This window comes from Thalia democratica, unplaced genomic scaffold, assembly GCF_965202585.1.
Source record: "Thalia democratica unplaced genomic scaffold, ktThaDemo2.hap1.1 HAP1_SCAFFOLD_496, whole genome shotgun sequence".
NCBI lineage: Eukaryota > Metazoa > Chordata > Thaliacea > Salpida > Salpidae > Thalia > Thalia democratica.
The window spans coordinates 2213-64574 of NW_028139538.1; the positions used below are offsets into that span (position 1 = coordinate 2213).

Sequence of the window (62362 nt, forward strand, 5' to 3'; positions counted from 1 at the left end):
TCCATGTTTTTAACAAGTTGATTTTATTTTATAGAGTTTTTACTAAGCTTCTAGTTGTTTTTTACGATTTCAAAAAATTCAAATTGATTTTTGAGGTATGACAGGTCAAAGTCAAGCCGCATAATAGGTTCCTTATGGGGAGGGAAAACTAAAACAGCAAAAAAAAACTATTTTGTTTAAAATCTATCTCCTCCTACATTTTTCAAGCAATCTTCTTCAAACTTTTACAGTCTAATCTTTATACATTAACAAAAAAACGTAATATTATACTTTTCAAAATTTTGAGTAAAAAAACTTTTTTTATTTTATTTTTGTGATAAGATTTTTGTTTCTTTAATTTACTAAAATTCATAAGTAAAGTTCTTTCTTGTAATGTAAGGAATATTTCCTGAAAATTTAAAAAAACATTGCTTGAAAAATGAAGTAGATAGGTTTTTAGTGATTTTTTACATTTTTGAGAAAACTGACCCCAAAAAATTTGCGGTCCATACATTTGTATCAGAAACTTTTTACAAAAAATAAAATATGTCAAAATGTAAATGATATTTTTGAATTCTATAAAAACGGGCTTGTAATTTGTACTTGAAGGTTTCAAATAAAAGCCAAAGCTATTTTTTTGTAAAAAATGTGTTGGATATTTTAATTGACTAACTTTTATTTACCACATAAAGTACTCACTTGAATGCATATATATTAACTTAAATGTTAACTTCAACTCAAATTAAACAGTTTAATATTAACTCAAATCATGATAAACATTAACTTGAGATTTAAAACACAAACCACAATACAAGAACCTAAGAATAGTGAAGAACTAGCCTTAAAAATGAATTCATTTTAAACATACATTCCAAAATTAATAAAATCATGTTCTTGAACAAAATTGGTTCTATAAAATAACAAAATGTTGTAACTGGATTAACTAAATCTCATTCTAGATTTACAAAAAATCTGAACTGAGATTAAAAAAAAAATCAAAACTGTCCGGAGTCATCCCAATTAAAAAAAAATTAAAATATCCTGAGTTATCCTAAAACTTTCTAGAATTTCAAAATATCCTGAGTACCACGAGTGTGTGACAACCCTGTTATTATCATAAATCTAAAAGTAATCATTATTTTTTATATAATTTTGATTAAACTTACAACTTTAAAGTAAATTAATAAAACTAAATCTATAAATAAAAATTTTCTGGAGTAACTAAATAGTTTCAGGTATTTGGTTAAACTATGTATTAGAAAAATAGAAAACTATGCATTTTAATGATGTTTGAAAAATTGAAACAGTTGAATTTTTTAAATACAATATAATAACTTCTGATAGAGGAAAAGTTGATTACCATTGTTGTTTATTGAGATTTTATAAACATATAGAATTTATTGTTTAAAACAGTTATAAGATGGTTTTACTATTATTAGTCATAAATAGAGTCTGTTTTGCTCTTTGACACTAAAAAAACAGATGTTTTAAAAAACTAGTTTGCTGAAAAAGAAAGAAATATATTATTCTACAGTTTTTAATTTGCAAAAAAATTAAAATTAATTTATGTTTTGACTGTTGCTTGTTTGATCTGTATTCATAATAAATTTATTTTAAATATTGCCATGGATGGAAGTAAACCTTTTTTTTTTTCAAAAAAACAGTCTTATTTTTTACAACAATAACTAAGCTACCATTTGTTTAATACCAATATTCAAAACTAAAATTAACTTTAGAGATAAACTAGATCAAATTTGGAAAGTTTAATTGATTTTTAAGGGCATAGGGGAGAAATTTCCACTTTTTTCACAATTTGATCTCATTTTATAGTTTTAACTAAACTATGAGAAGCTTTTAACAGATTTAAAAATTCAAAATAATTTTTGAGATACAGAAGGTCAAAGTCGGAGGCAACATTAGGTTCCTTATGGGAAGCACAAACTAAGACCTCAAAAAAAGACTATTTTACTAAAAATCTATCTTCCCCTACGTTTTTTGAGATAAATACCTTAAACTTTCAGAAAATGTTCTTTGGAACATTTGAAAAAATTCTCTCGCAAGGAATTTTAAAAAAATTGAAAAACAAAAATTTGTATATAAAATAAATAAAAAAAAACACTTTTATTGATTTTTTGTCATATATATTTTTTTAACTTTGTTCAGACAGATTTTTTTAAATATTCTAATGAACATTTCCTGAAAGTTTGAGGTATTAATCTTTAAAAAAAAGGAGAGAGATTTGTAGTGATTTCTAGTTATTTGCCGTTTTAGTTTGCATCTCCCAAAAAGAACCTACTGTAATCTCAGACTTTGATCTGCTATATCTCAAAAAATATTTTAAGTTTTAAAATCTGTAAAAAGCAACTTGTAGCTTTGTTAAAACTCAATAAAATAAGACTAAATAGTGAAGGGTGATTTACTTCCCCTATGCATTTAATGGAAAATCAAACTAAAAAACCCAACTAGACTACTTCACTAAAAATCTTTTTCCTTCAGTTTTTGAGCAATCATTTAAAATTTGACAAGTCTAATCTTTAATAAATCATGAACTACTTGTAGGAAAAATATTTTTTAACTTCACCAAAACCATAGTTTTTATAAACTGGTCATAAATTTTTGAACAATTTATTTTATATTAGTTGTTTGTAATTTTTATAAAAATCACTTAAAATATTGAAACAAATTGCTTAAAAACTGTAGAAAAACTTAGATTTTTAAAATAGATGAAAGAAAACTGATAATGAAAAGTTTTTTTTTCCATATGTATCTATAGTAGAGATGAGCAAAATACAGCCACTACTGACAGGATCTAGCTTACCAATGTTTACAAGGTTTAAGTGGAATTCGAAACACATAAGATAAAACTAACTGAGGCTTAATTTTAAAACTACACTACTTATTATGGGAATTGAAATGGAAAATAAAAGTCTTAGGTACAATTTACAGAAGATTTGAAACAGTGTAAAAAAGAAGTCACATAGAACTAGTATTTTACTAAAATGAACAATAGATTGTAAGACAAATTTTTGTTTATTAAGTGAAACTGAGAAATTTTGTCCCTTAAAAGACTAAACCTTTACACATCTGGTCTGCTAACTTTAAAATATTGCCCACCTCTAAACTATAAGGATTTTTTTTAAATTTTTAGTTCTATAAAAAGTTAAGCTTTTAAGTATGAGCTAATGTTAGTTTTTGTAAAAAATAGATTTAGACCTCTCAAAAGTTTTAATGTTTACTTGCCTAATTATAAGGAAATACAGTAAATATTTATATAGTATATTTAAAATAACTTTGTGATTTTTAAGTTTCATTGTTATAGTGATAATAACATCTTTTTTCTTCTTGTTTATTATTAAGATTTTGCTGTATTTCAAAAGTTGCTAAAAAGCCAGCCTTGGTGACTAAAAACTAGCCTTAGTTTTAAAGTAAAATTTTTAAGCCATGTTTTGATAAACAAGCTAAATTTGAGGTTTCGTTTAAGGTGCCTAAAATCAAAGTTTTCTTGGAGTTGTGATGTCTAAATTGAGACACCTTTTGGGTTTAAGTACTCTAACAATGGTTTATTGTATAGTTTTTTTGTTAGGAGGTCAACACTTTCATTATGTATATCTGCTTGGGATGGTGCTGCTGACTGTTACTTGAAAGCAAATACCTGTATAAAAAATAAAATGTGAGACAAGTTTGCCATGTGTCAGCTCTAACCATTTGTTTATAAAGGTTTTTCCGCTAAAATTGAACAAGATGCTTGATTTACAAGTATCTAACTTGATACAGAGTACTTAAATTGGAGCTGGTATTGACCACAGTAAATAAACACTTGATTCTTCAACTCATTCTAAAAACAAAAGAAATTCAAATACCTAACAGTTGATATTAAAAAAACAAGAACTGATCAAAACTCATTTAAGTAGTTTGACCCTAAGTTTTGGTCTAACCTTAAGATTTTTTTTAGATTAAATAAGAAGCTTTAAAAATTTTATGTTAAATCTTTATAATGTAAATTCTAAAATTCTACTGATTTTATGTTATGATGTTTTGATTTTTCTACCTGTTGTACAAAGAAACAAAAACTTTTGAAATTTAGTTTTTTAAAAATCAAAATCATTTTGGATCTAACAAAGTTTCTGACTACTTACACAATGATCAGAATTATACTGTCCAAAATAATTTTATTTTCATTGAAGTTCAATTGGCAAAAAAACATGTTTGTAATAAAACCAAGTTTCTCTGTCTTCAAACTGAAGAGGGCTAGAAGAAACTTGATGTCTGACAAGTATGAAAAAAAATAATCACCTACTTAAATATTTCCCATTCACAAATAACTATCACTAATACTAACCTTCAAAAATTTTAACTAGCTTTAAATCACAAATGCTTTATAAAGAACAAACAACTGTGAATTTTACGCGCTTTAGATCAAGTAATAATGTTGCAGCATTTTGGTAAAATTCTAAAAGCAAACATCAGTGACTTATTGATAATGTATTAGAAACTTACAACAATGACACCATTTTTAACTTCATATTTTGAAAAGATTGATCATAGCATTTGGGCATGTCATGTAGTGATTGAGCTCCTTAAAACTAACCCTATCAGACTATTAGTAGAAAAATGGATGTCTCATACTTTGGTTTAACTGGAATTAAATGCCGTATAGCTAATAAACAGGGTTGCAACTGATCAGGCTGTAAAAATTTCCTGACTTTTCCTGACTCAAATTCTTGATAAAAACCAATTCAAAAATACTAACCCAAGATTTGAAAGATTTTAATTTAATCCAATAATTCAAGTAGACCCTTCAAAAATGATTAATTACAAAAGATTCAATCATATAACTTCCATTACATCACTTGAACTTTCTGTGTATGATTGATATATTTGCAATAAACAGCTCTATCAGCAAAATACTTTTATTTTGTAATTTGATACAGTTCTAGTTTGTATGCATAGATATAGTCTTTAACTCTTTTTCTTGATGTAATAGTTTCTTATTTCATACTGTATTTAAGCAGAGCTTTGTTAATACTTAATCTAGTTTGACCTCAGTCAGTTCATTGTGCAATACAAATAATGGCTGCAACAACTTTCCAAGAGAAGATTTGGCAGGAAATTTTAATATTTCAAAATACAACTGGTCCAAACAATCTACCATTTGCTTGAAACTCTTGAACTTTAATTTGCATTCATTGGACAACTTACCAAAGTTCTTAATTGTTCAATGCTAGTATCACCTTCAGAGTTGGAACACATACTTTACTATGTTAAGGAGTAAAATTAAAAACAATTGTGACTGCTAATTTTTCAAGGCTATGCAGATTTAGGCATGACATATTTTTTACAAATGTACTTCCAATGGCCACTTTCAACTGCTTTTATAACAAACAATCTACATTTTATGTTGAATTTTAAGACTCTTTGTTCCTCAACTAGGTCTTTTTTCCTCAAATTTGCAAGCAAGTTGGTTGCAGCACAACCAAGATCAAGGGCATGTTTTAGGGAAGCTTGATCAATTAATTCAACCTTGAATAACTGGTTAAGCTGAAGCTCGTAACTATCACGTCTTTCATAATGATGCACAGCAATTTAATTACCAAGCACGAAATGTCCTCATGCAAAAAGGCAACAACAGGCTGGGTACTCTGGTACAATGTTAAAAAAGACTGCATAAGAGATATCACATAACTTAAGAAATTTTTGTGTATATATCACAGTCTCATAATGGAAGTGTTCTTGCCACAGATCATCAATACTAAAGAGCATTAAAAAAAACTGCTTGTTCAAGTAGGGTAGTTGCTCAATATGTTGTTAGAAAATTTTGCAATGTTACAAAGGATATTTTTTTAATTTATAACAGAGAAAGGCATTGGATATTAAATAATTTTGTAAATTTCTAGGAAAATTTTTCAATTTTAGTCTGACTTTAAAGTACTTTTAACTAATTTGTTACTATTTGAAGGCTTAAGAAAACAAGGATTTTTGTAAATTAAACTGACAAAATCTGACCTATTTTTTTAAATTTTGTCAAATCTCCTGACAATTCCTGACTTTTTTTCAAAAAACTTCATTTTTTTCTGACCTTTTCTGACTTTTGTCATTTTTTTAGTTTTTCCTGACTTTTCCTGAGTTCCTGATCGTGTGGCAACCCTGTTTATTTAAAATTTTAATTAAATTTAAGTTTAAGATTAATATAAATATTTTTTTAATTAAATTAAATAAAGAAATTAATACTTTTAAAAAAATGGTATGCACTCTATTTTAAACCCACTACTGCCAATGTTTACTATAGAAACCATAGCCTACCATGGGCACCACACCATCTCTTCCTAAAGATTTAAATTTTTAAGATCATGTACGTTCACATTTTTCTTGTTGCCCTCTTTACATGAACAGCTATAATCATTAAAATGTAAGGTAATTTAAAGAGTAACCACAGGTTTTTGAAGGAACAAGTTTTTAGGATTATTTTAGTATAAATTTGGCTATAAATTTTATTCTATACCGAAATTGAGATAACTATATCTATACAAAATTGAAAAAATACTTAACAATGACTCAAGAATACTAATATAGGTCAAAGTTTTGAGCTAATTGCAACTAAGTTTGCTTGAGCTCTGCATTTAGCTTTTTCTGCTTATAGATAATTTATAGATTAGGGACTTTTTTTAATTAGCAGAGCTAAGAACTTACAAGAAACTTATGAAGTATGTTACAAACAACGAGCATAAAGTTAATTTTATGGACAAATTTATAATTTTTTCAAAAAACATAAAACTTTAATGTCTATTATTTTCCTTATCTTAAAAGCTATCTAAAAATTTTTTTTTATCTTAGAGAACGAACCTTTGTCTTTAATTTAAGAAAAAAAAAATTTGGTTTGGGGTTTGAATTATTTCATGGGGTCCCTCTAAAAATAAAGGTTTTTTTTCGTTTTTTCTATTAAAATTGCTTTATAACCAAAAATATTTTTTTTTTTAATTTTTTTTTTCATTTCCCTTAGTTTGCATGTTATTTAAACTCTTAAATAGTTATTTTATAAATAATGTTAATATATTTTACGATTTGGCCCCAAAACAAAATGATGTATATTACACTGTCATTTGCCTTGGCCATTTCCTAGATAAAAAATTGATAAAAGGAAAAAAACAATTAATAAGAATGTAAATTACAACAAATTTCATTAAACTATAATAATTTAATTACATTTGTTGTAATTCACATTCTTATTAATTGTTTTTTTCCTTTTATCAATTTTTTATCTAGGAAATGGCCAAGGCAAATGACAGTGTAATATACATCATTTTGTTTTGGGGCCAAATCGTAAAAGATGTTAACATTATTTATAAAATAACTATTTAAGAGTTTAAATAACATGCAAACTAAGGGAAATGAAAAAAAAAAAAAAATATTTTTGGTTATAAAGCAATTTTAATAGAAAAAACAAAAAAAAAACCTTTATTTTTGGAGGGACCCCATGAAATAATTCAAACCCCAAACCAATTTTTTTTTTCTTAAATTAAAGACAAAGGTGCGTTCTCTAAGATAAAAAAAAAAAATTTTAAATAGCTTTTAAGATAAGGAAAATAATTGACATTAAAGTTATATGTTTTTTGAAAAATTTATAAATTTGCCTATAAAATTAACTTTATGCTCGTTTACAAACATTATTCTCTAATATATATTATATCTAATAAATACGAGCGTCATTCCATTTACGGTACAACTTTTACGGTTTTTACTAAAGTTCTTTAGCTTCAACGCTCATCCCCATCCTTATCGTTACTTCTACAATAATGTTTTATACCTCATCTTTTAGCTTAGAGTATCTAGTTTGTGAACTATCATTTTATTTTTATATTGGGTTGGTATAAATAGTGCTGTAGCCCATAGAAAAAGTGGTACATTATGGCTTTTTTTCAGTTTTTTTTGGAAAATCTAACGATAAACAAATAGTTTTGACTTGATATTTTTTTTATACATATAGAATAATATTCTGCTCATTCGTTATGTACGATTTTTTTTAAAACAAATTATTTTTAAAGAAATTTGTGATTTATGGTTTTCAGTATATTATGGTTTATCTCAATAAATATTGAACTAAAAGAAAAATGAATAAAAGATTCACATAGTACTAATTATTCTGCATTGTTAGCATGCACAGTTTTTATTTTAACGAAGTACTTTTTGAAATATTAAGCATTGAAATTTTCCTTTAATTGTAAGCTACTTAGTCTTTGAAGTAGCCGCGAAGTTATTCGAGCAGAACGTTTTCTGAATTTTTTTAAATCTTAGCCAAAAAAAAGTTTAGCAAATTAAGATATTGATTTATAATTAATATAATTAAAAAATTGCAGTCCATATGTTTCTACAGAAAACTTTTTACTCAAAATACTATACCTTTAAAATTAGTACAACATTACAACAACCCAACAAAAATATATTAACTTATAAATATCAAAGTGGACCCACCCTGTGTCTCATCTTTTGTAAAAAAAGTAACCTTTACCCTTGTTAATCCATGAACTAGTGTTTTATTTTAAGTTGTCAACAGAGCTAACATAGTTGTTCTTGATGATTTTCCTAACTATTTCAGTTTCCATTGTACTGTGGTTGTAACTAATTGATTGATTGTAAAAAGTTATTTAGCTAATTCAAAAAAAATCTTTTCAACAGTCATACAGTTACAAACACACAATCAACTATATTTTATAACCAATAGTAGAAAAACATTGTTTTTTTTTATAAAAAGTATTTTTTTACACAAAAAAATATTTCCAATATTAAATAAAATCGAAAATGTTCCTATGAATTCTGTTGAGTAATATGAGCAGCCATTTGTGCATGTAACTGTATTTTTACAGGCTACAGGATCTTTCAATCAAACTTGAAATAAAAAATGAATAAATTATTTTTAACATAAATACATTAAACTAAAATATGCTGTACAAACTTATATGTTAAAAAAACTATGTTGTCAACTAATGATATTTAGGTCACATGTAAGCAGTTTGAAAAATAATATTCAAAACATAAAGTTTCTACATCTGCAAATCAAAAACAAAAAAATATTTTTATCTACAACAAATAAAAGTTGTGATATAATGAGAATCACGATAAATAAAAAGAGCACAAATAATTGTTTTATTGAATGGTAAAATGTTGGTACTTTGTATGAATAAAAAAAATGAACAATAATTTGTTTTTAATCAGACTTGCTTTTTTTACAATCATACTGACTTACTTTTAGTTATAAAATACTGTTGATTGTGTGTTTGTAAGTGTATGACTGTTGAAAAAAGTTATTTTGAATTAGCAAACAACTTTTTACAACAAATCAAATAGTTACAACCACAGCACAATGGAAACTAAAATGGAAACTAGCTTCATCATTTGTTCCTTCTTTACCGTCTTGAAATTTAACTAACCAACAAAAATTAATATAAAACCTTTTGGTGGACGCATATCAGACACTTACTTAATTAAAGTTGCCACAATAAAAACCACTAAGTGTGGGAAAATCATGTGGCTAAAACAAAGTGTCTACTAGCGCTGAACAAAAAAAAATCAACAGTGTGAACACACCCACCCATGTGAACCAACTATTGATTATTTACAGCAAAACAGAGAAAAAAAAAACAAAAAAATCAAATACTTTTAAAAAACAAGTTTTATTTTGTTAATGAAATATAAACAACTGCTAATAGTTTAGAAAAAAATATATGTTTAAAAAAATATGTATTTTTCAGTGTTTTATTGAAAAATTTATTAAAAATAAAGTCTATTGAAAACTAATATTATAAATATAACTCTAAATACAAAAATACAATACTGAAACAAACCATGCTAAAACAAAATACTTATTTTTGAAATAAAGAATTGTAACTTAAAAAAAAAGCTAAAAAATATACAGTTTGACTTTAATCAGGTTTTATATACAAAATGAAACTTACATTCATTGTCCATGGCACTAGCTAAAAGCATTTACAACATAAAAAATCATGAAGTGAATGGATTCACTTGTATAGGCCATGCTAAAACAAACTAGCTAAATATTAAAACAAAAATAACTTCAGTCTAGAACCATAAAAAAAAATATCTTTAATTTTTAATTAAGAATTGTAACTAAAAAAATAAATAACTAGCTTTGTCAAAAATAAATAATTGTATTAGATATAAAATACAATTTTACATTCACAGTATACATAGAACAAGCAAAAAATATTCATTCATTGTGTCATAGCATGGTAATCACTAGAGAAAATTTGGCTTTATTTAAAGTGTAAAAAAATGCTGTACCTGGTCTTATATTGGTAGTTCTGTAAACTAGTAATTTGACTACATCCTTATGGTCTTATAACTTGTTCTTATATGAAAGAAAGTAATTTAGTTTCGACACAATATTTTTTTTTTAATTTTTTTTCAATATTTAAATTCAAAAGGTTTATTTCTGAGCTACATAGTCTTTCTGATTCTTTTTTTTTAATTCACAGTCAGATTTGTCAAAAGCTTCTCAATTACAGTTTTTTAATTTATTATGTAGACGGATCAAATTAAGGTTTGTTTTTTTATACTTTGGTATTTAGAGAACTTCTTTATCCATAAATTATGAAAAGTTGGTAGTTTTATGTTATTATCAGTAGAACATATTTTGTTTTAATGAAAACATGAATACACCTACTTTATTCTATGCTTCTATTCTCTCATTACAGTAATTATTTTTTTACAGGACCCAGTTGAAGTGTGTTGATTCGTTGACACACAGAAACATATGTTGGTAGAATAAAGGAAGCTTACTGTATAATTTGTTTTTATTAATTTTATGTTAATAAATTTTAGACTGTACATCATAACGATGTTTAGCTTTGTATATCTAATAACCTTAAAAAGAAATGCAAAACATGAGTCCTAAAACTTTTAAAACAATCAAATAAAAGTTCTACTAGTATAGCTTTAAGTTATGCTGTTTCTTAAAAGTTTAAAAATATAAAAAACTAAATAGATAAAAATTTGTGAGATAAGTTTATTTACCTTTGCAGTAGTCTATATATAAAGTGTCACTTAGTAGTAATGTGTCTCTTCGTGCTAAAGTGTCACAGAAAATGTCACTCTGTGCTAGTGTGTCACTCCGTGCCTAAGTGTCACTCTATGCTAAAGTGTCACTTTGTTTAAAATGACACTCCGTGCTAAAATGCTACCTGTGCAAAAGTGACACTGTGCTTATGCGTCACTCCGTGCTAAACAGTCTCTTTTTGCTAAGGTTCCCTTTGTGTTAAAGTGTCACTTAGTAGTAATGTGTCTCTTCGTGCTAAAGTGTCACAGAAAGTGTCACTCCGTGCCTAAGTGTCACTCTATGCTAAAGTGTCACTTTGTGTTAAAATGACACTCCGTGCTAAAATGCTACCTGTGCAAAAGTGACACTGTGCTTATGCGTCACTCAGTGCTAAACAGTCTCTTTTTGCTAAGGTTCCCTTTGTGTTAAAGTGTCACTTAGTAGTAATGTGTCTCTTCGTGCTAAAGTGTCACAGAAAATGTCACTCTGTGCTAGTGTGTCACTCCGTGCCTAAGTGTCACTCTATGCTAAAGTGTCACTTTGTGCTAAAGTTTCACTTTGTGCTTCTAAGTCATTCCGTACTAAAGTTACGCCCGTGCTTTCTGACCCGTTCCCACATCACCATTCATACTGACATAATATAAAATAAAATATTAAAGAAACGATTTGCTGATATGTTGATAAAAAATTGCATCAAATTATACATTAAATCAGTTTAATAATCTGTAGCGCCACCTAAGAAAATTAGTTTCAAACAAATCATTTGCGTTTGTTTTGTACTTCAAAGACTAAATAGCTTACAGTTATTAAAAAAAGGAAAATTTCAATGCTTAATATTTCAAAAAGTACTTCGTTAAAATAAAAACTGTGCATGCTAACAATGCAGAATAATTAGTACTATGTGAATCTTTTATTCATTTTTCTTTTAGTTCAATATTTATTGAGATAAACCATAATATACTGAAAACCATAAATCACCAATTTCTTTAAAAATAATTTCTTTTATAAAAAATCGTACATAACGAATGAGCAGAATATTATTTTATATGTATAAAAAAAATATCAAGTCAAAACTGTTTGTTTATCGTTAGATTTTCCAAAAAAACTGAAAAAAAGCCATAATGTACCACTTTTTCTATGGGCTACAGCACCATTTATACCAACCCAATATAAAAATAAAATGATAGTTCACAAACTAGATACTCTAAGCTAAAAGATGAGGTATAAAACATTATTTTAGAAGTAACGATAAGGATGGGGATGAGCGTCAAAGCTAAAGAACTTTAGTAAAAACCGTAAAAGTTGTACCGTAAATGGAATGACGCTCGTCTAATAAATACTTAAATTCAAAACATAAAAATTTTGTGGCAAAACATTTCAATGACATCTAGTTTATAAAATCTTAAGAAGCTAATTAACTAATTTAGTTTCTACGGAACATACTTTTCATACCGGAAAATATATTTTTAATTAGTTCTGACACATTTTTATATCTCTTTTTTAAAGCAAATACGTTACAAATAATGTGAAAAATTGTTTAAAAATATAAAAAAACTACATTACATACAACCACTAGATTTAAAAACTAATTTAGAACTAATTACATTTAGATAGTGTCTTCTTTAAACTAAATTAAGAAACCTTATTAAAAAAGTGGAATGACATCGGTCATCAAGTTTCACTTATAAGTTATAAGTATTTCTTAAATTTATGCTCTTTAAGCGTGTTCTAAGACTTATCACAAAAGAAAAAAAAGTGAATATCCTAAAGTCTGTCTTTAGTATAAAGTTATAGTATGTAAAACTTTCAGTTGATCAAAGTTAGCGAAAAATATTACAAAAAACTACATATAACTATTATTTAAGACTTTGTCTTTAGTATTTCTCCTAGATAAAACTTAAATAAAATTAAAAAAACATAGTTTTATTCATTAGAAGTTTTTAAAAATACTTTCTAAACAGCTTTATCAAACTAGTGAAATTTAGCATTCATGTTTAAGCTTTCTGAATAATTAATAACTTTGATAAACAGACTAACTTTAATATAAAATCAAAGATCCTAAAATTGTTAAAATAAAAAACAGCTTTTATATATACAAAAAAAAATAGTGAAACTATCTCATATAATTAAACTAACTATATCATTTTATAGATAAGTGATACAGAAACACTTAAATATGCATACAAAAATCTTCACAATAAAAAAAATATTGGATATTTACAACGTTTGTTTTAAAAGTTATTGAAATCTGGTTTAAATATACAAGTTTCCCGTATTATTAAATAATTAAAGTTGTATGATACAGAAATACTTAAATATTTAAACAAAACATCATCATATGCTTATAATTTTAATACTTACAATTTGTTTCAAGTTAGTAAAATAATGTTTAAATATTTAAATTTTCTGTATCATTTTATAAATTTATGATACAGAAATACTTAAATATGTAAACAAAACATCATAACAGTCTAAAAACTCCAAACTTTTATATATCCATTTTTTTCATTGTAAGTAAAATAATGTTCACATTTTAAAGTTTTCTGTATCATTTTATAAATTTGTGTTACAGAAACTTTAAATATGCAAACAAAACATCATAATAATACAAAAACATCAAATTTAAAAATCTTTTTCCAGATGTAGTAAAATTTGGTTTACATATTTAAGTTTTCTGTACCATTTAACAAATATATGGCGCAGAAAAACCTAAATATGTAAGCAAAATGTCATGTTTTTTGCTCAATAAAGTAAACTTGCAATAGCCTATAACGAAACTTATTTAGTTCATTCAGTTTAGTAATCAGTATAGTATTCAGTTTAGTAACATCAAGTTTAGTAGTAGTAATTTTATTAATTTTTAATTAAGACTTCACAAAAAACACTATGCAGTTGACCTAAAATTTTTTTAATAGTCTAAAGATACTAAAATCACATTGTACCTGTAGTTCCTGTTTATAAACGATGAATGTGAGAGAACTGGTAGTAAAAAGTTTAACTTACAGAGCATGTGAAAATTTAATTGAACTAAATATGAACTTTCATTAATAGTCCAAATCTGAGAGAAAGAGAAAGTTTTTTTTTATATTAAAAATCTGCGAATTAATTGTGAAATACAAATTAAAAGCGTGAGGACAAAAAAAAGTATTTTTAATCGTCTTAATAAAAAAAAAACTTGTTTCTTTGAATAGGTAGTGCGTAGTACGCATGTTTATTCAATCACTTTGTCCCTACGAAAATTTGAAGGATTAAATAATGAAAATTAATATATCATCGTTCATTTTGTTATACTGATGCTAAATTAACTGAGCTTCAACACGGATACTTTTATAAAAGTATTGTACGTTTAATTAAAAGTTGTTACTTATTTAAGCCTCTGTAAAAGATTTTGTATCAAATATTACTTAACTGTGAAGATATACTAAATGTTTAAACTCTGTGTCTCTGTTTTATTGTTCTTGCTTTTTCAGCGTCCTTTACTGTGATGAACTTGTACTGTGATTATTTATTTACAATTTTTATTAATAAACACAATGTGCTTTTTTTATCTAGTTGTAGTTCCAACAAAAGCGTTAACAGTAGTTGTTATTTTCATTAAAGAAGTTTTTTTTTTAGTTTTCATTAAATTAAACTGCTTAAAACTTGTTTTTTCTATCAAACAATTACTTTAATACCCACTCTTGTTTAATTGAATAAATGTTAAGTTTTAATAACAAGTAAGTTAGGTTTTCCTATAGAACTTTATAGCAAAAATAGCTTCAAGTGTAAATATTTTTGAAGTAAAAACAAAAGCGCTACTGATAACTAAATACAACTATTGATTTAAATCACCTTTTTACGAATTTTTTTTTGGTTAAATTAAAAATTAGTATGTTCGAATATTGTCAGACAGCTAGTATTTTAAAACTTACTGATTCACTATTTGTTACCTAAAGCTACCTTTTTCAAAAGTCTTGTAAAAATATCAAGTTGGTACTTTTGAAAATCTGAAAAACTGAAAGTGATTTAATTAAAAAAAAGAATATTTTAATTATAAGTCTGTTTCTTGATTTTGAATACTAAATGCTGCCACAAGTGTATATTCGTTATTATCTTGCCAATATCCCATTGCCTAACATGTATATGTACTAAAGAAAAAATGAAGCTTGTTAAAATTACAGTTTCTTCAACTGTGTTAAATTATTGAGTTAAACCCAGGTAAAAAGTGCGAACATATAAGGTGCTGGTGTTAAAAACACTGGCAGGTGAACACTTTAAAACTAATGATCAAAATTTGTTGTACGCACAACTCTTTACATAAAGCTTACTTGTAACTGTACTTGAAATATTTTTTTTTTTTACAGTTGCCACTTTATTTTTTTAAAACCAGAATACTATCTATCTATTGAAATAAAGACTAAAAAGCTGATTTTACTTTGACACAGTTTGTATAAATAAACATTTTGAAACTACTACAATAGAAATAAAGCGTGTTAATAGCTTTTTTTTTCAATTTCACTTGTCTTGAAAATGTAATACAAGTATTCAAATTTGTTTACATTGAGATGTTTATAATTTTCAAACTTTAAACAATCTTGAGTAACTTCAAGAAAAGTTTAAGTACCTGAATACTTTAAACTTTTGCCACTGAAAATGCAACAGTTTTATAATTGTTTTATTGAGTTTAATTTTATTTAACATGTATAGGTAAATTACATAGGATTGTGTCATAACCCTTTCATATAAACATTTTCTTAAATTACAAAAAAAAATATATGATTATAGTTTAATTTTTATATCAAAATCCAACTTGTCAATTTATTTTTATGTTACCATATATTTATTTTAATAAACAAACTAAGCGAGCACGTATAAGGTTTACAACACACAAAAGTGTTTTATACTTGTGAAACGAAATGGTAGCTTTACAAAGGTAACAACATTCTAAATAAACAAACATTTTATTAGTTAATAATGAAAAATGCTTAAACGAATGGTTTATTCTGTTTAACTTAAAGCATAAGTTTTAATTACTTCTAATTTGTATTGAACAAAAAAAAATATTTTCTATTCTTAGCACAGAGTAAAACAAATACGATGTTTGTAAGCAGTTGCTTAGCTGACAAATACTAAATAAATTTACTTCGAGTCAAAAATCTTTAAATTATCTTAAAATTAATAGAATTAGAATGAAGAAAGAATAGATGTGGTTGTTAGTTTTAACAAGTTTCAGAAGTTTTGAATATTTGTTTCATGAACATTCCTTCATTGTCAACACACCAGCAAATTCTTTTTTTACACTGTAAATATATATTCTTATTTTATAGATTTTCATTTGCTATTGAAATACAAAAAAAAATCTTTAGAATAAATTACAACTATAACTTCACACTAATACAACATTTTAAACAAACTAATATACATATACTTTTTTCTTGCTTTATACCATTACTAACTTTATTATTGTATTATTAACAAACAATGAATTTCTTTGACTTTTTTTTTAAATAATATGTTTAAATAATTAAATTGTTTTATCCAACTAAAACATTATCAAAAAGTGCAAGTTACTAAAAGTACAGAATTCTTATAAAATAAATATGCGTGTAAAAATAAAGTTGCGTGTTTCTAAATTGTTTATATAAAGTAAGCAGTTTGTAGTAACTAGGTTAATAACATTTCTTACACAACTCACAATTTTTTCAGTAGTTTTATATGAATCATTCGGATTACAAAATGGCTTCCAATACTTGTAACTTTCTTTATTTACTTTCATTGCTCTTTTCAGGTGTGCATTACAAGGTAGCTGTACATAAATTAATTAAAAAACTTTAGTTTATAACAGGTTGGATTGACTTTACAATGAAATATTTTGTTTATTGTAATCACCAGGAAGCAAAGTTTAATACAGAATTTAAGTTTTTTTTTCTTGTTGTGTGTTCAAGCTTTTTAATAAAACTGTTTAGTCATATAAAAGGGAATTTCTAATGTCAATAAACACAACTTACTTTCTTATTAGAAAATTTATTCGGTAATATTTCAGTTCTTTCGATTTGTTTGTTGTTCATTTTGAGCTTTGTATTTTTGTCTCTACCAGTTTGGTGTGGTTTTGGACTTTCAGTAGAGTATTCTGCTTTTTAAGATATGAGCTGTTATAAACCTACTTTTTCGGTCAAATGAACAATTTTTTACAAAGTTTTACACAAAACATAAAAAAAATTAAATGATACTTTTCTGCTTTAACTTAAGGAAATTAAAATAATTTACTTGAAAGTACCTTAGAGTTTAGCATTATGCAATAAGTTACTATTTATAATGTTAGACGAGTTGTCTACATTAAGTTTAAAACAATTTAGAATCAATATAGAAAATTACCCGTCATTGAAACAGATTGTTCAATATCAGCATTTTTCTCAGTTGCTCTTTCCACAGCTGCTGTTTCTTCGTTTCCTTCAACTTGCTCCTTTTCAGCGTTTGAGTACAATTTTCTTTCTTTTAAACCTTCGATCAACTCTTTGATCATGTCTTTTGCATCAAATTGATCTCGCAGTTGGTTATAAAACAACCCGATGCCAAGAAAATCTCCGAGGTGCCTATCGAAAACCCATGCAAACGAAGCGTTCCCAAAACGCTTGTAAACCTCACGCTTTTCTCCGTCAGCTCCGAAATACAGTTCGTCTCCGCCGTGCTGAAACTCGTCAAACACGTACTTCCGGTCGGTGACCTTCTGGACCAGATCTGATCCGAGGTCGTGCTTGTCGTAAAAACTCCTTTTCAAAGTCCAACATGGCTCTTCCGCCTTCTTTCGTGACTCCTTCCAGCTGGTATTTAGTTTTGATCAACGCAAGCAACTTGCCTATTTTATATTGTTCCGCGTGAATATCAACCGATTTAAAGTTGCCAGGGTCCTCTCGGCCGTTTGAACGGAAGGCGTACAAAAACTCCACCATGTCCATAACGTTGTGTCCGTCAACCTCTTGGTAAATAATTTCATTATCTTCGACCTTTCTTATTTTCCATTTGTCATCGACTTTGATTAGAAAACCGTTGAAATATGACGTCAAATTACCTTCAGCAGACGAACCTTCTTCATTTAATTTACCTCTGCAGTAGCTTTCTGAAATATTACTGTGTTTGTTAGTTTTGGGGTAACCCGGAAGTACTTTTTTTAAAAAAAACCTCTTTGAACCTTTTCACATCGTAAAAATCAGCACTTGTGTGTTTTTCAATGAAAAATTTTTCGTTGAAATACAATTCAAGAATAGATAAATTTTCAAGTGAGTATTTTTCCAGAACTGTAGAAAGAATTTTGAATTCTTCCGAATCTTTTCTCTTAAAGGCAAATGAAAAGCTTAAAAGTTGGCAAAAAAGCACCAAAGTTATCAGTGAAAGTGTTTTCATTTTCTATTTGACTCAGTCTATGATCTACAAGCAATCTATATATTTAGTCTATATAAAATTATATAAATACGTATACATCTAGTGTTCTAAGAATATAAACGAATATTTTTTGCTTTCTTTTTTACTTAATCTATGACTTTTTAATAAAAACTACTTAATCTTTTTATAATGATACCAAATATTTAAATACAATGCATCAAAAATATCAATGAAAACGTTTTTGCTTTCATTTTGACTTAATCTTTAATTTATGTATAATCTATTTACTTAGTCAGTATACATAATCTAAATATAATGATACCAAATATATGCATATATAATGCATTAAAAGTATCAATGAAAAAGTATTTGTTTTATTTTTGACTTAACTTATGATCTATATATAATCTTTGTACTTAATCTTTATATAACTTGGTTTTAATAAGTTTAACAATCTATGTAATCGAACAATTAAGTATTAATATGTCGAACTAGTTTAATTTTTAAGCTAGTATTGTTTACTGTTTAAAAGTGAAAAAAAAATTAAGCTTTAATACAGTGTTTTTAAATAACAATGTCAGCATGACTAAACAAATTTAAAGCTTATAAAATTATAAACAGCTACTTACTTTAGATTTAAGTATTTAATTTTTAGGTTTGCAAAAGTTCTACGTACACTAGACCAGTGCTTCTGAACCTTTTTCTAGTGGCGGAACCCTTTTTCAAAGTTCAAGTTTTCCTCGGAACCCCTAACTTTAATTTTACATAAAATGTTTAATTAAATAAATGTTCTTTTTTAAAAGGCTTCGCGGAACCCCATTTCAGAAGCACTGCACTAGACTATATAAAATATTATTTGTCATAATAATACATAGTAAACGTGTTAAGAACTCTTTATGTACCTTACAAGAAGCTTATTATATTTTTAAACGACTAAAAAACGACATTTATAAGAATTTTTATGACCTCACTTTCAATGCACTTCAATGTACAGGTGCACACTGTGAAGAATGCTGTTTTAAATAAGAGTAGTTAATATGTATTTATTGACTTTACGCATTTGTTTTTGCATCTATGATTTTACTTTTGTCTTGCAACTTGCTTTAGATTCAAATTAGTTTTATGAACACTGGAAGCTAAAAACATGCATTTTAAAACAAATAAAATTGAAAGGCACATAGAGTAATTCACTTCGAACTTTGCTAAGATTGATCTGTATCAACTGTTTTTTGCTGAAGATGTTGATAGAAAAGTTTTTGATGTTAAATTTTATTGTAGAAACATGTCTGAACTAGCATATTACAAATAATATTAGTTATAGTTGTAATTTAAAGAAAAATTTAAATAAAAATCTAGATTGGATTATTAAATTGGATACATTAAACAAAGCATATAAGTAAACCAATAGAAGTCAAACTTCTCATAAGAGGCATGTTGAATTAAATTTAGTTGAATTGATTTTCAAATGTAAATAAACTTGAATACTTGTATTTCATTTTCAAGACAAGTGAAGTTGAAAAAAAACTATGAACACGCTTAATTTCTATTGTAGTAGTTTCAAAATGTTTGTTTATACAAACTGTGTCAAAGTTAAATCAGCTTTTTAGTCTTTATTTCAATAGGCAGATAGTATTCTGGTTTTATAAAAATAAGTAGCACCTGTGAAAATAATATTATAAGTACAGTTACAAGTAAGCTTTATGTAAAGAGTTGTTCATACAACAAAGATTAATCATTAGTTTTAAAGTGTTCACCTGCCAATGTTTTTAACACTAGCACCTTATATGTTCGCACTTTTTACCTTGGTTTAACTCAATAATTTAAGACAGTTGAAGAAACCGTAATTTTAACCAGCTTCATTTTCCTTTAGTACAGATACATGTTAGGCAATGCAATATTGGCAAGATAATAACGAATATACACTTGTGGCAGCATTTAATACTTAAAATCAAGAAACAGACTTATATTTAAAATATTTTTTTTGAAAGCAAATCACTTTCAGTTTTTCAGCACTTCAAAAGTACCAACTTGATATTTTTACAAGAATTTTCAAAAAGGTAGCTTGAGGTAACAAATAGTGAATCAGTAAGTTTTAAAATACAAGTTGTCTGACAATATTCGAACATACTAATTTGTAATTTAACCGAAAAAAAGTTCTTAAAAAGGCAGGGTTGCCACAGATTAAGATGAGAAAAGTTTCCTGAATTTTCCTGACTGAATTCTAAACGAACTCTTAATATTTTATGTTTTGATTTTAGAAAATAAATAAAGACATCTCAACTACTAGAGGAGATATAATGAATTTATTCTTTTAAGACTTTATTTACAAACAAGTTTCGGTCAAAGACCTTGTCAGTCCTTAAATAAATATACTTCAAATACAAATTCAAAGAGAATACAAACTCTTAATTTAAAGTTATTCTAAAATACATAATTAAACACTTGAAAACTATCTAAAGATTTTAATCTTATTTTTATACAGGTTAAAACAACAGTTTTTTGCTAAATTCAACCATCTAACTTCCATTACACCACTTGAACCATCTGTGTATGATTGATGTATTTTCACTAAACAGCTCTGTCAACAAAATATAGTCCGATTTAGCACAAAAAGTAGTAAAATAACCTAAAGCTAATTGTATCTAATAACAAAAAATATTTATCTAGAACATTTAATACTTATATAAGCTGTTTACTTAGTTTAATAAAATACGACCTAAACCATGTAATATAAAATGTTAAATTAAAATTCAATTAGAAAGAATAAAAAAAGAAGTAAAAATACATAAAAATGTAAACCATATATCTGTTATATAAAATATTTCCTTTATCATTTAGTATAAAATTTGAAACAAATAAATCTACTCCTATTCATTTTAAAAACTTAAAATATTCTACAAAAAAATACAATAGTATGTACCTCTCTTTTAACTTATAATTCAAGTTTAAAAAACTTTAAAAATTTATAAAGAGGTATAGTATACACACAAACTTGTTACATATAATACTAAACTTAGTGCTTAACTATATAGAAATTTATGATTTACATAAACAAAAACACTTAAATTCTTAAACTCTGCATTATAAACTTTTGTGTATATATCACAGATTCACTATGGAAGTTTCCTTCCCACAGACAGGGCTGCCAAATAGTTTTTTTAAATTTCCTCCAGGTTTTTAAAATTACACGTTTTAGGATCTATTTTTAGTTAAAAACTAAGTTTAAGCTAAAATCTGTGTTAAATAGTATATCAACATGCAAAATATATCTTAAAGATTCTTTAAATGTGTTTTTTAATTACTAAATTTTTGATGATGACAAAAAAAATTTATCTATATGACAGATTTTTCGAGTCAAATCAAAATTTTACTACTTATCACATGTTAAAAATTCCAGGTTTTTTGGCAACCCTGTACAGATAATTAATACCAAAAAGCATATAAAAACTGCAAGTAGGGTATTTGTTCAATACGTTAATTGAAAAATTTTAGTTTTATAAAGGGTATTTTATTAATGTATACTAGATGAAGACATTGGAAATTATGTAAACTTCTAGGAAAATTTTGCAATTTTAGTCTGACATAAGAACTTTTAATTGATTTTACCATTTGAAGGCTTTGAAAAATAAGGAATTATGTAAATTTGAACTACCAATATCTATCTTTTTCTTAAATTTCCCTAATATTTTTCAATAAACCCCACTTTTGTCATTTTTTAAAAAGCTTTTCCTGACCTTCTGGCATCCGTGTAAAAAGGTGAGTTAAATCAATAATTAAATTTAGTTAACAGTAGCGATTTTGTTTTAACTTCAAAAACTTTTAAACTTGAAGTTATTTTTGCTATATAACTGTATAGGAAAACCTAACTTATTTGTTATTAAAACTTAACATTTATTCAATTAAACAAGAGTGGGTATTAAAGTAATTGTTTGATAGAAAATACAAGTTTTAACTTTTAAATAGCTTAATTTGATGAAAACTATAAAAAAAATACTTCTTAAATGAAAATAACAACTACTGTTAACGCTTTTGTTGGAACTACAACTAGATAAAAAAAGCACATTGTGTTTATTAATAAAAACTGTAAATAAATAATCACAGTACAAATTCATCACAGTAAAGGACGTTAAAAAAGCAAGAACAGTAAAACAGAATCACAGAGTTTACACATTTAATTTATCTTCACAGTTAATTAATATTTGTTACAAAAGATTTTACAGAAGATTAAATAAATAACAACTTTTAATTAAACGTAGAATATTTTTATAAAAGTATCCGTGTTGAAGCTAAATCAATTTATCATCAGTGTAACAAAATGAACGATGATACATTAATTTTCATCATTTAATCCTTCAGTGATCATTATGACGTCATATAAACGACTTCATGATGGGCTTGCCCTTCACCGGCGAGCTGGCGGCGGTGGACAGCAGTTTGAGGTTGTTCTTCAAATGGTTGGTCTTGTTGCGGTGGTGGTGGGCCACGAAGGTCTTGGGCGGGCCGCAGTCCGTCTTTGTCCTCACCACGGGAGCCTTGTATTCGGGGAATTTCCCTAAAATTTCGTAGTTCCACTGCATTTCCACCGTCTGGAGCAAAAAGTTAGATTTTTTGTTCAAGTTTTAGTAAACAAATTAGATTATTTTTATTTGTGTATGTACACCAAACCTGTATACATTAAAAAAAAACCTAGTTAACTAAATGTCTTAGAACTTTGTAAAGTCACCTTCACAACCAGCATGCCCTTGTATTTTTTACCGATTTTGCAAGGAGTGAACGAAATGGTTATTTTGGTCCCTCCCTCCTCCTTTGTTGACAAATTTCCCACGCAAGGAGAAACTGCGAAACTGGAATCACTTTCTCCTGAGAAGTACGCTTCAAAGGGAACTGGGTGTCTGAAAATGCATTCGGTTCAGTTGACATATTTGATAAAAGTATTTAGAATTGTAAATCGTCCAAAGCAAGTTAATACTTTAAATAAAAATTAGATAGTAAAGGTTAGTGTCATTATTTGATCACACAAACTCAATAAAACAAACCAAAAGTCAGTTGAATACATAATTTTACAAATGAAACTTGTATAAAGTTCACACCAGATTGTCTATTAAACGTTAGCAATTTGAACAAAATGCAAATGAGATCACTTATGTAAAAAATATAATATCCTCAAAAAAAAACAACAACTGCTAACTGACTCTGTTTTGCTGTCCAGCAAAAAAGTGACCGCAGATGTTTGGCCCACCCCCTTCGATTCCACCACTATTTTGTCGTCAGGTTCCGGCTCCCCGGCCCTTATTCTCAGGGGGAACACCCAAGAGCCCCCCGTTACCGAGGTAACCAGCAGTTGGGTGATGTGACTGTTTGAATGAAATAATTGTTTGCACTTTGTTTGTTTATTTTATGAGTCAAATGAGTCTCAAGAAAATTAAAACTGAAGTTAATGAGATAGAATTAATTTAGAACAATAAACATTTTTTCAATTTTTCATCACTTTCTTAAGACACAAGTTTAAACAAGTTAAAGTGTTCGAAACTTAACCGGCTATAAAAATTCTTTTATTCAAGTTTAAAAAGTCAACTGTTAATATCAGATGATAGAATCTTAACCTATTTTTATGATTTTTTGTTTCATACTGTAAATTAAATAAAAACCTTATATAAACTAATGACATTGTCAAAAAAAAAGAGTGAACAAACTTCATAGGCAACATTGGAGAAAAATCAGCTATGAAAGTCAATATGACAATTCCGTTGCTTGGGTTGCGAGTTTTGCCCACTAATTCTATTTTGAGACAATTTTCTATTTCAATTCTGCTCTTGTCACTACCATAGAAAAATTCGTAGTGAAACTCTTCGTTTAATCTATGACCTATTTGAAAATTGAGCTTTATATTAATAATATAAAACAAGCTATTGTTTCAATTAATGAAAAAAATCTTTATATTATGGTAGTTGTTTTAGTGAAAATTACTTATAACTGTGAAAAAATATTATGACAAAAAATGAATAATTTCAGAAAATGTTTTTAGTTATTTTCATTTATAACTTCTCATGCCAGTCTAAACAAAATTAAAACAAAAATTTAGCACAACTAGTTGCTGACAAACCATCAAACACGTCAAAACTGAAGGGAGACTTGGACTTGTCGTCTTTACTGACCCGGATGAGTGACCTGCCATCGGCAACTGACGGTGTAGCGCCCACTAGTGACACCTCCAATCTGTCAGATATGTGCGACCTGGCCTGGCAAAACACCGTCGCCTCCTCTGTTGTGAAATTTTAAAAGTTGAAACTTCACCATGTCTTTAAATTGACTGTTTTAAACTTAAAAATTAACTATTTACAAACAAAAACATTTAGATAAATATAACAAGTGTTAGTTTTGACAATGCGTATAAATTGTGTACATAATGTGCGAATTTTAACAGTTGCTTTTCAATATAAATAATGAGTAAATTAAGAAACTCTTTACTTGTTTTAGCCACATTTAGCTGATTAACTAATGGTAAGAAGTTATATTTAAATGAAACTTTTACAAAACTTCGTACTTTCACAAACACAACAGAAACAAAAACACTTGGAAATTTACATCAAAAACACACCTCCGTTAGGTTTGTCCATTTTGATGTGAGGGATTCCGTGGACCGGGTACACGTATCTGATGGCCAGAATTTCGTTGTGGTGGTACGTGGGTTTTATGTGCTCGTGTTGCTCCCTCGACTGTATCGCTGTTGAGTGTGAAAAAAACAAAGTTCGTAACAAAAAGTATACCAAGAAGTAATCATCTGACGTTATGGTCGACAATATGAAGATTGTTTACGTCTTAAGACTTGTGCATCATTTTATGTCTAATTTAAAACGAGTATACGAATAGAAAACTTTATTAGTGAAAGAAAGCTATTCACAAACAAACTGAAAGTTCACTGTAATAATATAACCAAATATAAACAAACATATATATATAAAGATGTATAACAAACATACCAGATTGATGGCTGTTATCCTCGTATTCGTTTGGCCACATTCTGCCTTTCGTTCTTTTTATAGAGATGGCAATTGTTGCGAAGTATTTGAGCATCTAAATACAACATATCAAGTATATAACAGTAAGCACTTTAGTTAACTGTTGAAAAGAAGAGTATCTACAAACTAATTTAACAAAAGCTTTTACAAGTAAACTAGCTTTAAATCGTAGTAAATGAAAACAAAGGTAAAGTTTGGCCGAAATACTTAAGTTTTTATTATTTTTTCAACTAATATCGACGTAAAAATTACAAATTAAAATTAGTTGTGTTGGACAAGTAATATCCAATTAATCATTGCAACACTCACCCCGCTAGGATTGAAAGCAAAGGGGATGTCCACTGTTCCGTGGGGTTCCACCTCCAAATTGTGCTTTTGGTGGGTCAAAATGGAGAACGCGGGCTCTGTTGTCACGCTGCGTCTAAAAATTTTTTTAAGTTGTTATAAAAAATTTGTATTCCACTTATTTCCTTTATAATCAAAATATAGGTAAAGAGGCATAATAAACTTTTATATAACATAAACAATCAAAAAAAAAATCTTAATAATTTTGAACATAAAATACAGATCATAATAACAAATCATCACGTAATATAATTATAGACAAAAGTAAAAACAAACTGTATGATGGAAGATCTGACTTCTCTGAGCACCTGATCGTTCTCCGTCAACTTTATGTCGGCGACGACGGTGGAGTCGGTGGGGTTCATGAACTGGATGACGTTGGAGTTGCCGGACCCCACCGAGGCCGATATGCTGGTGGGGGGCATCAGCTTGGGGAGGAGGCCCCTTCCGCTCACGTAGTACACGCAGTCGCCCAGCTGCTTCGACTTGAACACCACTGAGTTGTGAACAAAAAAAAAAGCGGTGAAGTTTACTAGTGTTGAAATATTGTTAAAAAAAATCAACTACAGTTTATGTTCAATTTTAAACAACAAGATGCTCGAAATATTTCAACGCAATAGTTTTAATCTTTGTACAACACTTTGGTTAAATACCGAGCCGAAAAAACTGAAAGTTACCAGTAGACTTGTGGGAGTGAATCCCCAGCGAGGTCGGGGAGAACTGGATGAGGACGTCCACCGTGGTGTCCTTGGTAACCAGGATCTGCTCCCGCTTCTCCTCGCTCGTCACCGAGTCCTCCTGCACCAGGTAGTTGGACTGGACGTGGAAGTTGGTGCGGTTGCTGACCACAACGTCCACCACCATGTCCTCGGTCTTGCACATGTTGTGGATCGGTATCGACCTTCGGCAGAAGCTGCCTGTTGGGATAGATTTCAAAAAATTAAAAAAGGAATTGGATTTTTTTGTTGGCTAAACAATAACGCAACGCTCTGTGGTTAGATTGTGAGAGTTTTAAATCATATAAAGTACAACTTCGAAAAAAAGATTACGCGGGTATTTTAATGTTATTTAGATGTTTGCTGAGTTAATACCTATTACCTGTGCATTGGTTTATAACTAAAATGCGCAAATTTGTTTTTATTTTGTTGTATAACGAAATTTTTATCTACCATACCCGAAAATAAAGTACATTCTTACAATAAGTAAACTCGTTGATCTTAACAGACTTTTAAATGTGCAAATAAATTAAAACAGTTTACCAAGCTCGCACTCCATGGTGCGGAGGGACTTGGGCGGGGGAGTGGTGGAGCTGACGCTGATCTTGTACCAGAACTCTCCGCTCAGCTCGCTGTTGAGCACCAGTGACCCGTCCCACGCCCCCACCCTGATCGGGCTGAAGGTTATGGGGACGGTTCCGGGAATCCCGGGCATCAGAGTGAGCGTCTTCTGCGCCGACAGGTAATCGCCCAGAATTTCCACCTGAAGAAAGTCACGTGATTTTGGTAGTTTTAATAAGCATCATAAGGAAACAAGTATATTTGGAATTAATTTTAAAAAGCTCACTAGAGTTCGAAAGCTCATACTTGTTGTTTTGTTTGTTATCTACGAATATAAAGATACAAGGTAACAAGTTTGATTATCAGAATTATTATTTGATATCATGTTTCCGTGAACACGTTAGTTAATTTGATCTTCAAAAATTCTTACACTTATTTTAAGACTTCAAACAAACTATTGATTAAAAACTTCTTATTAGAAATTAAATTAAAATTCAATTAGTTAATATAAATCCTACTATTTTCAGTCATGGCTTTAAATTAAATGTTTTTTATAAATGAGGCTCACGCTGAGATCGAGTTTTTCGTTTGTGGGATTTTCAATTTTAACTTCAGTCGTCACAGACTTTTGCACCTCGCATTCTATTTGCACGTTTTTGATGAAGTCCGAAGGCACCACCTCGATCATCAAGGAGTACCAAATCCTATTGATTAAAAAAAATGTCATTTGTTAAATAACTTAAATTTAACACTACAATTTAGTAGCTTTTCAAAGTGTGTTGATACTTTAAATGACTTGACACGTTTTTAATGTCAAACATGAAGTAACTTTTATGTTTAGGAAGAAAAATAGCAATCATTACATACCTATTGAAAACAAACTAACAAATAAAAATGTAACACAAAAGTATGATATTATCTACAATAACGTTAGTTTGCTGAATGAGCATCTGAAATACCTTTTGCTTATAAAAAGTAAACAAACATTTTACATAGTGTAATTTATACTTACTTTAAATTTATAAATGTTTTCAATTATTTATCTACTGTGTAACATGTAAAAACAATTTGTTCAATATTAATCAAAGTTTTGTGAACTGTAAATATTGAAAAGAAGATATTTTTCTGTACACAAAAACATGCTGTAGTATGTAAAGTATTTAATAACAAGTTCAATTAATTTTTTTTTATTTGAAAAGACTTGTCAAAAGAGCTAAAAAAGCAAATATGTTTAGTTATATCATATATATATATATATATATATTATAAATTTGAAAAATTTGAAAAACTAAAAATACTTTACACCCCATTTAAAATATAATTTAGCATTATAACTAAATAAACGAGCACTGTACATTTGCATTAAGTGATTTCTCGTTAAAAGTTTTAATTCATATCAACTTAAGTACTGTACTTTTGAAATAAGATATTTTAACTTTTTCTATAGACGTTTGAACACTGAATTTTACAAATACTATGCATATTTTGAGTTATGTCAAACGGGAAGTTAAATTACATTAGTTTTCATCGAATATTCTAATTCGGTTAAAAGCTTCAAATGCGCTCGGATCTTGACGTTCTAGCTACAAATTTTCAAACAATTTATTTTTTAATTTTCAGTTCCGACCGAAGTTCAAGAACACAGACTCAAATGAACATTATGCAAATTAAAAACTGCGTCATACTTTTGCCCGTGCTTCCGGTCCGCGTCGGTTCCGTTCGGCACCTTGAAAACCGGATGCTCGTCGTGGTGGTCTTCGTGGTCGTCGGTCGCGTCGCCGTTTTCGGACTCGTCGTCGGAGGAGGTGGGGCCCGGGGGGTCGGGTCGGAGGGGGTCGTCGCACACGAACATGAGCACCCCCTTGCAGTTGCCCCGCTGCATCGGCGACAGCGTGAAAGTGAAGTCGCCCGTCTTGCGCGGCTGTTTGAAATGACGCGTGAAAAAATTTGGCAGTTCCTTTTATGTAAACAAAAATATTTAGTTTTGCAAGTTATTTTTGAACGAGTTAATAGCTGAACGCTTCTAACTCACTTCATTTTCAAACACAGAGTTCCAAATATAAACTTCAAACACAACTCGTTAATTTACTTATTTTCGTAAAAACTAAAGACTTTAAGGATATTAACCAACAAAAAACAAATTGAAAAAAGCAAGTTGCAACTAACGGGAACGACCAGGTTGGTGGGGCCGTCGAGGAAGTCGATGTTGGAGTAGACGTCGTAGTTCAGAGTCGCCTGCGAGTAGTTCGGCACCTTCAGCGTCTGCTGGAACGAGCCCCGGCACTTCACCTTGCACCTGATCGTTTCCACCGACAACGAAGTCTGGCCCACCCCCTTCAACTCGAAGTTGTGCTCCATACCGTCCACTCTGTATGAAAAAAAGTTGTACAAAAATTAAACAAACATTTAAAGAAAAATATTGTATTAAAAAGTCAATTAATTCACTATTGCATAGTGATCCAATTCACGAAAATAATTGATATTGTAGAAATAGTTTTAAAAAATTTTAGAAAATATTAAGTTTTAATGTTAAAGTCGATGAACTGTATTTATTCTTTCGAGTGCAAAACGTTCAAAGTAAAATTGTGATATTGCAAAGTGAAGTTGCTCACTCCTCGGTGGGTTTCCAACCTGTTTTTAATGACGAGGTGGCCGTTGGCGCAGCACTCGCTGGTCGGGTGGAACGTCAGCGGGTAGTAGCTGGTCTCGTGCGCCTTGACCACCAAATTTATCGGTCCGCTGAACAGGTCGCCAGTGGTCTTGCAAACTAAAAGCCAGTCGTGGTTCGTAGAGTTTTGCTGTTGAAAAAATAGCACGGTTTTTGTCAGGTTTTTTAAAAATATATAAAAAACATGAGTTTTATTTTGAGTTATAATTTTCCCATCAGTGAAATACATTTTTTATTCTCAAGAGTTATTTCAAAAAACTTAGTAGGTTCTTTTGAGCGTAAACAAAAACAAGCCAATAACTGTGCGGTGCCATATAAATAAATCTACATATAGAAAAAAAAAACAGCGCCAACTAACGATTGGAATGTTTTGTGTGAGGGGGGTGTTGGCGGGAGTGTGGAAGTTCATTGTGACGTTGGAGGGCTGCTGGTGGACCTCGCACTCGATACGGAACGTCCTGACGTCGGAGTGGGAGGTCAGGAGGAGGTCGCACGCGTACATCCCCGCCTGCTCGGCATAGAAGCTCAGCTCCAAGCCGAACGTGTCGTCTGGCTGAAACGTTGTTGAAACGCTCGTTTGAAGCAGCAATTGTTTTAGTTGTTAAGTTTTAGGAACTTTTTGTTAAGTAGATGCAAAAGTTATTTTGAAAAGTACGGGCTAAAATGAGAGTCAAACATGCTTGGTTTGAAACAAGGAAAGGCTGAAAAATTAGTATCAGCCTCGTTCATAGAGATATTTTAATGTTTCTACTAAGAGTAAAATAAAAATTAATTACGTCTACTTGGAAACGTTTTGTAAACGAAACCTTAAAAAAACACTGTCATGTATAAACTTTACTTAATACAATCCAACAAAACTTAATAGCGGCAATGTAATTGTTTCAACGCAACAAACCTGGCGGCTACTGTACCGCACGCAAGTGTTGGAAACGTCGCTACCCGGAACCTTCAGCACGGGCAACGGGGCCACGACGGTAGGGGGCGCCCTGAACTTGCCGTTGGTCACCCTGACCCGGTACTTGCAGCTGGTCGGCTGCGTGGGGAACAGGGTCTTGTACGGCTGCAGGGACTTTCTCGTCTGGCTGTTCCGGATGACCGCTTTTGCCGCCACTTTGCCGCTGTGCAGAGTTCCTGGATAATTTATTAGCGTTGAATTGTTTTGTTTATTATTTTAAAATAACCTATTTTTTAATCAGCAACATTTATTTATAATATAAAATATAATTGCCACAATTTTATCAATCCGATTGGATTACGATTATTCTAATTTAATTTACTGTTTCTCAGAGTTTGAAACATGCATACAAATTACTTTTACTTATAACATAAAAACTTAATTAAAATAAAGCTAGGTCAAGAATACGTATGTATTTTTGGTGTTATTTTATAATTAAGAAATTTTTCCACTTTAAATATTTGTTGATAAAGCTGCTTATGTTCATGGTCGTACAGTATAGTTTAGAGCTTATTGTAAAACGGCAAAAACAATTCAGCAATGGTGAAGATAACCGTAGTATTGTTTGTTACTATTATTTATTAGAAAATACATACTATAAAACTAATAATTCTTTAAAAGTATCTATTATTTATAATTCAATAAACAAAAAAAAAGGGCTAACGTTAACGTAAGTAAAAATTTTGGACCCCGCCTATGAAATCAACAAAATTAATTTGATTTGAGATAAAAACTATAAAACTTATACTACAGAAGATATTGGTTTTTAAATTACTACCATCTAAAATACAAAATACCGGTCAACGATCTCCTTCTCTGCTCGCACTTGCTCATGGACTGCTGAGCGGCAATCCTCAGCGCTTTCTCCTTGGCAGGGTTGATCACCGGGATGTTCAGAACCTCGCTTATCCGCTCGTTTACCTGGCATTGCCAGTACAACACGTTCGGCTTGCAACCTTGAGAAATAAACACTTTAATTGTATGTAAAACTTACACAAAAATACCATAAATAGATGCAAGTAATACAACAACCTGCATTTACAGCTAAAAAAACTTAGAAACTTCAAGAAAGTGTATAGTCTTTAATAAAGGACAACGTTTTCAAACTATTTTTTTTATTTTTAACACCCGACTAGTACCTCTGAGCTTCTTGGTGTTCTGGTCGAGTACGGTGGTGTGACTCGAGTTGCGGTTCAATTTGAGCTGGGTGGGGACCGGCAGGAGGGCCTCCCCCTCAACCGCGTACACCATTTCGCCCACTTGCTCGTTCACCAGCAGGATGGTGCAGAAGTCCTTGCCCATTGCAAACGGCAAATATTTTATCTGTACAATTTATTTTATTTATGTATATACTTTGTAAGTTTTAAGTTAAAGTTATCTATTCTCTATGGGTGGCAAAACGTTGTCAGAATAATATGGCAACTAGGTATGAAAACGGTTGTTTTGATTTCTAGTTAGTTTTACTCGTCTGGAAATCTAGGATTTAACGCCTTTTTGCGTAATATCTCATTTTAAAACTTGATAATGAACAAAAATTAATATCATAAACATTTTTTTCTATCAATATAATTAGACTAAGTTTTTTAAATCTAAACAAACACCAACCAAAATATTTTTCTTCTCCCCGGCCTCCATGTACACGCTTGTGACGTCACAGTAGAAGCAGGGCACGTCGCGGTGCCTCCTAGCGCGATCCTCCTCCGGCTCCGTGTTGGCCGTGGTTACCACCTCCGTCTCGTCCGTGTCGAACCTGCGCTTGGCCTGGTTGCCCCTCCGCTTCGCCCCATTGGCGCCCTGCGGCTTGACGGGCGGCGAGTTCTGCTGCTCCTTCTGGAGCGGGTTGATCTTCGGCTCGCTGACGATCACCTTGAACTCGCACGCCTTGTGGAAGATGTTGCACACCTGTTTGGAGTTGAGGGGTTTCTGGTGGGATTGTAAACTATTTTGTTTGGTGTTTTAAGCTAGTTACATTAATAAATAAAAGATTTCAGAAAAAAAAAGGCGAAATTACCTGTATAACCACAAACTAAGTTAGTTTTCAAAAAAGTAAAACAATAAAATAATTTCATTCCTATTTAAAAAAGGTTAAGTTGATTAGACTACAGTATTGAAAATGCCTAAAAATATGCTGTTTTAGAATCTATAAAATTTGATTTTTTTTGAGTACCTTAAAAACCTATGATTTAAAAAATGAATATCTTAAACAATTGTGTTTTTGAACTTAAACTTTTATTTTGATTTTAAACAGTTGCTTTAAAAATAAGCAAAATATACAAAGAATATTTTTACTAGAAAGATAAACTAATACATTTGACGAAATAACTGTAAAAACATTTTTAAGTAAAACGAAACACGAGTTGTGTATAATCAATAGCTAAGTTTCATTAAATTGTTTAGTTAGTTTTCTATGCCACATTAAGAAAGGGTAAATAGATAATTTAATTTGATTTGTTATTAATCAATTATTTAAATTAGACAAGATTTATACAAAATTCTTAAATCAGTCCAGAACATAGTCAATTTTTTATTTGTGACTTTTCATATGCATCAATAATTTAAAAAAAAAGATAGTTTAGAAAAATCTACAAATGTATTGCATATTAGTTAAGATTGTTGAACTTAACTAATATGCAATAAATTTGTAGATTTTTCTAAACTATCTTTTGTTTTTTTTTTTTAACATTTAAAATAGTAATTTGTAATATATAATATAGCAAAACAATTAGGTTTTGCATTTACAAATAGCAAATGAAAATAAAATTGTTTTAGCATACTTAAACAACGAAGAGTTAAAAAGCAATAACTTGAATTTCAATGTTGTACAGTTAAGTTAAGATTTTCATTATTACGTCATTATTTTTTTGCAGCATCAAATGTGCAATTGCAACCAGTTAGAATGAATTTATTTGATAACACAAATTACTCTGAATACTAACCACATTTAACTGGATTTTTTGAAATGAGTTCCCATGCGAGAAGTGAGTTCAAATCACTTTCAGAATTAGCACTAGAACTTCATAACGTTTCATTAGACAGTCACTTTACCGATGAAACTATAGAAGCGATACGAGAACAAGACGACAATGTGTTTACTGAATTAAAAAGGAAAAACGAAAAGGTTTTGCAATATAAACTTACCCAAGACAGTTACCACAAATCAGCTGAAGAAGATGCAAATGGTGGAAACAATGTTGCTTTAAATTCAATTGACAAACATGAGTCTTTAGAAGAAAAAGATACAAAAAAATTAGATGAACAAGCTAAAATCGGTGCACTTAATCAAGAATCTTTAGAAGAAAATGAGCTAAAAAATGGAGAAAGCCAACTAGAAAAAAGTAAAGTAAATCAAAGTTTGGACACTACTTCTCTTCAAGAAACAGAACAAACATCAGAAAGTCAGCTAAAAGCATTAAAGACGACAAAGTTCACATTGAATGTGCAAAGCTACGAGCAAGACGACATCATAACAGTTAATGACGATATTTTAGAAGTTCAACAGAAAGAAGACTTTGTAGGTTTAGACACTCAGCTTAAAGAAACTCAGGAACAAATGACAGCGGACTTGTTGGGGCTTGCCAATGAAACAATGGAAAAAGTCAAACGCGCAAACAGGTTTCAACTCACGGACGTTGACGAAGTTCCTGAGTGGATCAGCAACCCAGAAATTAACGTGGAAAACCTCGACGTGGATCCTCTAGTTCAGAGTAACTTGAGCAAGATTTCGCTGCACCTACAGTCGGTCAGGAGGGAGCAGTCTTCCAGTTCTTCGGGTTTGTCTTCTAAAAAAACGACATTGTCGAGCATTTCGGAGGAGAAAGAAGAAAAGAAGTTTACAAGAGAGGAGCTCGAGGAGATGTACTGGGAAGAAATAAGGAAGCAGAGCGAGTTGGTGAAGGAAAACACGCAGGTGCAGCACCACCTATGCAAAATACTTAGGTTACATATTCAATATTTGTTTATATACTTTGTTAAGGTTAATTATGATTTTGCAAGGTTAGTTTTTAAGTGCATTGCCAAACGTAACGTTATTATCAAAATTTTAGACTTGTAATGATGAGTAAGCACATCTATTCTAAAAACCAAATAAGGTATATATAACTATCTTCGAAAAAACTAATAGCTCAATTTGTATAACCCACGATCAAAAACAAACACTTATAGTCCTTTTATGTATATAAGAACAGTAATAAACTATGATGTGCTAGTTCCTCGAGTTGACCAATGTTTTAAGAGATTTGTTTGTGATTTTTTGTTTTGATCTTAACTTCGTAAATACATAAACACATATCAAAAAAAATTGCTTTGTTTTATATATTTTTTGAAATAACCTTGGTGCCTTTGTCCATAATTAAAAATAATAATTGACAAAAATTAAAAAAGGTATAAAAGTTTGAAAATGGTAGTTTTTAACCAATCTAAGCTAATCAAATTAGACATTTTTTGTTTACGCTTAGCAAGAGTCATTTCACGTGCACAGGAAAAGTAGACGGGAAGAGTTTACGATCGAGCACCGCGTGGACAAGGAGAAAGACGACGAGCAGGGGAAGCGGTTCATAGCCAAGCTGATCAACTACGACCTGCTGAAGAAGCGCAAGCTGGCGGACGAGAAGGAGCTGGTGGGGCTGCAGGCCAGCTTCGAGGAGCAGTCGACCGACAAGGTGCGGGACTGCTTCGAACTGTGGAAGAAGATGTGCAAGAAGCTGGTGAGGTACTGCCGCGAGGCCAAGTACGACAACTGCGCGCCGCTGCCGCAGCAGAGGCTGGAGCACCTGATGGTGAAGGAGAGCAACAAGTACGAGCAGGTGAGGAGGGTGAGGACGATCAGCATCAGGGTCGGCCACCAGATAGACCGGCTCAAGGCGAAGATCCGCGAGAAGAACGCCGACGCGGACGACGTGAGTCTGCTGGACCACGAGCAGATGAAGATGGAGATCCACCGAATGTTCGAGACCCTGCAGGAGCGCAACATCAGGATCGAGGGCATCAAGGAGGGCGTGCGGAGGAACGTGATCAGGGCGGCGCACATCAAGGAGAAGGTGCAGATGCAGCGGGAGGAGATCGAAAGTATGCGGAGGCGGCGGGGGAAATTAGAAGAGGACATACAGGAGCACAGGCGGAAAATAACCCTGCTGAAGCGCAAGAGGAACAAGGTGAGGAGCAGGAACTCAAAGCTGCAGAGCAAAGCCGGTTTGCTGCACCTCCCTCTCCTCATTTCCGACTACGAGATGACGTACGACGACATCAGCGACACGAAAAACAAAATATACGATCTGAAGGAGAGCTACCGGAGGACGGACGAGAGAAGGCGGAAAGTGAGGAAGAGAATTCGGAGCGTCGAGCCGAATCCGGTGCGCAGTTCAGTGAGGAAATCTTTTGATACCAAACTGCCGCTAATCATCACTTGATGTTTTTTTATTAATTTTTTATGACCATTTTTAATTTTTGAATTTAATAAACTTTTTTTTTACTTGAAAACATAGAATACTATCTCAAACCTTTACTATCTAATTCCAACCTATTTTTCTAGTTAAACTACTTAAAAAGTCATAATGAGATTATTATTATGAATTCAAAATAGGTTTAGTTACCAAAAATTTGTTTTTATTTTCTAGCACAATTCGAACTCAATTACGTTAGTAACCCGTTTCCCAAGTGTTTGAAAATTTTCAAAGTTTTAAACTTAAAGAAACGTTTATAAACACCTTTTAAAGCAATTTAAAAAAAATGATTTTTGCAATCCCTATCTCAATTAAACATATAAAACAAAACAAGTATAAGCAAAAGCTAGATAAAACTATTTGAACTTTAACATATTGTAAGTGCACTAAGTGATACTGTATTTATTAAACGCATAATAATAAAACTGGTTTAGGAAAATTGAATCTTACAGCGCAGAAAAAATGCTATAAGACAAATGCCGGTCAAGTTTTTTATTTTATTTTTTTCTTAATTAATTTACTCACAATAATTTTTATGAAAACTGAAAAGTAAGATAGAACTGAACTGTACGCAAACGTTAAATTTTATTTTCCACAATTTATTTTTAAACAAAGAATATATACTCCGAAAAAAAACTAAGACTAAAACATGAATTTGAACAGTTGTTGTTAATTAACAAACATGCTTATATATTTTAAGATCTAAGAAACTGTAGTTCACTTACTTTTTTAAACTAGGTTGATATAGGATGTTTTTTAATTATAATGACAGCTGAATAAAACAAAAAAAAAAGACTGAGCCTTAAACGTTTTTCAAAACGTTGGGATGTGGTATAATAAAAAAAAAAGAAAATACTTACTATAAAATATTGATAGTTGGGATAGAGAAACGCTATTATTTAAAAAAAGCTATTTCTATACCTTAAAAGTTGCTGTTACAAAAAACTCCTCGACAATTATAGAAATTTTTTCTATAAACATTTAGTAAACATTAGAATAATTTTAAGCAATAAACTAACTAAAAAAGAGTTTTTTTAATTTAAAATAAGTTAAATATAGTATTTAAATTAAATTTAAAATAAATTATTTTACACAACTTATTGTCAACATATAATTGAAAAATCTTTTTATTTTAATCTATGTGTATTTTTAAATTTTTTATCACCTATATCTTGATGCTTGCATTAAAAAGTTGTAACTATTATTTTCGCAGATATCTACGCAGGGTTCCTACTAAAATTATATAAAAAAATTATAGGGAAATTTATAAAGTATAGCAAATTTATAGGGAAATTATCAAAAAAATAACAATGAATTTTATACGTTACGAACATACTTTTAAAGTACATAAAGTAAAATATGTCATTAACCGTTTATAAGCACAGTCTTAATAAGAAATTTACGAAAGTTTGAGGGTTTTTGAGCTCTAATTTTAGTTAAGTTAGCAAACTTTAGATAAATTAGATTTAATATAAATAAAGATAATTTTATCCGCCAGGTGGTAGCATGGAGTTATAGCTTTTTACTGAGATTGCAAAGATTTAGATTTAAAAAATACTTAAAACATTTTTTATGTGCTTTTCACCACGCGGTGTCACTGTTTTGGCTTTCAAATTTCAATCATCAACAAAAAACAAACGTAATTCATAGGGATTTCTAGGGATTTTCACACAGTTTTCAATTTTTTCTAGGTATTAATAGGGATCTTTCAGAATATTGCGAATTGGTAGGAAATTAAAGTGATTCATAGGGAAGTGGGAACCCTGTCTACGTGTAAACAGTTAAAGATATTTAAATAAATAATACAACTATAAAACCAAATAGATCATATTTAGTATCTAAAATTATTTTCACAGCTTTATTTTTGATAACAAAAAACTTAGTAATATCTTGTTAAATAAACAAATAAAATTTAAGGATTTAAATAGCTTAAAAGTTCCACGGTGAATTTTGTTAATAAACTATCTATAATTACGTTTACAGTTGATTTTGTCAAAACTTCTTATAATCTTTTTTAATGAACAAAATTCTAAATAAAGTAACTTCTATATACAATTATAAAATCAATCTTCAGTCTTAGATTAAGCGAAGATGCAAGGATAATTTAGATTGGCAATTAAAAGCTTAAAATTTTAATCAAAATCTACTAAGTCACGAGTGTACCATAAAACACAATATATTAAAACTTAATTTTTTTAACGAAATTGAAATAAAAAGTTTAGACGTTGAAGTAATCTAATGTAAATTCCCATTGTACAGCCTTTAATTCAAATTATCATTGTTTAACATCACTACAAGTATTTATACACTCTAGTTTTTATTTTCATGACCATAAAAGTAGCTATTACATTATACTTCTTTAAAGTAGTTTTGTTATATACTAGAGTAGTAAATAAAATTTCAAGGGTATAACAATTTATCAAGTTCTGCATCATTAGAGTTTGTAAAAGTTTATTGGTATGTTTGAAACTTACTTATCAAAATACTTAAATTTCTCCTGTCTACCACAGATTTTAAAATCTAAAACTAAATCAATCTATTAATGTCGTTTATATTTTATGCTTCAACAATAACACATAAAATACTTGTATAAGTTAAATTTATAACCTTTCAAACTTAAGAAGCTATTTTATAGTGCAGTTTTTCATTATTATTCCTTTTTTTACTTAAGTTGCTAATTTATTTTAGAATAAAACAAAGTTTAAATCTAAAACTATTATTTTCAAACGACTTACGGGCACTTGCACGGGGGCGATCTCGTAGCAGGGCGACTGGCACGGGACGATCCTGATGGGCTGCACGTCGTTGACGATGGTGGACAGCTCGAACACCAGCGTGTCCCCGACCATGTACTGCTGCGACATGCTGAGCTTGGACGCGTGGTTCGTGTGGTTGGTCTCGATCTGCGTGGGAAACTCGAACTTGGACGTGAGAACGAGGTAGGCCTCGGCCGGCCGCAGAAGCCTGGACCGGAAGGTGACTTCGACGGGAGTGTAGACCCTGTGCGTGTATTTGTGACAAAAGTGAAACAAAGTGCATTTTTGAAAGCTAATCCTTTTTGTTTTGGTTTTGATAAGGTAAAAAAAATGCAATGCGTTGTTCCAGAGTGGTGGTGAAAATCTTTCGTAGTCGGCAGGGAGGTTCATCAGAAAAAGCCTTGCGCAAGCCGCGTAATTAAAAAACATTTTACCATAAAAATTACCAACGACTTTTCAAAAGAAAACTATAACAAAATATTCATTTAATAAGTACTGCTGCTCAGTGTACTTAAAATTGATTTCAGATTACATTTGATAAAGCACATAATTCATTTTTTGCTTTGCATAAATTGATTTTAAGCTAAAAATTACATCGCGGGCCGTATGTTGCTTGAACCTAGCTTAAAATATTTTTTTGTTATGTTGAGTGTTATGTCTTGCTTTAAAACTGAGCCTAATTATATATTAGTACTCACTTAAAAGATTATTTTAGCTTATAATAACAAAAAAAGTTCGACTACTTCATATTTTATATACCTGGCCAGCGTATGAAGCTCCTTGCCATCTATAATATGAAAGTCATTTGAATCTCTACCCACAATTTTGCTAATGTACTTCACCGGCTTGCCAGCTGAATTTTGCACCATTACCTAAATGCATCATTGCAAAAATATAATAATTTATTTACAATTTAACAATTACAAGTTTTTTATAATAAATATAAAATACAATTTAACATTTTATAATGTTACTCGGAGACCTATTAAGTGCATATTACAAAGTTGTTAAATCATTCTGCTATATGCTTAATATTTATTAGATATAAAGACACAGATCTTATTTAAGTTTGGAAAGTAGCTTAAACTCATCCAAAATTTAAATACAAAACCAACCTTTCTTTTAACGGTTCCTCCCAGAGATCCGAGAAACTCAACCTTGGCTTTTGGCAGGAAATCAGGTAATTGTTGATACAAATACACGCATAACTGTTTAATAAAAATTTATAAAATATAAAACATTAGCCGACTGTTAGGAACAAAAATGTAACACAACAATAACTGTAAAAATTTAGAATATTACTAGCACTATAATTCTAAAACCATAATTTTAGAATCTCTTAATAAATCCATGTAGTTAAATAAATTTTGCATGTTTTTTTACTAACTTAAAGTCGTTGTACAAAAATTTACTGCTGGTGCTATCAATATAATATAAAAAATAAATTGATCATACAACTTACTAAAAAATTTCAAAAATGACCAATGTTTCAAATGTCTAAGTTAAGCACGTTTCTTTTTTTAACACACATGTTTCAAACACTAACAAACAACATTGTGATGGGATTGGGATCGGTGATGTCAGTTGCTTGTATCTGGTAGATGAAGCTGAGCGACTTCATGGCTTTTATGAACAGCAAACTGTTGTGGAGGCACTCTTCGGCCGTGGTGGGCGCAACGTACAAATCTTGCAACACTTCTTCTTTCTATCAACAAATAGTTATGGAGGTTAAATAAACAGTAACATACGGCTGTAAATCAAATGAACTGTGAAGAAGTAGATGTTGTTTATATCAAGTATAAATTATTCGAAAGTGTGTCGTTACAAAAATAATAGATTAAATTTATTATCTCCCCTAAAAAACATTCTTTCATGTATTAACTTAATAACATTTTTCGTAAACTTTTAAGCATTAGTTTAAGTGTAAGATTAATTTTAATTAAATCTTAAACATAAAATATAGTATTTCTACCAAAAATTCACTATTAAGTTGAACTTTAAACCAAAACACCTCAAGTTACTTTGCTATCTCAAAACACCTTATTAATCCGAATGTCATAAAATTAAATACTTTCAAATGTTTATGATGTTTGTAAAAAGACAAACGGACGCAACGAACCAGCCAGGGACAGTAGACTCCGAGGGCGGCGCACAGGACCAGGCCGTCCAAGAGGTCGGCGTCAAAGTTGACGACCCACCGCGACGAAGGGGGCAGGCCCTCGCTGTTGGTGTAGGTTTTGCAGAAGTGCGCGTAGCAGTGGTTCAGCCACGACAGAACTATTCGCTCGCTCAAGCTGAAGCGGATTGAAAAGTAAATTATGTGTGTGTGTGTGAGTTTTTGTAATAAACAATGAAAATACTTATAAATACATATAAAATCACTTCTATCAACATTCTTTTAAACAAAATACGTTACTTTAAATGAATAAAAGTTCAATTGAACTTGTATGTGAAGCGCTACTTTTTATACATTTATATTTCAAACATAGCAGGTGTACCTGTAAATATTGCTGGACGCCAGCTCCGGGTTGATTGGCGGAAAGTTTGTTCCTTTCGGAAGCGGCTTCAGCTGCAAATAGTTTTGGTAATTCACTCTGGACAGAATGAAAACCTGGAAAGAAACGTCAGTTGTGGAGTCGAGAATTTGTAAAGACTTAATGTTATTGCAAAAAAAACTTGCTTTAATAAAAATAGTTAAAGAAAAAATAAACAAAAAAGAGTTGCACATAGCCTCATCAATAAAAACTACTTTACATGGAAGACAACTTGCGGTGATTAATAAACTTAAAAAGCAGTATATACGACGTTTCAAACACTAAGAATTATCGCCTTGAAAACAACAAAACAACTGAACACGTCTTAGCAACTCTCCAACACAAACGAAACCTTGTATATCTGAATGAGCAGGTCGCACCACGCCTTCTTGCTGACCAGGTGGAACGTGGCCTCGTCGAACTCCTTGAAGTCCTGCCGCTTCAGCACCTGCATCGACGACAGCGTCTCGGACGGCGCCCCCACCGAGTCCAGCTCGTCGCTGTCCCTCGACTCCACCGACGAGTCCGACTTGGTTTCGTGGGGCAGGGGGGGCGCGTCGCACCTCACCTGGCCCTTCAGCCGCGCCCAGCTCTTGTAGTCGGTGGGGTTGAGCAGGTGCTCCGGCCGGATGCTCGCCACCGATCCGCCGTTCGCTCTGTGAAATTCAGTTTTGGTTGAACAGCAAAGTTGTGCGTGTGTGTGTGTGTGGGGAATAGTTACTGTATGTTAGGTAAGTGTCTTTGATGAGAGCTTTTTTAATGCGAGATTCGTATTAGAGTTATAAAAGTTCTTTATGGTTAAGTTACTGAATGCGCTTGAACTAGCTCTAAACTGAAACTGCTTTGGCTCATACATTTCGGTAAAACAGACAAGTAGTTGTAAATTACCTGACAAATGTTATGAGAGTGGCGTGTTGCCAGTGAAGTTGCGTGATTCTTTCTTTCGTGTTGCTGGGAAGCGGAGAATTGACCGAAACTCCTGGCAGTTGCCTGAAGTTTTTTAAAATTAAACTTAAACAAGTTTTTGATTACGAAGCAGAGAGTATTAGAAAAAATTCACTGTAGAATTGTATAGTGTTTTTATCTTATAATAGAGAAAAGTATTTATCTGACTTTGTGAGGTTCTAGTTCTAAAAAATTTATGAATTAATAACCTTTTAGCACTATTGAATCGGTATACTATCAAAATCCACTCGCGTTTCATAACCCACCCAATTTTTTATTTTATTTTCTTAATTTATTTTATATATTTTTTTTTTCACTATCATTGTTACCCCTAACCCTTACCTTCGATCGGTAAGCGATTCTCGAATTTGGCTGGGTGGATTTTGAACGTGTCCCATTAAGTCATGTTTAACTTATAGTTTAATCAAACAACCAAGCTACCTTCCAGTCAAGTGGGAGATCATGTCGTACAAGGTGTTGGAGTTGGTTATCGCGGTGCTGGAGGAAGTTTTGAAGTTTTCCTCGTCATACCTGCACGCGTATCTGCTCGTTAGGCTGCAAAGTTTTGTGAACGTTCAGTCAACAGTTTCAAATTAAAATTTAAAGCACTTTGCAATTTAAAAAAAAAATATGGCGATCAACTGCTTAATCTTTAAAGAAGATCAACGTTTTGAAATGTTAACTTAATGTTTTGGTTGTAAAAAATTATCATTTGAAAATAAACAGATGGTGTACGACTCGATGACCGAGATGTCTTTTCGCACACCAGGTCCTTAAACCAAATTTGTTTGTGTTCAATAATTTTATAATCAAACTGTATTAAATGTTGACAATAAAAATTTATTGAAACAACACCGACTTCCTGATGTTGTCGGGTATCTTGAAGTGGAAGGGCGTGTTCCACCCGAAGCTCTGGAACCAGCACTCGACGGTGCGGACCACGTCCGAGTGGTAGCCGTGGTCGTCGTGGTGCATCGGCGGGAACATCGAGTTGCAGTCCAGCTCGTTCTGGGACAGCGAGGAGTCCTCGGTCGGGTGGACGCGCACCTCCGAGCTGTCCTCGTCCGGGGGCAGGGCCGGGGTTTGCGAGGACACGTAGGAGTTCCTGATCTGTGGGAAGAGCGAAGTATAAAAAAATCTCCGCTGGTTTGGTAACATTGAAAGTTATCAAAAGTCTTTATACGCGCTTAGCAGGTATTTCTACTAAATCATGCAGAAAACTTTTTAATCCTCGTTTTAATTTTTAACTGTTACATTTCGCAAACAGTGATAAATACCGCAAAAATTTTAAGAAATCAAAGCCGGAGTTCATTTGCAACAAAAAGGCTCGATTTTAGTATTTCAAGTTGAGACGAACCTTGTTAACAGATCGGTTTGAAATTGTTTTTGTTGTAGTTGAAGTCATAGCAGTTGATGATTCTGTACCTAAAATATATAAATAAGATTAACAATTTTGTTTTAGTATAGTTTTTATTACTTTAATAAGTATTTTAGTGATTAATTAATATAAAGATTTTTTTTATAAAAAATATATAATAGTTAATTAACCAGTTTACAGTTCATATAGTTGTAAAAAATCATATTTAATTAATTAAATAAAAAATTAAGTACTAGTTTAGTAAAGCTCATAGACTAATTTTAGAAACAAATTAATTTCTATGAATTGAAAACAAAACTTAACAAAAATTATCTTCTTCTTCTAACTTTATCAGTTATCAAATAATTTTTACTTGACTAAATAAAAAAAAGGTTTTAATGCAAGAAAAAATAATTACTATAGATTTTATCAAGGGTATCAAGATATTCAATTTACCAAGGGTTAAACTTTTTCTTAGTGACTATGTTTACGTTTATTCTTACTTGGTAAAACTTGATACCCACTGTAATTTGATCAAGTAGTACAAGAAAAGTTTACTGACCAGTATCTGACTTCTGGTCGTCAGAGATAAATGTTTTGCTCTTCTTACTGTTTACTGCGGTCGAGCTAACTGCTGCCCTCTCAGCTGTCATTTCACATTTTAAACAAAAAGTCTTTAAAACAAAGAGAAGTAAACTTTTAAAAAACTGAATGAAAGTCTAAAACTACTGACTAACTCCTGACTTACTTTTATTTCGTCACAAAAAACTGATAGTCAACTTTAGGGAGCTGTTTTACTAAACTAATCTACCCGTGATTTTTTTATCTTGTTTCTATTAACATCTAATGTAAAAAAAGTTAAGCAAAATTATAAAACGGTTATCTGAATTATTAATGCAATTTAGTACGACTGTACATCGGTGTTTGATTTTGAAAACTTTTTACAAAAAAATAACAAGTTTGCACAACCAACCCTCTCTGTACCGGTACTCGAACTGACTTTCTCCTTCCCCGTCATACGTCATAGTGGTCGACATGTTGAAGCGCGACGTGGAGTTCGTTCCGCTCCACCGGCTGCGCGACTCTGATTGGCTGTTGTCTTCCAGCGGTATCAGCATCGCGTCGCAACCGGTAGCTGCACAGGAAGTTATTCAGGTGAGTTTAAATTTTTGTTGTGATAGAAAATAAAATTATTGGGTCGCAAAAACGATGGAAGATTTTTTTTATTGTTTTACAACTTTTATAGAAGCTAATTATAAGCAGAGCCGAAATAAGAATAGAAAAATAATTTTAGCATTCATAATCAAAAACTATTTTAAAACAAAGTAGATTTTTGGGGTCAGAAAAGTTATGGAACACGCTTTTATTGTTTTAAAACGAGTTAATAAAACAAGTTAATAAAACAAGTTCTTTATCAAGATGTAAAAATGTATACTGTCGTATGTTTTCTAACTAATTAACATTTTTAAAACTATCTTATAAAGCTCGTGCTCTCAAAGTAGTTTCTTTTATTTTTGTAATAATTTTAAACTACTCAACCCTAGTTTCAAACGAACTTTTAACAACTTGCGGGTGTTCGTTGTTGCTCGTCTGACCTATGAACGATTTAGCGGCGCAGACGATTCTGTAGTCGGTTTTGTGCTTGGCCATGAACGCGTATGTTGACAGCAAACTGTTGTCTGCGGTGGCCGTCACTTGCATTGTGTACCTGAACGCAATTTGAGTTTAAATTGTGGAGAAATAAATTTAGAAAAAATTATGAGCTAATACTTAATAAAAATCTGTAGCTCAATCATCAGAATAAAAAAACTCTGATTCGTAGAAAATCATTTTCTAAGAAACAAGACTTGATGTTTAAACTAAATGTTTGTTCATAGTTTAAATTTTAAACTTAAGTATTTAAAACTTTTTCTAGAAAACAATGACGGCGTAAGTAATTGTCTATTAAAAAACTAGAACGCTCAAAACACCCACTTGTTGTCATCTTCGTCAGTGAAGACGATGTTGATTGTTTTTGAAAAATGATTTAGAGATTTGAAACTCAACACAGCTGTCAAAGTGCTGTTCACAGACCCACCTAAAATAAAGCAGTCAAATATTTAATTATACAAATATTTGAACTATTAGTTTGTAAAAGTTCTTATAAAAACGCATCTTTCCTTAACTTTAAACTAAAATTCGGCTGAGAAAAATCGTAAATTTTGTTTTAGCTTTTTGCACCAACTACTAAAACTGGCCTTTGATATGCTTTTAAAACAAAAAAAAAGTTAAAGCAGTTTTTAAAATTATAAAATAAATACTTCTGTCTTTGTTTTGTTGGTTAATGACAAGTCCGTTAGGAAACTTGATATCAAAATGCTCGAGCACATCGTATTTTTCGTCATTCTTATTCTGTACCATTTCAACTCGGAGAGCAGTCGACCTAAAAGTAAATGATTGCAAGTTATTTCAATCATTGGGGCAAACCAAAGGAAATCAAAGCATTGTAACTGAAGTTAAGCGTATAAATGTATGATAACTAACTTTGAAATTATCTAGTAATAGCTAATGAGCTTTAACAAAGTGCCTAGACTTTGTTTTAGACTTTCGAGACTCTGTACAAAAATCAATTTTCAATGAACAGAGCCTTGGGTGAAATATATTAGCTTAAAAACGCAACAACGAAACAAACTTGCAGAAGCCGGTGGCGACGACGTTGAACTGTCCTTGCGCCTGTATTTGCAGTGGGACGGGGGTCAGGTTGAGAACGGGCGGCTGGAACTGGATGCTGGACTGCTTCATGAAGGCGTCCAGCTTTATTGTCCTGATTTTATGTTACTTTTAGTTTCAAGCCTGCAACTTTTTTAGTCAAGACAGTTAGGAACTTTTGAAAAATTCCCAGGGATAACATTTTTATTGTTTTCAAACAAGCTTTTACAAATGAAGACAGATAACTGCTGACTTATATATTTCAACGCTTACTTACTGATATGGTACGTTTTGGAAAAACATAGACAGTTTTTCAAAAAAAATTGCTGGGCTAAAAAAAAATTACGCGTTTATCCGACAACTAAAAATCACCAAACTAACAAAACCGCGCACAACCTCGATGAAAAAGTAATGACGTAACAAACTCTCTCATTTTTCTGAGTAGCAATTAACACCAGCAGTAACCTGTAAGGGCGGCAGTAGTCGTCGTGGTCGATGTACATCGGCACCTCGCAACCGTAGCTGCCGACTTTTCGCGGGCAAAACACTATGGTGACGCGGTAAGTTTCGCCGGCGGGTATCTCCCCCTGAATCTTGTTGGGGGGGTAGTCGGCGCCTCCCTGTTTCAGGAACCTGTCAATTTGGTAAAGTTTAAACACATTTGAGCATGCTTTGTTAGCAAAGGGTTATAATTAAAACAGTATTAACTAAAATTAATAAGCGAGTTAACTTATCTAAATAGCTTTGTTTTTATGAACTTTGTTACTTTGTAAAAAATTGTGGGTAGAAGACTAGCATGGCTGGCATCATTCACTTAAGTTAACTAAAGCAAAAAACATGGATAGTTATGTGGCATAAGTTAATAAACTAAACAACTTTTTTCAATTTAGTATTAACAAGCCAAACAAAGCTCTGCATAGCTTGTTAGCAGCTAACCGAAAACAAACTTTGTAAAATGTTTTCAAAGTCTTTGTAAACAGCAAACAAAAACAAACACGAAAGCGGTCTCCTTGCTCCTCATGCCATTCACCTTGCTCACCTTCAGCCGCCACTTGATCGTTTGTGACGTCATATTCTGCAGGTGGAGCAGTTTGCGGTCGCCGCCCGCGTTGTCAGGAACCGACATCTTCATGTATGAGCACGGCAGAGTGAACTTGAACCTTGAAGGAAGTTTTTAATGATGGTTGCTTTTTGAGACTTTCAAGTATGTGTTTTGCATAACATTTATTATATAAAACAACATTTCTAAATTGAATAACATATTATAAGTTTTTTATCTGAATATAGAACGTTTATGTGATAAAATAAACAAACAGAAACATATTAAAAGCTAAACACTAAAAAAAAACGTCGGACTCCATAACAAACAACTAGAGAAAACACCAACTCGGTCTGCGACATTTTCAAGGGAACCCTCAACGCGGTGGCCTGGATCCTCCTGCAGGGGGTGATGACCTTGTCCCCTGGAACGGGGCCCCTCGAACCCGACGTGTGGCGCTGCTTCTTGTGGGAGGAAAACTGCGCCTGGGTGGCCTGCAGCTCGGAGGAGGTGGGAGTCAAGGGTTCAACGGAGGGAGACGGCGGTGGAGCTTCGCATTTGTTTAATCTGACGGGAAGCAGGAAGTCGTACGCCGCCACCTAGTGGATTGAAAGTATGTTCATTGTTATACAAAAAATTTGTTTATAGAACTAAACTATTATTCTACTAATTTGTGCTGCATGTGGGAAAAGTGGGTGCCACGATATACTTTTCTCCAAAAAGTTAACATTGGCTGTTAGACCGAAGCATACGAAGTTCTATTTATGAACGTTGTTGTTAAACATGCTATAAAATATTTAAATTATTTTATACAAACCTTACGTGGTATGGAAGTACATATAGTTACTTCTAATTGTAAGAAGTTTCACTAGAACTCAGGAACTTTACAATTATAAACAATAAACTGAAAAAATAAACTTTATACAAAACATACTTATTGTTTATAAGATACATTTTTACGTTTTTGGTTGACATTTTTTTAAATCAAAGTTTTTAAAATTCTGCATATAAATATCGCGAAAACAACGATTGTAAATGACACTAACGGCTCTTGGTGCGAACAGAAGGGAGCAGTTAATCGAGGCTCTGGGAGGAATTTCAAACTTGTGCTGCCTCGGTATATCATCCGAACTCGTGCATATTTGCTCGTCTGTTTGTTTGTGTTGAAGTATTGTAAAGATAACATGATATACTAATAAAAGTAGATCGAAGCTTAATTTTTTAAGTTATTGATTGTGAAGCAAAAATTATGTAAGTTTAATTTGAGTTGCGATCAAAACAACAACTCTTTTGTGACTTAACAAAACATAGAACACACTTTTAGACTCTTACTTTTGAACTAGTAAAAAAAAATTTACATGATTTAATTGGAAAAAAACGTTACAAACACATTTTGTTGTGTGAGATAGGTTTAGTTCAAGGACGCCCTATCGTTTTACCTACCAGAAAACATTTCAAAGAAAATTATTTAGGCGGGCCACAAAAACATCTCAACAAAATCAGTTCAATAACATATTACAATCAAGAACAAATAAAACGTGAATAGAACTTGTTTATATTGTTATTATAGTGTAAAGGTTATTTAGTTATTTACATTCTAAACTAAAATCGTAAGTTGATAAAAAGACCTTCTACTATAACAGTAAACTTCGAAAATATAAACATCGATTATAAAGTTCTCACTGACCAACTAGTCTGTCTACGACACGGTGAAACGTGAAATCCTCGTACCTGGACATGTCCACTTCCACCAGGGCTTTCGTCATGGCCCTGTTGAACATTTTGAAGGGTATGAGGTGCCGCGACCCGCAGTACACCCCGTGGAAATTGAAGTTCTGCAATTAAAAACTGATAGACACGACACTTTCAATATTGAAACATTTTAGGAAAGGTTGCTTTAACAAAACTGATTTGTTTAATGTAAGGGTACAATTAGTGCTATGTCTTAAAAAAAGTTTATAAAAGTATTTTACAACTTAAAACTTAAAACAAAGGACAATGCTGTTAACGACTCAAAATACTCGTTAACATATAAGCATAAACACTAAAGTTGATATCGTACTAACAGATATGTTTATATCAACTTTCGGTTCTTCGACGCAGCCATTGAGCCTCAACTCAAGCGGTTTGGCGCCTCTTATAAAGACTTCGGTGTATGCATCGTACTTGATCAAGTTTTGCGGCTGAAACTTTATCTGAAAAGTTAATTAGGTTGTTTAAAGTAAATTATACTAAATGTACCATTATGAGAGTAAGATATATGGAAAGAATCACATACTTAAATGTGAAAACTATTAAAAAGCTTATGTTTAGGTACCACAAAAATTGTGGTACTTATTACGGTACTCATTATTTTTTTTTAAATAAATTAAAACATAAAATATTTTCTTAAAAATATAACAGTAATAAAACCAAGTAATGTAACTTGTTTTCAAAAGTAAGTGTGATACAGTCTCATGTCTGTTATTTTTTCGACAATCTAAAAGTTTCACATTTACAAATTAGAGTACTTTGTAAATCAAATATATTTATATACCTGTTTATTTTTCACAATTTTTAAAGCAAAAATGACTAATTTAAAACATTGACAAAAACTTTAATTATTAACATCAAAAAACACAAACTTTCAGCTCGGTACTGCCCCCCACCGGTATTATCCCATGCACGGGTTCAATGGTCATGTTGGGGATGGGGTTGCTGTTGGCAACGTAGAACATGGCGTTGTAGGCGCCCACGTTGCTGAGGATGGCGGTCCGGTGGGCGACCAGCTTCATGGCAACGTTGCCGAAACCCAGGCGCTTGTCCAAAAACTGTGACGTGACGGTCAGCTACTTAGATAAGAAACAACGCAATTTTTGAACTAATTACGTCTTATAATGCCTAATCATGCTTGAATACGTCGACAACTTACGGAAAAACATTCTTACGTTTATCGCACTTTTAACAATTTGAATTTAAATACAAAAAATTGTTATTCCGAACTGCTTTGTTAATAAAAAATAATATTAAATCATGTAAGTAAAGTGATAAAAAGTTTTAAGCGTCAAGTAGTAACAACACCTTGTGGTTTTCACAAAAAACAACGAAAAACTTAAGGTAAGTAAACAAGCACAATAAAAAAATTGAATCAAAAAATAGATAACATTGTTACTTTTACAGTAGGTGTGCCCAATCTGGCAACGCAGCTCAGTTTAAAAGTTTTTCCTCCGCTCACCTTCACTTGGAATTCACCCTCTAGTGGTGCAAAGTAACTTTGGTGAAAAACCACCTGTGTTTACAGTAACAAAGGATTTAACAACTATTCCTGGTAAACTTAAATACTTTATAACTTTCTTGTATTTTCACAATAAACAAACTTTTGCAGTCTAACTATATTCAACTCTATTTTAATTTAAAGTAATGTAAAAAATAATCGACAAAGTAATTGCAAGCGTCTTATACCAAGTTATTTTTTATTAGCTAAAAGCATCTTTTCAAGGTGCGAAAGTTTGCTAATAAAAATATAATTTTTACTACTCGAGGCCCATTCAGTTTTTTATTTTAATCTGTAAACTTAATTCGGAAATTTCACTTTCAATGCTAGCTGTAATACGTATAAGTTTCACCCAAACAAAAACCTGTGTTAAGTCGATTAACCACAGCTTAAACTAAAACAAAAAGTCGTCAAACCTCACACTTGAGGCTCTTGAACGCGGCAACGGTGCCGGACGCTGGCCTGATTGAAAACGCGGTGCCTCGTTCGCCCAGTATGGGGGACCACTGGAAATCTGCCGGGTGGTTTCTGTCGTTGTGCAGCGTCACTGTCGACCTAAAAAGTTTGCTAACACTTAATTGAATTATTACTTACATGTTTGTAAGCATGCTTTTAGACTGAGTATAAAAAATAATGCATTAAAAATACCAATTACTAACTTTTTTCTAATTCAACACAAGTTTGAGTGGTTGCTTACTGTGGGGAAAAATTTTTTTTTTGTAGAAACAAAAATGTTCTACCTATATGATGAAAATGTTTATATCCTTTAACTAGCTTTCAATTCACAGTGAAATGATTTCTTCCACACTACTGTGCTTACCGCAAAAACCTCCGGTACAAACATCAACTTACTTGTACGCGCAGTACACGGACGCCCCGTTCTCGGGATGCAGCTCGAGGAAGTGCGTGGACAGCCGGAGCTGAATGGGGACCACGGTGGCTTTCACCAGCAAGTAGCTGGTGTGGCTGGAGTTTATCGTGTACCTGTGCGAATTCAGCGCATAAGTAAATCGGTCAGTTTTGAAAGAATGTTTGTAAAAACACCAACTTGAGCGATCTATCGAACTGTCCTTCCTGGTTCGACTCGAACACTAGAGGCAGCAGAGCGCGGGATTTCGGGGGAATCACCTGGGAAAGTGGGGATGTCCGGCGCAGCTCTTTGAACTTTATATTTATCTGAAAAATTTCGTTTGCTTTAAAAATTAAGTTAGTTTTCAACTACTGACAAAATCACAAAGCTAATAAACTATTTGGCTTGTTTTCGTGATTAAACGATATATATTATAAATAAATAAGTTAGTTCCGACTTATCTTAATTGAAAAACTTTAACTAATCTTATTTTGACACGTGTTTAGAAACTAGACTTTCTTGTCCCATTCAAATTTTATAAAATGCTACTACTAATAGAAAAAAGGTAGCTCAGCTATACTGTAGTATGATAAACCCATAATTCAAAACACGCAACTCACTTGAAAGTAAATGTACTGATCAAGGTTATTCAGTATTTCAACTTCTTTTTTGCTGGTGGACCTCGCGCAAACGTTTCCGAAATCCAACAGCGGTGGACCAATGACCACATTAAACAACTCCTGTTTGATTTTTTTTAATAGTTAATGAAGTGAAATTTTAAACACTTCTTGATTCACAATTTTTTTTAAACAGCATTTCACTCAAGTAATGAATGACATTAACAAGATCCTCAGATCCTACAATAAATTTAAAAAAAACATTTATGGAGACGTCAACGCTCTAAAAACTCTACAATCAAAATGAAGCCACACGACAGTGAGCTTATAAAAAAAACTAATAGAACAAATAAAAAAATAAACAGAACACCTAAACTCCCAACCCAAAACAAACATTGACGGATCAAACCTTGGGAGTGAGAACTCTCTTGCAGTCTTTCACCTCCTGGCTGGTGGTGGGTTGCGCGTTGAGGCCTTCCTGCGCCGGCTCGCACCTGACGGCGTCCTCCTGAAACTTCAGCTCCCTCGTGTTCATCAGCCTCCGCTCCCCCCTGATAGCTGCCACCTGCTTCTTGTCGGCTTCTGAAAGAAAAATTGTTAGATTCAGTAAAACGGCACATCAAGTTGTGTTTGAAACCGTTTTGTGCTCAAGGGGAAATTTTAGAAAGAGCGATGGTTAAATTACGGATGAAATTTCAATACAGTTAAGGTAAGGAGAAAATAAAAAGCGGGTAAGAAATTACTGATGTAATGTTGAACAAAGTTCAGAACATTGCTACATAACCAGCCACAGAGAGTGGTGGGGCATTCTAGCTACAGCCTGCTGCAGTAAACATGCTATTCGAAAATAGACATTTATATTGTTTGATTGTTTTGTGTAATTTTTTTACTTAAGAAAGTTTTTTTCTCATAAGTACTTTTATACTTTTAGTTTTAAGCAGTCAATTTTCATTTTAACTTTAAGGTTCCAAAGTAAAACTCTTTTAGATTTAAATTGTATTTAAAGGCTTAAATAACATTCAAAATAATTTATAAAATATAAAGTTTTTTTAATATTTTACATGGTTTTTATATTTAATAGTGTTTGCAATGGTTTGTTAGTGTTTGTCCATTCATTGGCATGACTAGTTTTATATAGAGTAGCCCTAAGTATCATTTAATATCAGCATTTAGTATAAGTTAAGTACAAATTCAATTATGGTTTTTAGCGTGGTAGTACACTACACCATGATCCTACAACATCGCATCGTTAAAAAAACTAGTAGGTAGTGTTGTCATAACTCGTACTAAAAAATCTAGGCACGTAGAAGAGCGAAAGGAGCGAGCATTTTGATAATCAACAACAAAAATAAACCAAACTTCTTCAGCCTACTTTTAGACAGTTAAACTTTCTAACCAAACTGCTTTTCTATTTCTTCGTGACGCAGCTTGAGCGGTTTCAGTCCTTTGCCAGGCTGAATTCCTATGTCGGTGCTGTTGCTCCATTTAAAGTGGTTTCTAAAGCAACAAAAAACAAAAATTTAACGTTTCGAACTTTTCACGACTTAAAACAAAACTAAAAGAAAAAAGTACTTAAACTAAAGTTTGCACACAACTGAAATGTAAACAACATCAAAAGACACAACTTGCACCAACAGCGTGTCTTTCTTCCTTATCCTGTTCTCGTAGGAGGTCCTGACGAACTTGAGGTACTTGTTGTCCTCCCGCACTTTCTGCATCTCCTCCTCCTTGGTCATGGCGAAGTCGGGATCCACGTACTTGTGCCTCGGCATTCCCAGCCTCTCCGTCTCGTAGTCCTCGTCTCTGTGCGACGGTCGGATGCTCTGAGGCCTGCGTGAGTTGCTAGAGTGAAGGAAAACGAAACAAGTTTGCAACATTAACAGTCAAAACTATCATTATGAATTAAGATAATGCAACTCTTATTGAAATTTTCAATTTTAAAAGTTCATATAGGTTTCCAGATTCTAGAGTTTTTATGAGCTATGAATTTTGATTTTTTAATTCAGAAACTACATAGATCGCATCTTATTAGTTAAAATTTAAGTAGAACAAATTTTATTAAATTTGTTTGTGTTCAAGCAGCCTTAGTATATAAAGTACAAATTTAAAACTTGTATAGGTGATATTCTTATCTAAAAATCTTCTTATATTCTACAATATACTTCATGAACCAAATATGGTAGGTAACCTGTCATTGAGATCAGCAACAATCACTCCATTTCTTTTTTTTCTGATCATCTTTTTACTTTCCGCACTCATACGGTCTCTGCATTAGAATTTAATTATCAAATTAACATTAACAATACAGTAAAATATGTTTTTAAGCTGTTTTGTATATAACAAACCGGTCGTTATCAGCTTTATTCATACAATCCACATTATACGAGTTAAAGAACTGTTAAACAACATATAAAGATAGTTTGTTTTTGACAAAGAAGCTAGTCATAAATAAACATACATTATATAATTAAATATATAATATGTCATGTACATGTAAAGAGAGACGTTGCAAATATTGAGCCCAGCTCGTACACTTTATAGCTAAATAGAAGCTTGTAATGATAAAAGAAGTTGTTATTTTTGTAAGATATCAACAAGCAAGCTTACTTTGCGTAATTTTTCCCCATCGTACAAGCCCCATTCAATTTGAGCTTGACTGAGTGAAACGAAGAGAATTTGAACTCAGGTAAGTTTCCTGGTTTTTTTGAATCCTGAAACACTCTGCCGAACAACTCAATCAACTGGAGCTTTTTGAAAGAGCCCGGCTGGTTTGGCTGGAAAACAACGGAGAACTCCTGGAGTGTATTAGATAATTTGCGATGCATGACACGTCTTTTTAGTCCAAAATTGTTAATAAGTAGTAATGATCAGAAAACAAAAATAGCAAATGTAGATAAACAAATTTAATATTAACAAAAAAATTGCATTCAACAAAAACTGGGTTGAAATGAAAAATAAACTTAAAAACTCAAAACTTATGACAAATAAAATTTATAACAATATCACTCAAGCATAAAAGTATTATACATAAAGGAGCTACATAAAATTTATCCAACTTATCTAATTAGTACTGAGACAAGTATACTCAATCAGGCAATGACAAAAAATTAAAACTGTGCTTTAAAGTTTTGTAATCTGTAAAAGAAGTTTCATCACAGCAAAAAAACTACTATAGAAACAAAGAATAATTATTAGTAGTCAACAAATATTAATGTTTAAAAACAATTGATTAGTAATTTAAACAAGTTTTTAGTTCTGAAACCACCACAAACAGACTGACCTTTTGAGAATTAGGTTTGATGTTAGCCTTCTTGGGAATAATGTTGAATTGCGCCACCTTTTTAAACTTTAAATCCAACGAAAGCACTGGAGATTGGTTAACGAGAGTACATGAAAGAGTGGCACTTTCTCCAAACGTTACCTTTATTACAAGTTTGAACATTTATTCTCTTAAAAACTTAGACACTTTCAAATTAACTCTTAAAGTATTATTTCAATTTGAGACTTTAGTTAATTTATTTTTGAAAATACGAGTTACACTTTTAAACAATAAGAAAAACAACTCGAAGTTGTAATGGATACATAATAAGTCAAATACTTTTGTTAGGAACTAATTTATGAATAACTATTAAAAACCATCAGTAAATTTGTCATTAATCATAATAAATTTTCTTTTAATAGATATAATATTTGTAATAGTAAACATTTAAGAATTGAATACACTAATATAAGATGTGTTTTGAACAAAGTTGATTTTTTAGAAAATTATTTGTACATTAATAATACTGATTTATTCTTTCGTACAGAAACATGGTTAACTCCTGAAGTCAACGATGCCATATTCTGTCCCTCTAACTACAATATAATCCGTAACAATAGGAAAAGTAGGGGTGGAGGTGTTTCTGTCCTTTACAGAAACTCTCTAAAGTATTTATAGTTAAAAAATATTTAATCTTTATTAACAACACAAATTTTGAATACATATGTATAGACATAATTAAAAAAAAAAGACTTTTCTGTGTCTACCTTCCCCCACTGTCTGCAAATTGTGCACTAACTGTTGAAATTTTATTAAATATTTTTTTTCAAATGTTAATTTCTTTATGTTCTTGGGGATTTTAATCTGCCAAACATAGATTGGACAATTCCTGGCGCAGACTTTAGTGAATACCATAAAAGTTTTCTTGATTTTTGCACGGATAATTTTTTAACTCAGGTAATCGAAAGTCCAACTCATAAAAATAGAAACATACTTGGTATCTTAATTTGCAATAATTTTGGTCTAGATAAGACCATATCTCATTAATTAACTTTTCCATTAACAAATACGTGTGACCATAACTTGATTTCATTTAAAATTAAAATTGAAAGTCAAAAAGTTATCAATGTCAAAAAAGATTCATATGACTTTAAAAAGGCAGATTTTGAAATCATCAGTAATTACTTGTCAAAAAATAATTGGACCTCATTATTTAACAAGTCATAAAATCTCCAACTTTTTTATGAACAATTCATCAGCGCAACTCAAACCTCAATTAAACTTTTTACACCACTTTATTCTAAAAATAACAAAAGTAAGAAATATTCATCTCACAGTTAAAAATAATAAAGAGAAAAACTTACTCTGTACAAAAAAAAAGTAAGACAAATAAATCATTTTCTAGATTATAAAAATAAGTCAAAAGAATATCAATTAGCTGTTAAAAAATACAATTTTGAATATGAAGAAAAATTCTGCAAAACCCAAATTTAAAAAAGTTTTATAGTTACGTAAAATCTAAACTTAAATTAAGTACTGCAATATCCCTTTTAGAAGACAATGATAAAGATAAAACATTAACCTCAGATTTTGAAATAGTCTCACATTTTTACAGAAGTTTTCACAAAGTATTTTAAAAAGATGATAACCACCAAAGTTTTAAACTAACTCAAAGTGTAGTAAAATGCAAAGCTTTTTTATATCTTATGAAGACATTAAAAATTCAATTAACCACCTAAAAAATAAAATCATGAGAACCCCAGAAAATATCCCGCCCTATTTTATTAAGTATGCAATTCCATCTATAATTTTTCCATTTTCACTGATTTTCAATTGTTGTATAGAATTAGCTGAAGTACCAAAACAATGGAATATTTCTTTTGTAATTCCAGTCTATAACAAAAGTAACAAACACAACGCGTTAAACTGTAGGCCAATATTTTTAACTAGTGGCTTTTCTCGAATTTTTAAACACACTATATCTATGAAAATTCTAAATCATCTTTTTGACTATATTTTACTATCTGATAAACAATTTGGTTTTGTCCCTAACCGGTCGTAAAACATTGAACTATTAACATGCTTACATTCATGGATAGTTCTTTATTTCAAAAACAAATGTATTAAAATAGTTTACATAGATACAGTAATTCATATTAAAAAAGCTTTCGATTCAGTATCATACAAACGATTATTAAAAATATTGAGTCAGTTTGGACTACATGAGTCCTTAGTGAAGTGGTTCAATAATTTTTTAATTGGTAGATCACAAAGAGTGGTCATTAATAATACGCTGTCAGACCCTTTATCAATATACAGTGGAGTACCACAGAGTGTAATTGGTCCCCTTCTTTTTTTTAATTTACATTAACGACATTAGTTCAAACATTGATATTAAAAGTGATCTGAGTTTACTTGCAGATGATACAAAAATTTTTAGTGCGTCAAATATCTCTTTACAATTTATCTAGATAATATCTACAAATGGCTAGAAACAAAAAAACTCAAATTAAATCCTTAAAAATTTTAAATTCTAACAATTAAGAAAAAAAAACGTTTGACCCGATTGACCTTTTAATCAATAACACTAAGATACCAACAGTTAAAGTTTCAAAGGATTTAGGAATATATCTCTGAAAATTTAAAATGGAACGAACACATAAATTATTTATATAATATTGCAAAAGTTTCATCCTATCAAATATCAAAAAAACTTTAAACTAATTCAGCTACTAATCTGACAAAACTATTTAAAATTAAAATATACGTTCGTCCTAAGCTAGAATATAATACACAGATTTATTTACCATATTTAAAAAAATTCATTAACAAAATTGAGTCTGTGCAAAAAAAAATTACCCGTTTGATATGTAGTCGTTGTAACATATCCAATAGATCGTATACTGATAGATTTTTTAAACTTGGAATGAAAAATCTAGAATATAGAAGATAGGAATTTGATTTAATTACGCTTTATAGCATCATTTTGGTAATTATAAGATTTTTTCATTCAATTTTTTCAGTTCATAATAAAAATCAGTTAAGAGGAGATAATAGAAAAATAAAATGTAAACACAACTTTAAAAACAGTCAGTGGCAAGGTTCATTTTTTCACAGAGCAAAGACTAGTGGAACAAGTGACCAAAAGACGTTGTATTGTGTGAGATGGTGGAACATTTTCGCCTAAGACTGAAAAGATTTAATTTAAATAGTATAAATGTCAGTAAAACTCAGTAACTTTCTACTAAAACCATACAGAAGAATAAACAAAATATTTATAGTATTTATCCCATCTAAATTCACTAGTGATTTCTTCCTTTTTCTATTTGTAATATTAGTTAGTTTTCTTTTCCTACGCCCCGCTCTAACAGACTATTGATTTACTTTTATTAATTTTGTACAAATGTGTTTGTATGCATTAAGCTGTTGCATTTTATACAAAGCAAACAAGTTTAAACTTATTAATGAGTTTTTTTATAATTTTAACTTTGTTTAATGTTTTGTTTACGTATATTTTTTGTAGAATATAAATATTTTTAATTTTTATTTTTCTCATTGTGTGTCCTGTTTAAGTGGCTCAGATTTTGATGCCTGGATCCTACATTGTACAATAAACAATATAATAAATATAATAAGAAAAAAATTCAAAAAAATTTTCTTCAAATAAACTCCAAACAATACCTGATCAAAATTGAAGTTTTTGTCCGGTTTAATTTGTATTGAAACAGGGAGTGCTGTTGCTGTGATTCCCACTTCGAAACTTTTCTTTGCTAGAATGTGTGGTTTGTTATACATAACTGTGCAATTGCATTGAAAAATTTACAAACTACTGTGTAAATTCTTTAAATTATCGATACATGACGGATAAAAGTCAGTTTTTAACCCAGTGTTTCTGAAAGTGCGCACCAGTGCATAGTGGTTTGCATAGAAATAAGTTTTTACTGTGCATATGAATTTAGATGAGAATTTGAAAACGTGTTATATAATTCAAATAGTTAAAAAAAATAACTTATTATTACTTTCATCTTTTTTAATGTATACTTACAAAAAAAGTTAACAGGGGAAAGCTAGTTAAAGAAAAATTTATATTAAACTTTTGGTGTCTACAGATATTTCCTGGGTATTTTGCTATACACGGCTTTTAAAAAATGCTTAGAGCCACTTAAACTACATAATCGTTTTATCTCAAAGTTAAACCAAATACCGTTTGTGTCTTCGAAGCTCTGCTTACTGCTGATAATGTCGAAATTGACGAACAAGGCAAAGTCCTGACGCGGCGGATCCTCATGATTCATCTCCCATCCCAGCTCGGGTCCGTTGAAACGCGGTGAAAATCTGCGAATTGTAATGAATTTAGTTGTGTCATGCAACTTATTTAAATTTTTAATTGAAACGGCTAAAAAAAGTTGATATGATACAATATGAAACCAATCAAAATCTGTTTACTCGAATTTTAGCACTACAAAAAAGTATTACGTTTAAGTGTTATGCTTTTATATAAGTTTCTACAAAGCGCTTCCAAATTCCAAAGTGCCAAGCTTAAATTGCAAACCAAAGCTAAACAAACAGCAGTCTTATACACAAAAACAAAATAAACGTTCAAACGCGGTTACTGTTGTAAATCGAAGTATAGTTTGCGAATATCAACCTGAAGTACACGGGGCAAGTTTCGTAGGGTTGCAAGTATCCCTGCTGGGGAAACACCGTAATTAGAGAGGTGAGCTTGTCGTAAGCGCTCCCCCTCAACATGCTTGTTTCCTCGTGCGTTATCAGCGTTGCCGTCGTCAGCGTGAGGTCAGTACCCTGTTGCAAGTTTGTTTGTGAGATTTTCAAAGAGAAAGCGATTAAGTCACGAAAGAAACCTTCAGTTTTTATGTATTGATAGCAAAAAGAATCAGGTAATAATGTCCCTTTGAAAAATTTTCAACAAATATCTTTGAAATCATATTGCATTAGCACTAAATATCTTGAAACTATCAATTTAGATCTAAAAAAATTTTTAAAACTCAAAAACACTAGCAGTGACTTATTAAACTTATATAGGCTTACCAAAAGAATGTAAACCTAAAACTACTTCAACCTCATATCAAGCAACCAAACTAACGGCTTCTTCACCGGCGACGCCCTCATTCAGCACCGCCACCCACTTGACCTTCTCCGGCCCGTCGTTGTACACCCACGCCGCTTCGATGCGGTCCGTGCCGTAGTAGACCGGACCGAAGTTTATGCACGGCTCCTCGGTGCTCCTGTCCTCGAAGTTGAGGACCTGCAGCCTCTGGTTGACGATGTTGGCCCGGATGGTTACCGTCTTCTTGCTGCTGCCGTCCAGCGAAATTCTGAAAGAAAAGTTGAACCGTTTGTGATTGTGTATTCATCATTGATAAGAATGGTAATTTGTATAGCACACTTGTTACAAAACTTATTAAGTCTTAATAAAAAAAATTAGTTTGTATATATTTAATGCACACAAATGAGAGCCAATTTTTTTAGTGATGGACACTATTGAAAAAACACTATTAAACACGTTTATTGTATTATACTCAGCTTCACAGATAAACTTAGATTAAACAAGGTATAAGCTGGTTATGTCAACACTCTAGATGTGAAGCAAATTCCATTCTATGACATGGTGTAAATTTTTATGTATTATGTAGCATGGATTGTTATGGTAAAAAAGTATTTTATAACATATAGGTATATGAAAGATTACCACACATTTTTATAAAAAAACTACAAAATTTTCTAACATTTTAAACACAATCTTGACTACCCTTTTTAAATTAAAACTTATAATTAAGGCAATAAAAAAGGCTGTTAAAACTAATTTGAGAATATTTTATAATTAGAAATAATTTAGCTAAAATTTAAAACCAAAACCAATAAATGATTGCAAATGACAGAGAAAAAAATAAATGAATATACAGAAAAGTAAAATTTTAATACATGTTTTGTTTAGTATAACTTCTACACAATTCAGCAAAATATAGTCATAATATAACAATCTATTTACTTTAGTCGAAAAAAAAACTCTGTTAACTTACAAGATTAACTTCCAAAACAAAATTTAGACCCTGTTATGACATTAAGTGTTTTATACGAAATACTTGTTAGACAACTTTAAAAAAATATTATAACTTGATAAAACTTTATATATCAAATTTTATTTATACCTTTGAATTTTATGTTTTATTTATCTTAGTCTTTTTTTTAATTATATTCAAATGTCAAAACAAACTATTATAATATATGTCTGCATACTTTAACGGAAATATAAACGACTCTTTAGGTTTATTCATTTTAATACATGTAAAAAGTTACAACAGTACAAAAATATCTTATAACTTTAAGTAAAATAGAACCAACAGTTACATGTAAATTACTCTTATACTTTTTTTTATTTTACTAACTTACAGTAAGCCCTTAAAACAGCTCAAACAGTATAAGGCTACAGTTTAAAAACACCAAAAAAAAATTAATATTTCAAATTACCTTCAATTTATAGAAAAAAATGTGAGTTTAAAAAATAAACAAAATTAAATGCGTTTTAAAATATAGAAATTTTTTGAACCTTGTTTTGATGATATGTTAACAAACTTTTAAGCATTAAATATTTTATAGTATTATTAGTATAAACAAAATAATAAACTTTTAACAAAAACTTAATTTTTATTTGAAAGTTTAGAGAAAGTTGTAAGATAATTATAAAGAAAAGTTTTAGCAAATAACAAACTATCTTTTTCACATATATGAATCCTTAAATCTATATCAAAAATAAGCTACTCATATTTAAGTAAGTTCTGTCAAAAAAGTTTTTTTAAGGTATCTTTAAAAATATATAATGACACTCAGACTCTCTTTACGGAATACAAGCTGTTCAAAGATTATAAACTTAACATCCAATACATTAAACAAAGTTAACAAAACTTTTACAGAAACAACAAAATTAACCCAAAGTTAAGGCCATAGGGGGGGTCCAC

The 62362-nt window shown here is 30.9% G+C and overlaps 1 protein-coding gene across 1 annotated transcript; it reads right to left on the bottom strand.

The window, feature by feature from the left end:
- Positions 1-22755: 22755 nt before the first annotated feature.
- Positions 22756-60721, bottom strand: LOC145846543 (cilia- and flagella-associated protein 47-like; the record flags this gene model as incomplete). Its single annotated transcript, XM_082953264.1, has 59 exons — positions 22756-22971; positions 23109-23277; positions 23578-23739; positions 24079-24250; positions 24489-24647; positions 24984-25109; positions 25366-25459; positions 25714-25825; positions 26026-26245; positions 26427-26666; positions 27009-27228; positions 27595-27730; positions 28712-28947; positions 29193-29394; positions 29658-29824; positions 30053-30247; positions 30590-30825; positions 31447-31605; positions 31789-31972; positions 32255-32551; positions 38823-39087; positions 39603-39715; positions 39959-40051; positions 40390-40544; positions 40959-41137; positions 41342-41454; positions 41730-42033; positions 42266-42367; positions 42764-42877; positions 43182-43432; positions 43680-43747; positions 44242-44325; positions 44653-44814; positions 45236-45387; positions 45654-45756; positions 45980-46101; positions 46351-46482; positions 46833-47000; positions 47363-47527; positions 47755-48005; positions 48453-48556; positions 49094-49241; positions 49473-49601; positions 50031-50216; positions 50558-50674; positions 51076-51214; positions 51512-51643; positions 51708-51835; positions 52130-52249; positions 52536-52708; positions 53523-53623; positions 53765-53956; positions 54315-54392; positions 54734-54921; positions 55407-55547; positions 59067-59155; positions 59590-59720; positions 60034-60188; positions 60490-60721. Coding segments are annotated over 59 exons (9481 nt in total), but the record flags the coding sequence as incomplete, so codon positions are not given.
- Between the last annotated feature and the right edge of the window lie 1641 nt (positions 60722-62362).